Genomic DNA, 71,121 nt, shown 5'->3' with positions numbered 1-71,121 from the left:
AACCTTCAAGAATTATTAGACCACCTAAGGAATTAGGGGCTGTAGTTTAAGAAGAGGGTCCTAACTCAAGGGATTGATTAGGGCTATTTTGTTAATCATCGTAAATTAGAAGAGGATTCATAACAAATAGGTGCAGTAGACCAATTAGGGGAACTTAGAGGATTCGACGGATCTGATCTCATCTTTCTCTCATATTTTCTTAATCAAATCTTTATTCTCTTTTATTTGATTTCATAAAATCAAACCAAATCTTCTGCCTAGTGGCAAACTAAAAATAAACTTTACACATCCTAATTATATAACGAAATTGAATTATTGAAGTTAAAAACAGTCCTCGTGGGATCGATATTTTTACTACTTCGATAGTATTTGGTGCACTTGCCAGAGATCTATCAAGTTTTTGGCGCCGTTGCCGGGGACTGTTGAATTATTTCAACAAGGCAATTACGTTATAATTTAGGGTTTTTACAATTTAATTTTCTGTTTTTTTTATTTTTATTTTTCTGTTTTCATATTCACTTGATTACTTTGCGTGGTGCAGTGCTACTAAGGTATTTTGCTGTTTATGCGAGGTAAACAGAGCTCTGACGACTTAGAGTACGATCCGGAGATTGAAAGAACTGCTAGAGCACTTCGGAAAGCTGTCCGATCGCAAAGGTTAGCTCAATCCGTTCCACCGGGTGTTCGAGAACAAGTACCGGAGCAACTCTCAAGTGAATCTGAAACAAATTCTTCTCCTAAATCTGCAACGATGGAAGGAGAAGGAGTTGTACCACCAAGACCTAAGCTTGGAGACTACGGGTTAGCCACTCATCGCGGTCAACTGACCCACACTTTTCAACCAGCTAACCCCGTAGCGTTCGACATCAAGACAACTGTCCTCAATGGTTTGAGGGACAAGCAATTCGATGGGACTGAAGCTATGAGTCCTCATGAACACTTGAGCCGTTTTGCTGAAACCTGTGAGTTTTGTGTGCAACCAGCCACCGTGACTGAAGCACAAAAGAAGCTAAGGCTGTTTCCTTTCACCTTGACGGGAAGAGCAAAAGATTGGTTGCTAACAATTCCAAACGGGACTGTCCAAACATGGGAAGAGTTAGAGCTGAAGTTCTTGGAGAAATACTTCCCTATGTCTAAGTATTGGGACAAGAAGATGGAGATCTCTAACTTCAAGCAAGGAGAAGGTGAATCATTGTATGATGCTTGGGAGCGATTCAATTTGCTTCTCAAGAGATGCCCTAATCATGAGTTCACCGAGAAGCAATACCTCCAAATCTTCACTGAGGGGGTAACACCAAACACTCGAATGTTCTTAGATGCTTCCGCGGGAGGTAGTCTCAAAAGTAAAACTGATCATGAAGTTCAAGCTCTAATTGAAAACATGGCTGGCAATGAGTATCGTGATCAAGCTAAAAAGAAAGAAAGAGGAGTGTTTGGGGTGAGTGAACAAACTGCTATCCTTGCTAACCAAGCAGCTATGAACAAACAAATTGAAGCTCTAACTAAGGAGTTTCACGGCTTCACTTTGGCTCATAAGCAACAACAAGTGGCTGCAATCAAATGTGACTTATGTGGTGAAGAACATCCAAACGGTGAATGTGTTCCGGAAGGATCAAGTGAAGAAGCTAACTTCATGGGAGGATATCAAAGGCAGAATCAATACTACAATTCAGGCATTAATAAGCATCCAAATCTAAGCTACTCAAACAACAATGCTTTGAACTCTCAGATGCTAACTCCTCCTCAACAACAACAAAGGAAGCCATCCGCTCTTGAGGAAACTATGATGAACTTCATGAAGATGACTCAAGGCAACTTTGAAGAGATGAAGAAGAGTCAAGAAGCTGAAAGAAAGAACAATGAAGCTTCTAGGAAGATGCTTGAAACTCAACTGGGGCAATTAGCTAAGCAGTTGGCTGAACAAAACAAAGGCGGATTCTCAGGTAACACTAAAGATAACCCTAAGAATGAGTCTTGTAATGCTATTGAACTGAGGAGCAAAAAGGTTTTGACACCTTTAGTTCCAAAAGCTCCAAAGAAGGTTGATGAAGTAGTTGAGGTGGAGGAGAAGGGTGTAGTTGAAAAAGAAAATGATCATGGAGAAGTTGAAAACGAAAGGAAGAAAAAAATAGAGGGAGAAAAAAGTGAGAAGTTAATTGATGAAGATTCAATCTTGAGGAAGTCGAAAAGTGAAATTTTGAAAGATGGAGACAAACCACAGGTTATTCCATCATATGTAAAGCTTCCATACCCTCACCTTTCAAAGAAGAAAGAAAAGGATGAAGGCCAATTCAAGAAGTTCATGCAACTTTTCTCACAACTTCAGATGAATATTCCTTTCGGTGAAGCTCTTGATCAAATGCCGTTGTATGCTAAGTTCATGAAAGACTTGTTAACCAAAAGAAGGAAGCCTAAGGATGATGAGAACATAGCACTTTCTGAGAATTGTAGTGCTATTCTTCAAAAGAAGCTGCCACCTAAGCTGAAGGATCCTGGTGCTTTTACTATCCCTTGTTCAATTGGACCGGTAGACATTGGAAGAGCTTTATGTGACTTGGGAGCAAGTATAAATCTGATGCCTCTTTCAATGATGAAGAAGCTTAAGTGTGGGGAACCAAAACCAACAAGAATGACCATTACTTTAGCTGATCGGTCAATCTCTTATCCTTTCGGTATACTTGAAGATGTGCTAGTCAAGGTTAATGACTTGGTATTTCCAGCAGATTTTGTGATCTTAGATATGGCTGAAGATGAGGATATGCCACTCATTCTAGGAAGACCTTTCCTTGCAACTGGCCGTGCTTTGATTGACATTGAGAAAGGAGAGCTAATGTTGAGATTCCATAAGGAGCAAGTAGTGTTTAATATATTTGAGGCCATGAAGCACAAAGATGAAAATCCCAAGTGTTACCGGATTGACATTATTGAAGAAATAGTTAAAGATGACTCTTGTGAACATCAACCAACACACCCTCTTGAACGTGCAATTGTGAATTCTATAGAAAAAGGTGAAGATGATGAAGATCTTGAAGTAAGTGATTGTGTGAAGCAACTAGCAGCAAGCAAGCAAGAGTTGGGTCCGGTAAAAACAGAAGAATTAATGGGTAAGCACTCTATAGATGCCCCTCTTTTGAGTGGAGAAGGAGAGAAAAATCCAGAATTAAAAGAACTCCCTTCTCACTTGAAATATGTTTTTCTCACTAAGGATGCCTCTAAACCAGTAATCATCAGCAATACCTTGACACCTTTGGAAGAAGAAAAATTGATGAGGGTGTTAAGAGACAATCAAGGAGCTTTGGGGTGGAACATTTCTGATTTAAAGGGTATTAGTCCAGCTTATTGCATGCATAAAATACACATGGAGGCTGAATACAAACCGGTGGTTCAACCTCAAAGGAGACTTAACCCAACAATGAAGGAAGTGGTAAAGAAAGAGGTGCTGAAGTTACTAGATGCAGGTATGATCTACCCTATCTCAGATAGCTCATGGGTAAGTCCAGTTCATGTGGTACCCAAGAAAGGAGGAATGACGGTGGTAGCAAATGAAAAAAATGAATTGATACCCACCCGCACCGTCACTGGTTGGAGAATGTGTATAGACTACCGGAGGTTGAATACCGCAACAAGAAAGGACCACTTTCCATTACCATTCATGGATCAAATGATTGAGAGACTGGCTGGCCAAGCCTTTTATTGCTTCTTGGATGGGTATTCAGGGTATAATCAAATTGCAGTGGCTCCGGAAGATCAAGAAAAGACTGCCTTCACTTGTCCATTCGGTGTGTTTGCTTATCGAAGGATGCCCTTTGGGCTGTGTAATGCGCCGGCAACCTTTCAAAGGTGCATGCTTTCCATCTTCTCTGATATGATAGAGAAGAACATTGAGGTATTTATGGACGACTTTTCTGTTTTTGGTAAGTCTTTTGATCAATGCTTGTTCCATTTAAATGCTGTACTTAAAAGATGCACCGAAACTAACCTTGTTTTGAATTGGGAAAAATGTCATTTTATGGTAACCGAAGGTATAGTTTTGGGGCATAAGATAAGTGCTAAAGGCATTGAAGTGGACCAAGCTAAGATAGAGGTTATAGAGAAACTTCCTCCACCAATCAATGTTAAAGGAGTGAGGAGTTTCTTGGGGCATGCCGGTTTCTATCGGCGGTTCATAAAAGACTTTTCTAAAATTTCCAAACCCCTCTGTAACCTCTTGGTCAAAGAAAACGAGTTTAATTTTGACTCTGAATGTCTAAATGCTTTTTCTTTGATTAAAAACAAGTTGGTAACTGCACCAATAATCATTGCACCCGATTGGGATTTACCTTTTGAACTTATGTGTGATGCAAGTGATTATGCTGTTGGTGCAGTCCTAGGCCAACGCAAGAACAAATTTTTTCATGCAATTTACTATGCAAGCAAGGTTTTAAATGAAAATCAAGTTAACTATTCCACAACTGAAAAGGAATTGCTTGCGGTAATCTTTGCATTGGAAAAATTTCGTTCTTATCTAATAGGCTCCAAAGTCATTGTTTTTACAGATCATGCAGCTCTCAAATATCTCTTAACAAAAGGGGATTCAAAGCCTCGACTGTTGAGGTGGATCCTATTATTGCAAGAATTTGATCTTGAAATTCGTGACAAGAAGGGAGTCGAGAACGTGGTAGCTGACCACCTCTCAAGGCTGGAGAATGACGAGGTAACAAAGAAGGAGAAGGCCATCAAGGCCGAGTTCCCCGATGAACAGCTGTTTGCTATTGGAGAAAGACCTTGGTTTGCTGACATGGCAAACTTTAAGGCCGGCAACATAGTTCCTGATGATCTAACCTGCCCTCAGAGGAAAAAGTTCTTCAAAGATGCAAACCACTACTTGTGGGATGACCCTTATCTGTTTAAGGTAGGTACTGACGGTTTGATTAGACGTTGTGTTGCAGGTGAGGAAGCACATAGTATCATGTGGCACTGCCATAGCTCAGCTTATGGAGGCCACCACAGTGGAGAAAGAACAGCTGCAAAAATTTTGCAAAGTGGATTCTGGTGGCCCACCCTTTTCAAAGATTGCCACGACTTCGTCACAAGATGTGACAAATGCCAAAGGACAGGTAATATATCAAAGAGGAATGAAATGCCCCTAAAAGGAATCATTGAAGTTGAACCATTTGATTGTTGGGGTATTGATTTTATGGGACCATTCCCTCCCTCTTACTCTTATCTCCATATTCTAGTCTGTGTTGATTATGTCACAAAGTGGGTTGAAGCGATACCATGTGTTGCTAATGATGCCAAAACGGTTGTCAACTTCCTTCAAAAGAATATTTTCACTAGGTTTGGAACTCCTAGAGTATTGATCAGTGATGGGGGGAAGCATTTTTGCAATAATTTTCTTGAAAATGTGCTCAAAAAGTATAACATTAAGCACAAAGTTGCAACTCCCTATCACCCACAAACTAGTGGTCAAGCAGAGGTTTCAAACCGACAGCTGAAACAGATTCTGGAGAAGACAGTTGCGTCAAATAGGAAAGATTGGTCTAGGAAATTAGATGACGCACTGTGGGCATATAGGACAGCCTTTAAGACCCATCTTGGGTTCTCACCCTATCAGTTAGTATATGGGAAGGCATGTCATCTTCCAGTCGAGCTGGAACATAAAGCTTATTGGGCCATTAAGGCCTTGAATTTTGATCAAGTAGCCGCTGGTAAGAAAAGAATTTTGAAACTTAATGAACTTGAGGAGATGAGGCTTAGAGCGTATGAAAATGCCCTCATCTATAAAGCCAGGACAAAAAGGTATCATGACAAAAACTTAGTGCCTAGGGATATTAACTGTGGACAACTAGTTTTGTTGTATAATTCCAGGTTGAAGCTGTTTCCTGGGAAGCTCAAGTCAAAATGGTCTGGACCATTCTTGGTCAAAAGTGTGTCACCATATGGAGCTGTTGAACTAGTGACACCTGAAGGAGATCGAAGTTTCAAAGTTAATGGACAAAGAGTTAAACCATACCTAGGTGGCGACCTACCTAAAGGAAGGGTGGCACTCATTCTGAAGGACCTCTGAGGATCCTTAGCAGTCAAGCTAGTGACGATAAAGAAGCGCTGGGTGGGAGGCAACCCACTAGATTTACTTTGTTTTTCAATACATTCAGTTTTTATTTTCTTTTTAATGTCAAAGTCCATTGAACTTATTTCCCTATTGTAATTGATCCTGCACTTGTTTTATTAATGAATTTGTTTTGTTTCATGTGACCTATTCCAGTTTAGTAACAGTTGTTTGATGAAACGGTATTCCAAAAGTTCTAAAGGAGGGGTGACTTGATTCAAAGGCGAAGTGTACGGCGTTGCTAGGTAGTCACATACTCCCAGAAATCTCAGCCATAAGGTTCATTGCCAAATCTTGTTTTTCAATTTACTTATATTTAGATTAGTTTTCCATGCAACTACATTTCTAGAACTTGCATTGTTTCTCTATTATTGATTGGTCTTTGTCAATTACACACTGAGGCAAAAGTGCTTGGTCCTGTGAGCCTTTTTGAAGCCTACCCTGATATTGATTGAATTTATCCTTTCTTAACCAATTGTGAGCCGGTAGGATTAGAACTTTTTGTTCGGTGACAAACTACATTACAAGCCTAGAGACTTTTAGGACTTGTCCCTTAATGAATTTCTGAGTTAAGGCATTGTAGAATGTTGCTAAAGATTAAGTTTGGGGTTGCTATTGGAATTTGCAACCAACTAAGTTTGGGGTGGGGGTACTAGAGAATAAGAAAAAAAAAAAAATGAAAGAAATATGAAATTGTCATGCAATATATACACAAAAATGGTGTATCAAAAAAAAAAAAAGAAAAGAAATTGAATGATGAAAAAGGGACAAAACATCTAAAATCCGAGTAACTTCAAACTCGAGTGTCCCTAAATGTTAAAAATGTTCTCTAGTACCTTTGCATTGATTGTATTTCCACAAGGTGAATGAATGAAGGATTGAACTTTGTGCTTTAACTTCCGTAGGAATGCCTAACTCAAATTTTGTGTAGCCTACTTATCCAAATATATCCCACCTTTCACCTAAGCCCCGTTATAACCCTAAAGACCTCAAAAGTGTGTAATGATATTGACTTTGATTGATGTTTAGAAACTTTTCAAGCATATGGTAATATGTAGACCTGCATGTCGACTGGTAGAACCCTATTTCATATTGATGCGTGGAGTTGTGAATTGGTGGATGCGAACAAGTCAAACTAGCTCATCTTTAGCTAGAAGGAGAATGAACTTTTGGGTACTATCGTTTTGTCAGGTAACTGTTATTTTACTGTCGTTTGTCACTGTTGCAAGCAAATTCCTTGAGGACAAGGAATGGTTTAAGTTTGGGGTTGTGATGACATTCTGTCATTACGTAATATTAGGGACTTATTGTGACATTTTGATAGAGTTCTCATGCAATTTATACTGTTCTGGAGTGCAAAAAGCTTAAATATTGAAGTCTGTTCGAAGGAAATCGCGCCACGCCAATTTCAAGCCGTGCTGCGATTTTTGAAGCAAAATTACATCCTCCCTGTTTGAGGGAAATCGCGGCACGCCTATATACATGGCGCGGCGCGATTTTGACGGGTCAGGCCCATGACTTCTATAAATACTGCACTCAATCTGAAGAACAAGGGTTACGATTTTGGAGAGCAAAGTGCGATTTTGAGACATCAGAGACGGCTAGAAGGGCGATTTCTTCATCCTTTTACCAATTCATGTATGTTTTAATTATTTCATTGATTATGCTATTTGTAAACTCGATTATGAGTAGCTAAATCTCTTAGAGATTAGATCCAAGATGAATCTTTGTAACCCTAATTGACACATGTTGCTGTGAAACTCTATTTTGTTTATGAATTCAATTCTAGTTTATTCAATTCAATTGTTCTTAATGCTTTTTATATCTTGATCACATATAACTTGATTTCGTGAGAACGAACGACCACTGACCATGGCTTTCGACTTAGACCTAATTGAATTGTTCTAATAAACAGGGTTAGTCTAGGAATAGATAATCGTTTGTTAGTGATAATAGGTTAACGTTCGGTAAAACCTTCAAGAATTATTAGACCACCTAAGGAATTAGGGGCTGTAGTTTAAGAAGAGGGTCCTAACTCAAGGGATTGATTAGGGCTATTTTGTTAATCATCGTAAATTAGAAGAGGATTCATAACAAATAGGTGCAGTAGACCAATTAGGGGAACTTAGAGGATTCGACGGATCTGATCTCATCTTTCTCTCATATTTTCTTAATCAAATCTTTATTCTCTTTTATTTGATTTCATAAAATCAAACCAAATCTTCTGCCTAGTGGCAAACTAAAAATAAACTTTACACATCCTAATTATATAACGAAATTGAATTATTGAAGTTAAAAACAGTCCTCGTGGGATCGATATTTTTACTACTTCGATAGTATTTGGTGCACTTGCCAGAGATCTATCAGAACCGGATTCTTGGAGTGGAAGATCATAATAGCATTCATGTCCACGAAGCCATCAAGATTCGGAAAGAGAATAAGCCCATAGATGAGAAGTGCAAGAATAGCCTCGAGAGTGTCCTGACAAGTGGTATTGAGGTTGGCTTTCCCAAAAAGATACTCTGAAGTGAACCCTCGGATATGTGCCTTAGTAACAAGATTCTTGGAGACATCGGTGGTCTTGAGATAGAGATCCTTAGCAATAACCAATGGAGGAAGAGGATTTTCAGGTCCTGAGAAAGGTATCCCCTTAGCAATAGATAGACCTGTCAAGGAAGAATAAGCCTCTAGAGTAGGCACCAACTGAAAGTCTGGAAAAGTGAAGCACCGATACCCCGGATCATAGAATTGCACCAGAGTGTGCACAAGCTTCTCATCCACATTAGTATGGAGAATAGGAAGTAAAGCCCCGTAACGGCGTCGGAAACCAGTCGGATCCTCAATCTTGAGTGCCAAATCCCTCAAACTAGCCAAATCCACTTCCTTGAACTTGTAGGACTTAGTCATCTTCATCCCTACAATGTTTACAATTTCAACTTGTCTAAGCCCTTCGATGACAATGCATGACAAAAAAGTTTATGCATGTATGCATGTATGCATGAATGCATGATTATGTTCAAGTTCGGAGAAAACATGGTGGGTTTGAAGTTCAAAGTCGAGGAGTCATGGGTGGACACGGTGTCCGGTGAAAACTAGGGTTTTAGGATAATAGTAACCGGGTTCTAAAAAGGTTCCCAAGTTGCAACTTCTCCGACGTATCTCATGGTGTCACGAGACAACCCTCGCTCCATGATTATACGTGGAAGGTCTAACTTGAGTGTAGTATCGCGTGACGACTAAAACTCGAGACAACACCCGGTTTAGCCTCCGCACTACATCCTAGAAAATGGCCATGGATGGGTTTGGTTATCTACGGTTCATAGCGTCATAGAACAATTAGAAGCAAAGTGCCTAAACGCGACAACTCGCGCCGACAACATCACCCCCAAAATGCCTCAGCTATGTGGGATTGATCGCATAATCCAAAACACGAGGCAACCCCCGGAATGAATTGTCGATTATATCCCCCCTAAATCCTAAGTTCACTCAGCCCGGGTGCAGGACTTTTGATATTCTCACCCCACACGTTTGCAAGAATTTAAACATTTATTCACATAGGAAGGCAAGTAAAGGAAGCAAGTAAAAATACAAGCGCAAGCGTGGAAACAAAGACTAGGCGTAACTCTCGAATCTCCCCAGTGAAGTCGCCAGCTGTTTTATCTTGGTTTTCGGGTGTCAAACATTGATTACGTTTGAACCTTTTAAACCGGTGATATCTTATTTTTTCTTGGGAAGGGAAAAAGTAAGCAAAACCCTTGAGAATCGAGGTCCGGGAGTTGTTTTTGCTACGGGAAGGTGTTAGGCACCCATAACGACTATAGTAACCTATAGGAACCGTCTTTAATTTCTACGCGCGCGCTTTATTTTTAAATGCTATTTGAAAATGTTATTTACACCTAAAATTTGCTAAGTGAAGAATTGGAGGGAGAAGAATGTTTTTGGATTTTTATTTTAGTTGAATTGAAGGAATTTTGTTCCTTGCCTACGTACCCGTTTAAGGGATCAAATCCACCGTAGTTCTCTCTCAAAAATGTTTTTGTTTTTGTTGGTTGATTTTAAGTTTGAAAATTGGATTTTGAAGAATAGAAAGAGGCCTCAAGGGCATGAGATTAGGAAATTGTGAGGTTGAATTAGTCATTTGCAAAAGAAGTCAAAGTTTGATTATTTTCATTGAAATTTGATTAAGAAAATGGAAAAGAAAATACAATGGGATATTGGATCCCAAGGTTTATTTGGAAAAGCTTTGAGTGAAGTCGTTCACATTTGTTTGGAAAATTGGTTTTTTCTAAGCATAAGTCCTAGGCATTCATCTAAACATACAATCCTAAACATACATCTAAACATGCATATTCTAGCTACTTAGTGATGTGTGTGCATGTGTCGGTGCTTGTGTCGGTGTACATTTTTAGAGTCCATTGTCCTTTACATCATACCCTAGATACATTCTATGGCCTCTTTGCCAAGAAATTAAAAGCATGAAAGAATATTACAAAATTTCCTAAGTGTTTACATTCTAACTTTTGGTACAAATTAAGTTGCAAGAAAAAATAGAGATGAAAATGGGATGCAATGATGATGCTTATGGTGAATATGAAATATGAAATGAAAAGGTTAGTAGCATAAGGCAATATCAAAGAAGTGAAGTAAGAGAAATACTAGAATATAAAAGATAGGAAATAAGAGCAAACATGGCTAAAATTTGTTCATAAAATGCAAGAACCAAGTGACCTATAATTCTCATATTTCAATTACATTTTAAAGGTTTAGAAACAAGTTTTGGAATGGGAATTAAGGCTACATGATTTTACTTGACATTTTTAAAACAAATTTGAAGCATGTTTACATTATTTAACTACCTAATGACTTGTAAGCTAAGTAACCTACCAAAATTCACCATTATGCAACAAAATTAAACACAAACAGTAGCTAGACCTTATGAAATCAAGTAGTATAGGTCACTAACATTCATCAAGCAATTTGGATTGAAATCAAGCAAAGTTCCACTTATTTTTAGCACAAAATATGACAAAAAAAGCAAGAAAATTGACACCTAATTTTTTTAACCAATCTCAACATGTGAAAATTATCACAAAATGCTACAAAAATATCAAGAAGCCTATGTGAATCTTTTAGGAATTTTTAAAGGTTTTTAGGACTAAAAAGTGCAAGAAAGTTGCTAATTCTAACAAAAATAAGGAAAAAATGCTATACATATTTTTGTCAAGATTTATTATGCAAAAATGTTATAAAAACATCAAGAAAGTTATCAAGAACTCATGGAAATTCATTTGGAATTTTTTAAACAAAAATTTGTCATGCAGAAGGTGTAGAAAGCACTATCCAGTGGTGCACATAGTAAAAAACAAGCAAAACCAGAAAAACTGCAAGGAAAGGATATCCAGGCCCAACGGGAGATGGATCCTGGATCATCCTAACGCATCAGGAGCGTTGGATTGATCCAGGAAGCCAGAACCCTAGATCCAACGCACCAAAACGCAGGGGAACATGATAACAGGCATGGACGCGCGCGCGTGTGATGCACAGGCATGGTATAAAAGCAGTTTCCAGAGAGAAGCACACATAATACACATACATTTCTCTCTCTAGGTTATTTTAGAGAGAGAGGCTCTGCAGATGGTTGAACGGAGAAGATGACCGGAGTTTGCTCCGGTGCGGTGGTTCGCCGGCGGCGCCACCGTACCGGAGCATTTTTTTTTACGCTTTTTCAAGTTTGTTTACATCAAAACACTCATCTCATCTTCCTCGTCCCCATTCTGGCCTTGGATTTTCAAGAAACATGCTTAAACGTGCTAGATCTAAACTTCAAATCTCCGAACATTTCAAACTAAAGATGAACGGTAGGGAGTAAGAGCCATTACCTTTTGTTCGTTTGGATTGGAAACTTCTTTCTCCCTCTTCTTGATTCACGAATGTCTTATCTTCCTTTTCTTCGCACCTTTCGTGAATTTGGTTCGAACTTGCGTTCTGGTGCTGATTTTCCCTTCGTTGTTGATCTCCAATTCGATCCTTGCTTTGAAACCCTAGGGTTTCGGATTTTGATGCGATTTCGTGCCGGTTTCTTCGATCCTCTTCTTCTCTTCCTCGATCTTTCTCTCGTGATCGCAGTTATGCTTGAATTGCGAGAGAATGGTTCAGTGATGATGATTCTTGGAAAAGAGTCACTGAGAACCTTCAATATTTGTTGAATTGGGACTGATTTGATGAAACGCTTGCTGAATTCGTTTTGTTTGTGACTGAATTGATGGAAATTAGTGTGAATTTGAGAGAATTTGCGTGTATTGTGACTCTGGAGAAGTGGTTAGGGTTTGAAGATGATGAACTTGTTCATCATGTTCTTGAGTTTTTGTGAGTTTGTTACGGTTTTGATCTGTTCTGAGCAGAGAGAGAAATTGTGAAGTGTTTGTGATGAGTTGTTGAAATCTGAATGGCACTGCAATGATTGGAGCCTTTTATAGGCTGCCAAGTGTAGCTTCTGGACCAATAGAATATTGCCACGTGGCACTGGACCTTGTAACAAACTCTTGGACAAATGGACCAATAAGGAACTGACACCTGTACAGACCTAATGACTTGGACAAAAAATGGACTAATATGCAATTTCTAAAAGTTTTAGGACTAAAATGAAAAAAAATAAAAATAATAAAATTGGAATAAAATTGGTAAATTGGAAAATAACGTAAAGTGGAACGTCTAAAATTGACAAAACGGACTAAAACGAACCAACGGCCTAAATGAGGTACTTTAAAGTACCTCTCTGCCGAAATTTCGTGTGAAATGACCAAAATGCCCCTGGGGCTGAAAACGACTAAAAATGACTCAGATGCAGTTAAAAAATGGATTTTTGACAGAAATTGAATCAAAGACTCACACAGGCAAAATTAAAAGACTCAGGGATAATTTTTAGGATTTAAACAGTGACTTGACACTTGAAATGACCAAAATGCCCCTAGGGGCAAAACTGACTCAAAATGACTTCGAATGTAGTTTTTGAAATGGATTTTGACATAGAATTGAAATGAAGACTTATTCAAACTATTTGAAAGGACTCAAACAAAATTTTGAAAGACGGAGAGAAATTTGACACAGGAAATGACTAAAATACCCTTGTATGTGAATTTTGCAAATAACATTGAAATAAAATGCAGAGAAAGATGCAATTGATCAGAGACATATCACATGACTTGAAATGCAAGAAAAGGAGAAATTGATTAGTATTTTTAGGTCCAAAATTAGGGTATAACATATATATATATATATATATATATATATATATATATATATATATATATATATATATATATATATATATATATATATATATATATATGTTTGTGTATTACTAAAAAAAAGATTTGTATTTGTAGACATAGAATAGATTTAGTGCGTATAAATTTTATACTTGTCTCCAAGCCAAAAAATATTCTATACTTATCTACCGAGTGTTTTGAATTGTATTTCATGAAGGTTGTTGTCACTCAGCGAATATCTTGATAATTAGTTTCTCAATTCAAGTAGGATTGTGTCCCTATTTATTGGTGCTTCACTTTCTTAAACCATCACAACTCCTTACTTTCATTCGTTCCTTGTTCCCTCTTTGCTTTTTCACAACAATTCTCGTAGATAAACATGTCTTGCTCATATACCTTCAAATACATAATAATCGGCGACACTGGAGTCGGAAAAACATGTCTTCTACTTCAATTCACAGACAACCGCTTTCAACGTTTCCACGTCGCAACAATTGGTGTCGAATTCGGTTTCAGAACAATCAACGTAAACAACAATCCAGTAAAGTTACAGATATGGGATACAGCAGGTCAAGAAAGATTCAGCTCAATAACAAGGTCATATTACAGAAAAGCAGCAGGTGCATTACTAGTTTATGATATAACAAGGAGAGAAACATTTAATCACTTGGCTACTTGGTTAGAAGATGCAAGACAGCATGCAAGTTCAGATATGATCGTTATGTTGATCGGAAACAAGAGCGATCTTGTGTGTAATCGCGTTGTGAGTACCGAAGAAGGTGAGAAATTCGCAAAGGAGAATGGTTTGATGTTTATGGAGGTTTCGGCAAAATCCAGAGAAAATATTGAAGAGGCATTTGTAAAAACTGCTGAAAGTATATATAAAATCGAGGTTAGGGTTTCTGATGTGTTGGATGAGACTCATGAAATCAAAGTTGGATATGGTGGACTACTACCAGCAGAAGGTAGGGATAATCGTGGAAGCCCATATAGGTAGAAGCTGCTGCAATTGAAATCAACATACTTATTCAACCTGTGTGCATCAATGTAGTTAAATATCAGTTTTTCCCTCTATACTTTAACACTATTCTCTTTGGTTTTCTGAATCAATTTGTATCTCTATAGATGTTCTATGTCTGATGACAAGATCATACATTTCTAGTTTATAATTTTTAAATTATTTGTGGTTTTTTATTATTTAATATTAATGAAGTTCGTTATATGTAGTTGCAAGTTCGTTAATATTAGTACAAATTAGTTTAGTTAATATCACTACTTCACGAAATCCATTGTATCAATCGACTTCCGATCGTGAGCAAAATAGATGATTGATTCATTGGGATATGACTCGATAGTTGAATATGAATACAAACCTAACCCTATGACTAGGCATAAGTATACATAGTTCAAAAAGAGATCTTTTTAGTAACAAGTCGATGTATCACACTTGTTAAATCAAAATATTGTTTACGGAGTGCACCTCAGCAAAAACATGAAGTAAATATTTAAACCAAAGGTAATATTGAATACATAAATCATATACAATCGACTATATTAAAAGTAATACATTAGATTCCTAGCTACTTACATCTAATACCTTGTACAAAGAGAGTTTACGTACCCTAATTGGATTATCTAAAAAAGAAGAGATGAATGTTGTTTGAGAAGCATCCATAAGCTTGAACTCAAGCTCAAAATCTCTCCAACAGTTAAAATTGATGATCTTCTCTCTGTTCATCTCTCTCTTTATTTCATGTTTCTTAACTTAAGAAAAATTCGATGATCATTTAGACTCACTGTATAAAGTATATTTTACACCAAATCTAATCAACTTCTTCTCATTTATTCAATTTTAATGCTCATCATTTTTATGTAAGTTTATTTTTCTATTTGTTGTTCTCTACCATACTATTCAACAGTAGTTCTCTAAATTAAAAAAGTTTGTAATTTAACTTTTAACCTTTTTCTTATCGGCCATTAATTTATGAATAATTTGTTATTTAATTCTTCAACTAGAAAAATTCAACCGGATTCTTAAACTTTTAGAACATTTTTAATTAATTTCCTTGTAGATTTTTAAATACTCATTTCTGAAACCTCCAAGTGATCTCGGTACCTACAACCTTCAACCTCTTACGAGTGTTCTCCCGCCAATATTCAGCCTCCTTAGCCAGCACGTGAGTCTCGAACAACACCTTCTATGCATCAGGGCACATCATCATTCTGTAAATCTTCTCGATCGCTTGGATCCAAATCTGAGCACCCCTAGGATCGTACCTCCCCTTGAAATCTTCCCAGTGGTCGGAGCTCATCGTTACTTTCCTGCTGGTGTGGATGCGCCGCCTGTAACGCCTCATTTTCCTGAGCCTTTGTATGTGCCATCGCTGCCAAGGCTTCAACAATTGCGCAACATTAAGATAATTACCATTTCTTATATGCATAACCATAAATCAAATAATTACTAAGGAGTTAGGCATCTACAGTGTTCACACACATGTCGCCTAATAGGAGATAAAAAATATAAAACCTAGGCTGTATGGACCGACCTTCTCTAATACCAACTATGTAACACCCTATGACCCCAACTTTGTTTAATAAATAAAAAAGAATTTATCAATCATACATGTGCTACATTTACTTTTTTTTTTTGAGGGAATGTGCAACATTTACTTAGGAGTTCACTATTTTTTAAAACAAAGATGATAATTCAACAGCGAAATAGTTCAACAATTTCAAGGAAACAAATTAAGTTCTCAAACACCAAGTAAATAAATCAAAAGTTCCAAAAACTTTAACCAAGAAAACATAAATCAATCGACAAAACCCCCGACCCTAGGGTTACAAATCAGAACACGTATTTGACTACATAGTTTTTTCACTAATAAATGTTTACCCTCCCGTAATTTTAACGGTTTTTGGTTTACCCCTCTAAAAAAAATTATTTATATTCAAACCCTGTAAATCGATGATATGGCAGGAGGGTAAACCGAAATATGCTCAAATTACAGGGGACGAAAGTACCTTAAATTTTTAAATTTGATGCCATAAAGGTCCTAAACCATATAATCTTCAAATAACATGGTTGGAATCTAAACAATTTTTTTTACAAGGGGTGAACTAGAAACCGCTAATATTACATGGGGGTAAATATATATTAACCCAAATATTAATAGAGATTTTATCTAGCGAAATGGAACTCGCATAACATGACGAACAATAATTAAATATCTACACAAAAAAGTGCTCGCATTTAGTGTCCGAAATGTATCAAATAAAATTTTCTATTATGAAGTCTTGAAGTTCTAGCTCAATTGTCAAAATATCAAAACTGTTAGGTCGAACGTCATAATCAGAGTTTGAACTTCTACACCTCTACTCACATCTGCAAGTTTATAATGGTTTTGTTATTTTATCTATCTAATAAAATATCTATTATGAAAAGTACCTATAAAAAAACCAAAACATTTTTTTTGGTGGTGGTCGGGGTTTGAACCCCAGACCTTGCATATATTTATGCATTGTCCCTACTAGTTGAGTTAAGCTCACGAAGACAAAAAACCAAAACATTTAAACAAAAAATAAAAGTTAACAACTAAAAAACCAAATAAAAAAATTCATGTAATTGTAAGTTGTTGAGCATTCGTGTGTGTCCTCGTGAATTTAGCTCAGTTGGTAGGGACAATCCATAATATATGCAAGGTCTGGTTCAAACCCCGGACACCACAACAACAAAAAACATTCGTGTGTGCGACGACAAATAGTGTCGTGGGCTTTAGCATTAATCTTTTCATATTAAAGTTACTCAACAATTTAAGTAAATGATATACAATCGAGTTGTTAAGAGAAAAATAAAACAAGGGATACAATAACAACACAGCCAAAGTTTTAGCTGAATTTTCAAATATAATATATTGAAGATTTTTGGGGAAAATTTGAGAAGATGTCAAAATAGGAACCGTTGATAGGAGTGGAAATCTACGGCTTTGAATTTATGAGGGATTTGGATCTTGATCCTAGACACGAGAAAGTAACCAATAGAAGAATAGAACACTTTTTTTTTTTTTGAATAATTTGACACGAGAAAGTAACCAATCAGTAGTTCTCTAAATTAAAAAAGTTTGTAATTTGACTTTTAACCTTTTTCTAATCGGGCATTAATTTATGAATAATTTGTTATTTAATTCTTCAACTAGAAAAATTCAACCGGACTTTTAGAACATTTTTAATTAATTTGCTTGTAAATTTTTAAATACTCAATTCTGAATACTTCCCAAGTGATCTCGGTACCTACAACCTCCAACCTCTGACGAGTGTTCTCCCGCCAATATTCAGCTTCCATAGCCAGCATGTAAGTCTCGAACAACACCTTATATGCATCAGGGAACATCATCATTCTGTAAATCTTCTCAATCGCTTGGATCCAAATTTGAGCACCCCTAGGATCGTACCTCCCCTTGAAATCTTCCCAATGCTTGGAAATCGTCGTTACTTTCCTGCTGATGTGGATGCGCCACCTGTAACGCCTCATTTGCCTGAGCCTTTGCATGTGCCATCGCTACCAAGGCAACAATTGCTTGATCATTTCTACCTCCTACCGTTTCTTATATGCATCACCATAAATCAGGTAATTACTAAGGAGTTAGGCATCTGTAGTGTTCAGACACATGTCGCCTAATAGGACATAATAAAAATATAAAACCTAGATTTTATGGACCGACCTGCTCTAATACCAGCTACATTTACTCAGGAGTTTACCATTTTATAAAACAAATATCATAATTCAGCATCGAAATAGTTCAACAATTTCAAGGAAACAAATTAAGTTCTAAAACACCAAGTAAATAAATCAAAAGTTCCAAAAACTTTAACCAAGAAAACATAAATCAAACGACAAAACCCTCGACCCTAATGTTACAGATCAGAACACGTATTTGACTACAGAGTTTTTTCACTAATAAATGTTTACCCCCTGTAATTTTAACGGTTTCTGGTTTACCCCTCTGAAAAAATTTATTAGATTCAAACCCTATAAATTTGATGTAATGAAGGTCCTAAACCATAGAATCTTTAAATTACAGGGTTGGAATCTAAACAATTTTTTTTAAGGGGGGTGAACTAGAAACCGCTAATATTACATGGGGGCAAACATAAATTAACCCAAATATCACTTACTCTTAAAGCTTATTAGGTCTTGCTTATCACTAAACCTAATTTTTCCCTCTAATTCCATGTAATTAATGCTTGCTAAGCAACCCTAATTTTTTCCTCCTTTTAATTGTGAAATTTGAAATTCAAATTGTTTTGGAAGTTTGTTGCAACACTTCCAATACATGTGCAGTAAATGAGAGTTATGCGGCTTGCTTATTAAAAGAAGTTTGTTGATTTTTTTTTTTTGGAATCAGGCCTTATTAATTCGGTGGAATTAACTAAACAATGTTGTGAACCGTGATACATTGGTCTTTCAGAATATCTGGGTTTTGAATGCTTGAACTACTAACTGCATTTAATCACGTCTATTGGGAATTGGGATACCCATGGAAACCATACAGCTTTCACTCAGCACACAATGGTATATTTCCCACACAGATGCAAATGTCACACCACCCTTCCTCTCTCTAATTTTCAAGTTCCTATTAGCAATGTTACCGAGCTTAGCTTGCTGACCTTTCCAGTTTTTTCCATTTTAATTTAATACTCTATCATCATTTGTTTTCTTCTTCTTTCTTACCCTTCATCTCATTTGCTTTCTCTCATCATTTTTATATCATTTTTTCCATCCTCATATATTTTTCTGCTTTTGTTTCAATCTGTTTCAAGCATGGCATTGCAGCTTTTTCAATCTGGAGCAAAAGAGGCAGTGGCGCGGGTATGTAGAAATTGATTGTAGTTGTTTGCTTGGCTGGGTATTTTTTGTTTTGGGTTTTTGTTTTCGTTCTATCACTTTGAATCAATTCCATTAATCTTTTTCTAAAGTTAATTTTGTCTCCTTTACTTGATTTTGTCTTCGATCTCATCCAAGTTTTCTATCAATAATTGATCCTTTTATGAATGAAGTTTAGGTAAGTGGATTTTACAACTTTTCTATCAATATAAGAGTTTAAAACAGGAGCAGCCTTTTTTGGAAAACCTTGACCAAACTTTTCTATCGGTTTTCATCAAGAACAAATGTCTCTTCAGTTTTGTGCAGCAGGAAATTATGCTTATGCCTTCTTCATTTTTTTTGTATTCTTTTCGATGTCAAATATTTGATTTTATCCATTTCATTGAACCATTGTTGTTGATTGTAAGTTATTATCAAATAAGAGTTTATGTACCTTGAGTTGGAGTTCTTCTTTTTTTTTTTATTTTTTTTTTAAATATGTGGTGTTTTTGTCAACATTGTTTATCTGCAATAGAATAGATAGAGTTGTTGAAGATTAAGGCAAAATGTTGGTATCATAAACTTGGTGTCTTTTATACGAATGTTCTTTGGATCCTATGCTTTGCTTGGTTGGGTGATTAGAGCAGTTTTGCAGAATTGTTAAGCCCTGTTGTGTTTTCTTCATTTTGGTTTTAGGTGCTATAGCACAACTTTGTATTTCTTTAGCCTTTTGCTACTCCACTTTTCTGTTGTTGCATATCGAAGTCATTATTTCATCGATAGAATGATTTTACTTTGAAACATTATTATTTCAAGAATGAGGTGGTCAAGAAAAAGTGTATCAAATTAAGTATATGTAATGATTGATTAATGCTATTTTACTTTCTTTAGTCTTTAGAAATTTATATCCCTTACTCTAAATGCTTATTAGGTCTTGCAACCATTTACCCTAATTTTTCCCTCTAATTATCCTTCATTAATTGCTAATAGTCACTTAACCCTACCACTTTTCCCTCCTCTATCCCCACTTTGAAATTCAAATACTGATTGTTGAGTTTTCCCTAATAGCCAGCGTTGGAATAAGTGGGGAGTGTTGTTCAATGTACTTATTTTCATGCTATTAAATATGACCTTTCCCATATCCCATGCAAACTCATGGCTTCTACATAACCAATCACCTTAAGTATGTTGGTTTCCAAGGCATGGCTTCTACACCCGTTCCTGTACTATAAATACATGGCAATCATGCTATCCCAATCATCATTTGCACATCCTCAAAAAAATTCTGTTTTCCAAATGGTTGGACAAACCTTCAAACCCTTCTGTCTTTCCACTGCTTAATTGGTATAGAAATAGCAATTCATGCTTATTGAAATCCATTTTTTTCTTTGAGTTTGTTGGTAACATTGATGTTCCTTTTTGTCGTCGGTCCTTTGATGGCTAATCCTATCTCTGACATGCTTCAAACCCTTTCTTTTTTTCTTCAAAATATTTGTTTCGTGGTGTAAATGTTGAGAACTTGAGAGAAAAGAGAATGGTATTTCATTCTTGATGAAATGAGAAAAAATTTCAAGTTAATATACAATGAGCATCGTGCTCTAATATAAATGCCCCTATTTACAATTGAGACTAAAATAGCTAACTCTAATTGTTTCTAACAATACTATACTATACCGGCTTATATTTAGAGTTATAGCATATCCACCATCCTCAGCTCTTAATATCCTAAAAGCAATTGTCTGAAAGTTTCGAATGCAGAGAAAGGAAACAAAATATGCCAGAATTCCTGGATAAATAATACAGTGTTTGTATATCATACTCATATTGTCGAAGCTACCACTCTTATGTTTTTTTGTTAACTCCGCTGTTCTTAATTAGGACCACAATGAAGTAATATAAATTACGTCAATACTTATTTAGTTTATAACTATACCAAAATTTTATGCTCAACATAAGGAAAAAGTATAAGTATTTCTCATTCGTTTAATAAAGTACTGGGAATTTACTAATCTAAGTATAACAACATCAAAACATACAGTGTATAAACTTGAATATTATAATGTTGATGTAATGTTGTTTAAGAAAAAAAAATTGGTTCATGTCATTACTAATCTCATGGTCTTGGGAAGGAAAAAAAAAGGATACAATTTTGATAGCTTATTAAACATTCATCTGTTTCTGATGTTTTTTTTTTTTGTTTTTTTTTTTATGATTTAAAAATAACATAATGGCATGTTTCTCTTTGCTAAACGTGTGTCTCTATAAATTCTAGCCAATAATGTTAATGGCTATGGCCCACTAATAAATGAAATCAATACCTTACTACTTTACCACTGCCTTCTACTCTAATGGTCCTCTACAATTTTTCATATTATGGAAATTTTGAATGGTTTTCTTATTTTGAAATTTTGTAGCATTAATCATTGTCCTCTCCGATTCTTGACAATATTCATACTATCAAGAAAGAATTTGAGATATATGATGATATGTGTGGGCCAAAAGAGAAATAATTTGTGATAAGTGTAGGTCATGTGGTCAAAATGTCAACTATTGATACATTATACTACTAAAAATAATTGTTTCTAAAAATTTAGTGTAGGCATAAGCCCACACATGGATGAACATACATCCGCCCCTGGTGTCAGCATCAAATTTGGTTTACCATTTTGACATGGAACTTTCAATTGTAGAAATCATGAAGAGTTAGTTTTATAAACAATTTGTAATTGTGTTTAATGGAATCTTTGTAACAGATTAGTAGAGCTCTTTAGAAATATTAGATAATACTCCAGGCATTTGGTAATGTTTATTGAGATGATGAGTATAAACTTGAAAAAAAATCTTGGCCACTCATCCAAATTTTATAATTATCAATTTCAATTTTTTTTATCACGTGATTATTACTCTTCTCTATATTTGCTACTAATTCCCAACTCTTTCTATCCTATGCTTTGTGAATTATATTGAGTCACCTTCTTACATTGTATCTTTGCCGTTTTTGTATAAACTTCTTTGAGACTTTAATTTCTATTTTTTTTTGTTTTAAAAGCTTTATTGACTTTCTCTGAGTATTAAAGATTATTTAGTGAAACTAATGAACTGCATTTTATTATCTTACTATTTGACTATCTCATATTTATCATACCTGTAATTTTAGTTGAACCCGGTTGCAGATGGTCATTGTCCACGGTTTTTGCCATTATGCCACACAAATTTTGGTTGAATTAATTTCGCTTTTAAAATATATATTCACGACACTAATCTTTCGTTGATTGCACCTTATCAACAAACCTCTAAAACCGCCCTCCCGCTTCTTATCCCAATTATTCTACTTCACATAAACTTTAATTTTCTGTTACGCTTATCATTTCGGTTCTTAAATATTGGTTCAAACAATTATTTATATGAGTTGAAATTAAATAATTAAATAGTTATTCCAGCTCATAAGACCCGTGCGGCGCACGGGTCATCCATCTAGTTAATAGAGATTTTATCTAGCGAAATGGAACTCACACATCATGACGAACAATAATTAAAAGTGCTCGCATTTAGTGTCAAAATGTATTGAATAAAATTTTCTATTATGAAGTCTAGAAGTATCTAGCTCAACTGTCAAAATATTGAAATTGTTATGTCGAACACCATAATCAGAGTTTTAACATCGACACCTCTATTTACGTCAGTAAGTTTATAATGGTTTTGTTATTTACTCTAACTAAAAAATATCTATTACGAAAAGTACCTATAAAAAACCAAAAGATTTAAACAAAAAATAAAAGAAATCATGTAACTGTAAGTTGTAGAGCATTCGTGCGTGCGACGACAAATAATGTCGTGGGCTTTAGCATCAATCTTTTCATATGAAAGTTATTCAAAACAATTTAAGTAAATGATATATACAATCGAGTTGCTACGAGAAAAATAAATACATTGAAGATTAACCAGGGATACAATAACACAGCCAAAGTTTTAGCTGAAGTTTCAAATATAATATATAGAAGATTTTTGGGGAAAATTTGAGAACATGTCAAAATAGGAACCGTTGATAGGAGTGGAAATCTACGACTGTGAGTTTATGAGGAAGGTTATTTGGATCTTGATCCGAGACATGTGAAAGTAACCAATAGAAGAATAGAAGGTTTTTTTTTTTTTTTTTAATTTAAGATTAGCTAGTTTGTTTTTTTTAAGGAAGATTAACTAGGTTTGTTATCACTCAGCGATTATCTTGATAGTTAGTTTCTCTATTCAAGTAGGATTGTATCCCTATAAATAGTTATTGGTGCTTCCCTTTTTTAAACCATCACAACTCCTCACTTTGATTCGTTCCTTGTTCCCTCTTTGCTTTTTCACAACAATTCTCGTAGATAAACATGTCTTGCTTGTATACCTTCAAATACATAATAATCGGCGACAGTGGAGTCGGAAAAACATGTCTTCTACTTCAATTCACAGACAACCGCTTTCAACGCTTCCACGACCCAACAATTGGTGTAGAATTCGGTTTCAGAACAATCAACTTAAATAACAATCCAGTCAAGTTACAAATATGGGACACAGCAGGTCAAGAAAGATTCAGCTCAATAACAAGGTCATATTACAGAAAAGCAGCAGGTGCATTACTAGTTTATGATATAACAAGGAGAGAAACATTTAATCACTTGGCTACTTGGTTAGAAGATGCAAGACAACATGCAAGTTCAGATATGATCATTATGTTGGTTGGAAACAAGAGCGATCTTGCGGGTAATCGCGTTGTGAGTACGGAAGAAGGTGAGAAATTCGCGAAGGAGAATGGTTTGTTGTTTATGGAGGTTTCGGCAAAATCTAGAGAAAATATTGAAGAGGCGTTTGTAAAAACTGCTGAAAGTATATACAAAAATATCCAAGTTAGGGTTTCTGATGTGTTGGATGAGACTCATGGAATCAAAGTTGGATATGGTGGACTACCAGCTGAAGGTAGGGATAGCCATAAGAGCCCTACTGCTTTGGGTAGAAGCTGCTGCAGTTGAACTCAACAATATTCAGCATATTCATTTAACCTAGTTCTTGAATGTAGTTTTTTTATTTTTTTATTTTCTTAGAAGTTGAATGTACTTCTTTATCACTATTTTCTATGTCCGCTGATAAGAATCATATATTATAGTTTAGTTATTTGAGGTTTTTGAAATAGTTCTCAGAATTAACAAAAGTTTGTAATTTAATTTTTCTTTTTTATAGCACTTTCAATCTATGAATAATTTGTCAATAGTTTCTGCAACTAAAAATATTAAATAACTCTTCTAGCTTGCATATAATTAATGTCTCATGTGAAGTTTTAAAAAAATTTATATATTAACTCTTTGAAATTTTAAATAATATTCATAATTGAGTCCCTAAATTTAGATATATAATCGTAATTATTTAAATGTCCAGAAACTTTCCTTAAAAAAAAACGTGCAGGAACTTGATTAAAAAAGGGTTACTTCAATGACCTAAATCCAAATTTGATTAATAAAAACATTAATTAATTCCAGAAGGTAAAGATAATCATAAGAGCCCTTCTAGCTTGGAGACTTCTCCGTAAAAGGTTGCTGACTAATGACAATTTGGTGGCGCGTGGAATTCTTAATCATGACGCGCATCTGTGTGTAATCGGGTGTGGAGAAGTCGAAACGACTCAACATTTATTCCTTTCTTGCACAATTTTCAGGGATCTTTGGCATTTAGTTTGTGATTGGATATGTGTTTCCACGGCCAATCCTTATAGTATTTCTGATCATTTTGTTCAGTTTACTCACTCGACAGGTGGATTGGTAGGCGATCTTTTATGCATATCATTTGACTTTTATGCATTTGGGTTTAGTGGAATGAATGTAATAATAGACTATTTAACCATAAGGAAAAAACTATTGATCAATTGTTGGATAAAGTAAAAATTCATTCGTACTGGTGGATGAAGGCGACCAATGCCAATGATGTGTTAGGGGTTTCATAGCTGGTTGTCGTGTCCACATACTTGTCTGGGCACTGGCTAATTCAGTTTTTTGTTCTTTTTGTGTAAGGACTTGTTGTGAACTTTAGTTGCCTTCTTTGACACATCTTGATAGAAAAGCTTCTATTTTAGTGTTAATATATTTTATTTTTGTCTGTTCAAAAAAAAAATTCATAAGAGCCCTTCTGCTTTGGGTGGAAGCTGCTGCAATTGAACTCAACAATATTCGTCATTATTCATTTAACCTTTGTTCTTTTTTTTCTTTTAGGGATTTAACCTATGTTCTTGAATGTAGTTTTTAATCGTTTTTTTAGATTAAAATTTTATCTCTTTTGTCAATCTTTTTGGGTTTGGATTGGATATGAAGATATACATGTTCTATGTTCGCTGATAAGATCATATATTGTAGTTTAATTATTTGAGGTTTTTGAAATTTTTCTCACAATTAAAAAGTTTGTTATTTAACTATCATGATTGGTGGCGTTACTCTCTTCTTTGTATGGGCTTATTTATGTAATTTTGTTGTTGTGCTTTTCCGGTTGTCGGGTGCCGCTGTGTCGGATTTCCTATCTTGTATTTAACTTTGTGTGTCTTCCTGTAGCACGCCTTGTGCGAGGTCGACCACTTTTGATTTATTAATATACCTCATTTTGTCTTGTTCAAAAACAAAAACGTTTGTTATTTAATTTTTAACTTTTTTATAGCACTTTCAATTTATCAATAATTTTAAAAAGACACTCATACACCCAAGTAAGATAGGACGCTAGCAGGTAGCAAAGTGACTAATTAGTGAGTGTAAGTGTGGTGATCGTACCTATGGGCAAGGGCCCATATAGTAATGTACTTGATATGACATTCTTTATTTGTTTTCTATCTTCTCTTCTGAGATTTAGTACGGGTCGTTGAAGTGACAACTTGAGAGCTGCATCGCTTCAGTGCCAGAGCATTTTGACGTGTGTCTCTGTGGCTACGTTTAACTTACGTAGAAATTTGAAGGTTGCTTTTTAGAGGCGCAATTTCAACCCTTGGATCTGATGATGTAAGATCATATTGTTTGATCGTAATAAGTGCCTATGAGTCATTCCCTACCGTAGAAGAATGGTTCCCTCCATTTGAATATATACCTTTTATATTTCCTTTTTTGCCTATTTAGATATATGACCAGAGCCACCATGTGAGAGTCGGGCCTTTCATAGCAATTGCAGCCGTCGTGGTATTCTCTGCCTCTGGTATGAACCATTGCTTGAAGTATTTTTGAGTTTTTAAAATTGTAATAAATCATATTTATCTTTTTCAACAAACATCAACAATATATCAAATATAATACATATTCGTATCTTGGTTAAAAAAAATACATATTCTTAAAAAAAAAAATTACCACGTGTCCGTCTTTCCGCTCTTTTTATTGTGCTAACGTTTGAAAATTATGAACGGTGATTTTTTTATGAAATTTTGATTTTGATTAAAACTAAAAAAACATATAAATGTTTGTTGCTTTCAAGTTATAAAAAATCAAAGTAACCATGATTAACTATTTCAACGACACCGACCATAATACAATATAACAAACAAAAAAAATCTAAATTCTTTTTTTAATGACACCAACAACAATTTTATTATAGAAAAAGTTGTTTAAGGGTTTAATTGGAAAGATGAAAAGGTAAGTAAAAACATACACATCTAGTTTGTAACACTTTTTAAATGATAAAGGAAAAAAAACAAAAAAAAATATATATTCATATCATGTTTGTTACATTTGTTTTAATATTTAAATTTATTCCTATCTATTTGCTACATGTGTTATTTGTATTGAAAATTGAGGGTATTTTTTGGAAAGAAAAATCCAACCCAAAAGTGATGAAAATGGTAGTTTTCTTTATATATAGTATATATAGTATAGATGTATAGATGTTTAAGTTTTTTAAATTATAATAAATCATATTTATCTTTTACAACAATATATCAAATATAATATAAACTATTATCTTTTAACACTAACAAGATAATATTATTATAGACATTTTTTTAAGGGTATAATTGAAATAATGATGAAAAATTCAACTCAAAATCTCATATTTCCTTTATATATAAACTAGCGTTCAAACGTGTGTCTGTTCTTTTTATTGCTAATTCGTATAATTTATGAACAACAGTTTTAGTGAAATTTTGATTTTGATTTTGAATATAATCTATGTATAGATATTTTGCATTTTCAAATTGTAACAAACTATACTTATCTTTTTTAATGAAAAATCAATCTAGCAAAGATAATATAAATTCTTATTTTGTCAAAAAAAAAATATATCTTTTTGAAACCAACAATATAACATTCTTGTAGCAAATTTAAGGGTATAATTAGAAGTGGAAAAGACAGCTCAAAATCATATATTATCTTAATCTATAGTAAATATAGATATATAGTATAGATTATAGAAAACTATAAAAAAAAAATTGAGGTAGAAAATTATAGATATATAGTTATAAAATAAATATTTTGAATAAATGATAAGGTAGGTTTTTTTTTATATTTTTGGTCAGAAAGCTAGGTTTTTTTTTTAAGGAAGAAAGCTAGGTTGTTATCACTTATTAATTTCACTTCCGAGTATTTTGAATAATTTCATAAGAGAGGTTGTTATCACTTAGGGATATCTTGATAATTAGTTTCTCTGTTCAATTAGGATTGTATCCCTATATATAAAGTTATTGGTGCTGCACTTTTTTAAATCATCACAATTCCTCGCTTTGAATCATCACACTCCTTCCTACTTCAAAAAAAATAAAAATATCTGCATTCCTTCCTTGTTCCCTCGTAGGAAAAAATGTCTCACTCATATCTATTCAAATTCATAATAATCGGTGACATAGGAGTCGGAAAATCATGTCTTCTATTTCGATTCACAGACAACAGCTTTAAACCCATCCATGACATAACAATAGGTGTCGAATTCGGCATCAGATTTATCAACATCAAGAATAATCGAATCAAGTTACACATATGGGATACTGCAGGTCAAGAAACTTTCAGATCAATAACAAGATCATTTTATAGAGGAGCAGCAGGGGCATTGCTTGTTTATGATATAACAAGGAGAGAAACATTTAATCACTTGGCTACTTGGTTAGAAGAAGTAAGAGAACATGGAAATTCCAATACGATCATTATGTTGGTCGGAAATAAGTCTGATCTCACGAAAAAACGTGTTGTGAGTACCGAAGAAGGTGAGAAATTCGCGAAAGAGAATGGTTTGATGTTTATGGAGGTTTCGGCAAAATCTAGTGAAAATATTGAAGAGGCATTTGTAAAAACTGCTGAAAGTTTATATAAAAAGATTGAGGATGGAGATCGTGATATGTTGAATGAGACTCATGGAATCAAAGTTGGATGTGTGTTGGATAATCATAAGAACCCTTCTTCTTTGGGTAGAAGCTGCTGCAGTTTAATGTAGTTTTTTTTTGGCTTTTTTAGGTTGAATGTAGTTCTTTATCACCATTTTTTTTCTCTTCTTTTTTTGATTAAAATTTTATCTCTGCACTTGGCAAATTTAGTTATCAAGTTCTTGACGATGTTGTCGGGAATTATTGATATTTTCAATGAGACAATTCGCTTTATTTATTTTATTTTTCAATGAGACAATTCGCTTTATTTATTTTATTTTTTGGTTAGGTTTTGAATTTTTATTATTATATTTGACTTATTTTTGTTTATTTCTAGGGTTTGTTTCTATTACAATTCGCTTTATTTTTGTTTATTTCTAGGGTTTGTTTGTATTTCCTAGGGTTAGTTTTATCTTTTGGAATTAGGTTAGTTATTTGTTTTCCTCTTATCTAGGACATATTTGTTTTTAATCAGGATTAGAATCAGTTGAGTTTTCCTTTAAAAAAAAAGTTGTTTAGACTTTGTTTGTTTTTAACTAGTTTTGAGTGAGTTTTGGTTTGAGGGATTTTGGGTATTTTATTTAAGTTTGTGAAACTGAAGTGCATGAGTGAAAGTGAGATATTCGAATGATATATATGATGTGTCTAGATTGTATAATTCAAAATGAAAAAACAAAATCTAGATTCTATAGTTCGAGAAAAGTATTTTTATTATAAAAAAAAAAAATGAATCTAAAAAGATGTTTGGGAGAATTTCACGACTACATGAACAATAAGCCATCTCATGTGCCGTTATAGAAGAATCATTGAACACCTTGTCATTTCTACCTCTTCATAACTCATCCATGACTATCATTGAACGAGTACTACATAACCCATCATTCCATTAATTTAATTTCAAATTGTGTTTATTTTTCTTTGCGATAAGTTGTGTAAATAAAATAAAATTAGTGATTAAAATATTAAAGAAGATGTCCCCGCGAGTTTAGCTCAGTTAGTAGAGACAATAAATAATATATGTAGGGGCTGGGTTCGAACCTGAATACCTCATTTCTCCACATTTAATATGTATGAGCTCTAACCACGAAGTTACTTGAAAAAAAAACCAAAAAAACATTAAAAAGATAAATACCAATACAAAGTATTAAAGAAAATGGAAACCACACAAAATATTAATAATTAATTATTGAATATTTATTTTTTTTAGTCAAGAAGTATTTTTCTGTGTCGTTCTTATTTCAATGCAAAACCTCCAATTTCTTTCAAACCATTTTATTTTGATTGAACAATTCAATTGAAAAACTAATAGTAATTTAGTTAGATGTGTTTGTGGATTAACTACCAAAAAAAAAAAAGAAGATGTGCTTATGGATTGGGTGGAACGAACGTGGTGAAACATATGCCAATCACAATTTGATGTCACGGCATGATAAGGTCCACTCATATAGAGTGGAACAACTTTTACCTTCCACAATTTTCTTCAAAATCACACTTTTTAAATTTATTAGTCTGAATAAAAAATTATATATCCGCGTATGAATAAGTGAATCTCAAAAGAAAAAAAAAACGGTGTTTCTTTTGTCTAAATGATTAAATTTGGGAGTAACCAAAAAAAAAAAATTGGGAATAAGTTTTAAGAATCATGAAGTAGCAAAATTTGATTTAGAATTCTTGTCATTTTTTTTTCCATTAGTAAACTTTTTAAATGGTTTTTTTTACTTTTCTTAAAAATGGTTTTAAATGTACAAAAAAGATTTAAATTCATTTAATAGCAAAAGGAATAAAACGATGGAGAGTATTATTTGCACCCGTATTTTGGTTGGAGTGTGCAGAACCGAGAGTACAACAACTCCTGCGGATAATAAGGTTGGTATCAGCATGTGCATTCACGATGTCAAAGGATGCTTTGTGCTAGCAAAAACCACCTGAATCTCCTCATCGTGGTCGGTAGATGTCGGTGAAGCGTTAGGACTCTATCAAGCTTGTAGTGGGGGGCTGATTTGGATTTTGATAACACAAATTTTTCTCTTGATTCAAAGATTGTCGTTGATGCCTTTAACGATGATAACAGTAATAACAATGAGTTTGGCAACATCATTCATGATTGTAGGCGTTTCATCACATATTTTAACAAAGGTTGACTTTAGCCGAAGGCAAACAAATGAGATCGCTGAATAAACACAGGCAGCCCCATTAGAAACTAGCTCTCAATTGTTTATTGAAGTACCGCTCTGTATTAACACTTAATCTAATAAAATGAGATGAATTTATTCCCCTAAAAAAAATAGAGAGAATACTTATAAAATGTGACAACTTGTTTTCGTTTCAACCGACAAAGTGGTCCAACAACAATTGATGTTCATGATAAGTTGATAACAAAAAGACAATTGATAGTATAAAGTTATTATAAATACAACTACAACTCCATTTTAACTTTATTTTATAGTCCATTCATATTTGCTAGCACTTTTCTTTAACCATATCAAATGGCAGAAGCAACAAAAAGGTACATCACAATTTTCCTTATCCTTTTACTCCTTAAAATACCCTACATATATATATGCAATTAACATAAGCTTAATCATAATATCACGTTGTTAATCTTGTTTCTAGGTATGCAGTTGTTACAGGAGCAAACAAAGGAATAGGATTTGCAGTATGCAAACAATTGGCTTCGAAAGGGATCACTGTGGTGCTTACTGCAAGAGATGACAAGAGAGGTCTTGAAGCTGTTGAGAAATTGAAACAGCTTTCTCTGCCTGGACTTGTTGTTTTTCACCAACTTGATGTCATAGATCATGCAAGTATAAGGTCATTTGTAGATTTTATCAAGAACCAATTTGGAAAACTAGATATCTTGGTAAGATCATTCAAATTTATAGCAAAGTTTGTAGAAGTAGATAGAGTATATCTAAATTTTGGATTTGGTTGATCTAATATATGAGTGATTTAATTTAGACACTAAAGTAAGTGCATATTTGGACTCAATTTTGAGAGAGGCCAAAGTGATTGATTATGCAGATTTAAAATTGTTTTTGGTGGTATGTTTGAAGTTCGTGATTAGAATTAATTTTGTCTTTACAATTGATTTTAACGCAAAAGTTAGCATTTGTAGTTTTTGTCTTTTGAATTTATTGTTCAACTCACTTTTCAGCGAACGTTGCCAAACACAAATCATAACAACAGAATCAACCGTTGATATTCGAATGCATTGTTTTTTCATTTATGGTTGAATTGTATATTGATAATTTTAGATGAGCTATATCCATTAAGTTTCATTGATACCTTGTCAAATGAAATATTTTGCAGTTGAAAAATTATAAGCTATTATTATAAGGTTCTGTCTGTGTGAGAAATAGTTTCTAGTTCACCTCGAATGATCACAAATATTTGAAACTCCAAACTTTGCTTAGGTAAACAATGCTGGAATTCCTGGAGCACAAGTGGACGGTGAGGCTTTGGCTGCTGCCAATACTGTGGTATGATTTCTTTCCCCGAAAAGCTAAGGCAGTTTAACTTAAATTAATGAGATTTACTTAAACATGCAAATCAATTAATTTCAAAATAACTATGATTCTCCGCAACAACGTCAATCTTTGTGATCCAACTGCGTCTTCTAAAGCGACTTAAAACCTTGGTTATTACTTCAATCGATATAGAGAACGATTATTTGTATTAAACATATGCCAAACAACTAAAAGAACTGAAAACTATTTCCACTTTGTATGAAAAAACAGATTGTTAACATTAGTCATGCAAATTGACATTATTTCAAGTCATAAAATTCAAGTTTTCTTGTTTTTGGTTTCAGGAAAATGGTGGCCAGATTGATTGGAGTAAAATAATAACTCAAACCTATGAACAAACTGAGTTAGGTATTAAAACAAACTACTATGGAGCCAAGGACTTGACAGAAGCACTTATTCCACTTCTCCAGCTTTCAAGCTCACCAAAAGTTGTCAATGTTTCTTCATCCATGGGAAAGTTGGAGGTATATGATACTAATAACTTTTGCAACTTTCTTAGGTAGCTTATTTAGAAAGCTAACTAATGAAAAATATCTAAAAAATGGTTCGTTACGTTAGTTTCTTTATAGACAAATGTTATTAAGTTATTAGTTACGTTAGTTTTTAGGGTTTGAACCCTCGACATCCTTCTTAAAAATCCTTTGTTGTCCTTTAGCTCACTAACCGAGCCGAGGGTTTGAACTCGAATCTCCTTAAAATTTATTAATGCTTCATTCATTGAATTTGAAGTGATATATGTTATTTCACTTTGAACTATTTTGCAATTGGAGATAATACTTATTTTAATGCAATTTTGTTTGCAGAAACTTCCAAATGGATGGCCTAAGGAAGTACTGAGTGATGTTGAAAACCTTACAGAAGAAAAGATTGATGAAGTTTTGAATCAATTTCTAAAGGATTTTAAAGAGGGTTCAGTAGTAGAAAACAAAGGTTGGCCTATGAATAGTATGACTACATATATTATCTCAAAAGTTGCTCTAAGTGCTTATACAAGGGTTGCAGCCAAGAAGTATCCATCAATATGCATCAATGCTGTTTGTCCTGGCTTTGTGAAAACAGATATAAATTACAATACAGGTTATTTAACACCTGATGAAGGTGCTGAATCAATTGTGAGGTTGGCATTGCTACCTGATGGCAGTCCTTCTGGTCACTTTTTTGTTAGAAGTGAAAAGAAACCATTTTGATCAAGGATTTATTGTTGTAAGAAAACAAAATGTGAAAGATATATGCAGGATAATTATGGGTTGAAAACAATTGCTTTGTATTGATTTTTTTTTTTTTTACTTGTGTTGCACTTAAGAGAATAAAGTTCGATTAGGAATTGAACCCCAACCTAATTAAAGATGTACCCTTGGTGTCACACCATATTAGTAGACATCATCTATCCATTTCTTGGTGTCCTCCCAATTTAAAATACACATTTTTGGTCCCTTGAGTTTTAAAATATGTCAAATCATAACTTTTAAGTGAGTTGTATTTTAGGGGTTCACGAGGACTGTGAGGTTAGTTACTTACATATTACTCATCAATGAGATTCTCTCATCAAATGTGGGATCCGAATTCAAGTCTTTGTACTATGTTAATTGCTATTTTAGTATTTTCTCCTTTTTCAGGATTCAAACCCTAGACCTTTAAGATTTGTTTGTGAGTTTGAAGGGAAAGGGAGGGGATGGTTTAGAAAAAATAAAGGAGTAAGTGGAGGAAATATAAGACATTGGGAGGAGGGTTTTGGAGGGCCTATTTTTCTTCAAAATATAAAACCCTCCTCATTTGGGGGAACTAAAAAATTGTATTGGAGGAGTGTTTTGGGGGATTTGGGAGGGTTTATATGAATTCTTCAAATTAAAAATATATTAATCATAAACAATAATTTATCACTCTCTAAAAAAATTCTCTTTCAAAAAATGTTAACGATTTCTCAATTTTACCCTAGATATCTCTCCCCCAAAGCTCTTCCTTCCCCTCCCGTCCAAACTCTCAAACAAATCCTTAGTTTCTTAACTTTTTTAATATCTTAACTTAACCAAATGAGCTACCCATCCCTAGCAATATCTCATATACATACATTTGAGAACATAGCACTAAAATACTTTTTTTATTGAAAGAAAAGATGCTTATAACATTTCATTAATAATAATATATCAGTGGTACAATGATGGATATGAAAATAAATCGTGGGAATAGCTGAAGCATGAGCTACTGCATTTGCTTGTCGCCTTTTAAACTCCATCTGAAAGTATATGAACTGTGAATGAAAGAGTCTCCGACACCTTGATATATATGACCAAATTCTGAAACATAAGGTCTGTTGGAGTGAAAAACTTCATTGGTTGTTTTAGAATCCACCAGAAAGTTGACATTGTCCATCGGCATGTCACTTAATCATTCTATAGCATTAAACCTAAAGCTTCGCCAACGGGAACAGAACTCAAGGAGAGAAATTCATGACTTTGGCTAGAACAAAAGCCCCACCATCAACGGACACACAAATACCAATGCTTATACAGTTCATATATTGCGAAAAGGAAGCATCAATATTGCACTTGAACAATTGCAATTTATACATGTGGCATTACCAATCCAAAATCATAAATATTATTATTGAGGAAATAAATAATAATCACTAAATTAAAGCTATACAATATATAAAAAAAAATAGAGGATTTTGGCTGGATTTTTTGTTATTCTAATTATACCCTTACACACAAAGTTTATATAATACATCGTTAATAATATACACGCATTAGCACAATAAAAAGAGCGAAATGACAGGCAGGTGAGTGTCAGTCTTTCCGCTATTAATAATAATAATAAAGATTCCCATAAAAACATAAATCCACCAAAACTTCATAAAAAACATTATTTAAGCAAAAATTTATTGCTTGTACCAAAAACGAAAATTATGTCGATTATTTTTTACTCAGTTGGTAAGAAGTTAAATCTCTCACCTTTTTTATAGTTGATTTGTAAGTGTACCTCTATAAACACTCTTTAACTTTGAAGTCCGGCTTCAATTCACTTACTCTTTTTATCTATAACTATTAATAAAGGCAAAACACTAATTTGGTGTAGCCTATTTTTCTTCCTACTTTACCCTTGGTTATTTGTAAATATTCCATAAAAAATAAACGGTTGGAAGTAAAATTTTATTTTTTTAAGGAAGTTGGTTATCATATTTGAAAATCAAAATGTAACTTCTTTCCTTTACAACCTTTTTGTCATTGACCTTTATTCCATTACAACCTTTCTTTACAATTTTCCCTTCTACCATTTTTTCCCAGCACTACCATTCATTTTCATTGATATTTTTATCCTTCCCATTATTTTTAAATTCACGCTTGCTCACTTAAATTGGAAATTTCAACATGAACTGAGCACTTACACTAATTCATTCCTTGATTCTTATAACTGTTTCTACATATCTTTATTTATTTTATCCTGTCCTTCTAATTCAAGTTGATCCTTTCTTTATTTCCTTTCTAACTTTGCTTTATCATTTTTGTAATTTTTATGTTTCAGGCCTTTACAATGCAATGGTGGTGGGAGTTCGTAAAGTATTTTTTTTCGGCGACAATGAGAAACTAATAAGAAACTACTATAATTGTCAAATATAAATTTAGTCGTCATTGTCATGTAACAACATCTTTTGTTAATAAGTTAGTTGTCATTTTTTAAATCATTATATCATTATTTTCTATGTGATCTTCAGATTAATTCCATCCTGTTTTTAATATTTCCTTCAAGTTCTTTATGGAGAATATTTTTCCTATGCATGTCAGTTTACTAACAAAAGAACATCTGATCCTTATTCCATCATCGCAAGTGTAAATTACTTAATTATTTTACAAATGAATTCATAAGGGAGGGAAAGTTGGGAGGTGGCTTTCATTCTTTGTATTTCGATTTTTTTTTTAAAAAGGTAAATATTCCTTTAATGTAACAATCAATTATGTGAGTACAGAGAGGAAAATGTTGAAGTTAGAGAAAAATGAGAACACAATATAAGCAAGATCAAGACTTTTCATATTCGACTACAACTTCAATTTGTTATTGTGGGAACATTGGTGTGAAGCTGGAAAGAAATTGGAAGGTTGGAAGATTAAACACTAAGTAATTAAACTTTGATCAATTGTTGTGTGAATTAAAAAAATAGAATGTGGGGGTTTCACATAAAATAGAACACACAAATTAGTAATGTTTAAATTACGGTATTTAATTTTAAATACCCGATAATGATGAAAATAATAGTAATTAATATTTTTATTCATGGATATCACTTTCCATAATTTTAGGTTATGTTTGTTGTGATAAGATTGAGAATCCAACTGAATTTCCTATCTTTCCTTCGTTAGTGGATTTGTTTCTTTTTGAACTTATCCGATTGGTTTGTCACTTGAGCTGATCTGTGGGTTGCTTAATTTTTAAGTTTACTTAATTCTTAAGTTTCTCCAAATTAGTTACAAACTGTCCCTATAAAAGGGGAGATCACCTAGTTCAAAAATCACACCAAAGGGTTTCTTTGAGTTGTCGGGAACTCTTTCTCTCTTCTCCCTTTCCTGACTTGTGTTGACGAGTCTTTCTTCTCTTCTTCTCCTTTTTCTATCCCTTCGGAATTAAAAGTGTTCTTAAGATCATAGTCCCTTTTTTCTTTGAGCCATTTATATATATTTTGGTTTTAGTCTTTTCTTCTAACTCATTACTCACTACATTATTTTTTTTCCCCTGAGGCTACTCACTAAATTAGTATGAAACTTCCCTTTGATGAAAGTATATATGATATCAATGTTTTTTTCTTAATACGTAAGGAAAATAGGGAGCCATCGAGGTCATCCCTTGATTGTGGCCTAAATGCAAATCCTCATAACACTTGCAAAAAATGATAGAGGAAGGGGGGCATAAGGTTTTTGGAGAGAGAGAGAGAGAGAGAGAGAGAGAGAGAGAGAGAGAGAGAGAGAGAGAGAGAGAGAGAGAGGTATGTTTACTGTTTTTTTGTTCTTATCATGTTTCTACAATTAATTATATTCTCTCCACTTCTTTTGTCGACAACGAGAGTGTGATGTAAATAGAGATGATGAACTTGTCTTATATTTTGATTTCATAGAAAATAATTTGGTTTTTGTTTTATTTTCAAATATAACTATACGTAAAGACCCATATTTTGTTTTGTGCTTTCTACCTTTGGCCTTATTTGGTATTTGCTTTGTGTTACTCAAGTATACTTCCCAAGTTCAACCGCTAAACTCATTCCAACCTCAAGCATAGACTAGAGAATAAGAACCATAATTAAGGAGTGGGAGAGACCTCTGGAGGTCAATATACATGTTCAGGAATAAATTTTGATGAAGTGATTATGTAACAAACTTTATTCTAGGCTTCTGAAATGTAAAGTAAAGAAATTATTTTTTCAATGGTGAAGGGCTAAAGAGATCAATTGTGTATTTGAAATCACACTGAACGATTTTAGATAACGGGTTGATATTATAATTTTCTTATGTTTCGTTTATATTTCTATTTTATTGTGAGCATCTTCGATAATTTGAAGTCTGTTAAATGAGAGATATGTCTATTATCTTATGTTTAAAACTATTTGTATTAATAAATAACAATTACTTTGCATTCTAATCCTCTCTTATTCTCTTACTATCTATTTATATATCCTCTCTTATTTCTCCTTTTCAGTTTTCCACATTTTAAACTTCTCACCACAAACTCAATTAGATGAAAGTTACTTCTCATTAACTTATCATCCCACACAAATGTTATTTCCTTCCCACTAACCGACTCCGCCACACACATCCTCAACGAAACTCATTGATTCTATCAATTTTTGCCATTAACGCATCTTCTTTCCATTGATGATATTCCAATTTATTCTTTCTCACTCAAATAAGATACTTCAAGTTGAAGACCAAAAAAAAAAAAAAAAAGATACTTCAAGTTGAAAGCAATGGTTACTATTACAACATTTGCAATTTGAGCGGTACCACCTTTAATCTCATGATGTAAACTTCTTTTTCATTCCATTATTCAACTTTTTTTGTGGTTGCATATTTCATTGTTACACTTTTCTTATTAATTTGTTTTTTATTCTTTATTTCATTTTAGTTTTTACTACTTCTTGCTTATATATTTTAATCTTCCACAGGGTGTGAACCTAATAAGAAGGCATAAAGAAAAGGAGTGCATATATATTTGTGAGAGTGATGGTGACTAAGTTGTAGGGATAATGAGTAAAAACAAATATAAAGACAATTGTTAACAAAAAAAGGAAGTTAATTGTAGGATAAATGTAATACTTCTATATTATGATCAAGTTGAACGGAGCAATTGATAATTTAGTAGTGTTTCCTTTTTCTCTTAATTGATCAATTTCATTAAACCAAAAAACATTGAGCGGTTTTCTTTTTCTCTTATTTTCACTTTCATTGAATTAATGATCATCGTTCAAGGCTATCTTTTATTTTCTTCTTTCACTCACGCAATAAAAAGATGCTTAAGAATAAAAAACGTAGAAAGGAAAAGGAAGAAAGAAGATGACATGATGGAATTGGTGAACATAATTGATGAACATCAAATGATTCCCATATCTTTTTAGAAATTACTGCAGTTACCAATAAACAAATGATACAAACAATTGAGCGATCTCTCTTTCTTATTTTCTGGAATTTTGATATGGCTTATTGGTTTGAACTTTCAATTTGTCCATGCAGACAAATGATAGACGACGTTGTGTCTTTCTATTCGATGCACGCGGTGGTGCCCGAGTCCTTCAATTTGCTATTGATGTTGTGGTGTTTTTTTATAGCCGTGAAGGATCCATGGTACAATGATGCTAAATCAACATTTACACCAGTTAGCAATCACAAATGCCTTGCAGATTGTATGCATTTTTTTGTTTCTTGAATGAGCATTTTATTTAATGAATGTGCAGTCTATTTATGTCAAAACATTCTCAACCAAAGGCAGCAAATGGATGTCACCAGGGAACATTTAAAAGAGACCGAAACTGGCAGATAGAGGTGCATAATCTATTGACTGACTCACATAATTCAATTACTTGTATTGAAAGTTTTCTACTTGTGTTGCATCATATTAGTAGACGTCATCTATTGTGGAAGTATAAACAAAGCACTCCTTCATATGAAAATATACAATTTGTTAATCAAGAAAAATAGTTGGATTCTTCCAAATGATTTTAATAAAAATTTGTCTAAAATAAAATTATAAAAAATGTCATTGAGAAATGAAATCTAAATTAATTGAAAGATTAAGTTAATGTGGATGTTTAGGGTAACATTCCTATGTTTAAAAGCGAGTTGTATTTTAAAAGCTCCCTGGGACAGTGAAAAACCTCAGTTCAAATAAACTTGACATAAGTTACTTACATGTTACTCACCGACGAGGTTTTTGCATCAATAGTAGAACTCAAACTCAAATACTTATAGGATCTGACTTGAATCCTTATCAACTCGACTAATCCATCTTGACCAATAACATAATATCAAAATAAAATATAAGAAGAATTGATCTAAAACTTTTTCAAACAATCTATAGTTACATGTGCCAATGAAGTGTCATCTTAATAGTGAGAGTTCGATTTTGTAACCTCAAATGACGAAGTTCAAATCTCATGAGATAATTATATTATTTTTTTTGACAAAAATAATTATAAAATGACTATAAATACTACACATAATAATAATAATAATAATAATAATAATAATAATAATAATAATAATAATAATAATAATAATAATAATAATAATAATAATTTCTCTTTTTAAAATAAAAAATTAACCAGTCAAACATGTCAAGAAATATGATCGATTTCATAAGACTTCTTTAAGGTTTCAGCCCAACAACTATGACGCTTGCAATGATGCAAGATCTTAAACAACACAACTTGAAGAAGACACAACATTACATGAGCAATGATGTATGCAGGGGTATAAAGTGTATTATAAAGTACATAATCTTTCATAATATTTAAATCATCGTACAAATTAAATTATTCCATCCATATGATTACCTAATTAGGATATTATTTTATTTGTCTAGGAGCTCAATTCCCAAAACTTTCTTCCTAGTTCTTTCATGTGTATTTCACTTTATGTTAATTAACTTTCTTTATCGGGTCAAAATGTCCAAGCTTTTGGAAGAAAAAATAAATAAATAAATCAGTACAATGTTCATAGCAAGTTATCTATAAAAGCCATAGAGAGAACTCAATCCTTTCATCAAGTCTTAAAATTAAATTCATATTAGTACCTGTTTCTGATTTCTTCACCCTTACCAATAATTAATAATCAATGGCAGAAACAACGAGGTACTTGTTTCTTCTCATTTACTACTTTTTAAATGAAATGTGGCATATAGCCTACGAATTGATGTTTGAAAATCGTTTGAAATTCTAAAAGCAACCAATGCCACTCTCTTTCAGTAAAAATTCATTGTATTATTCATTCTTACGACTAAAATGGTCACCGAGTCACAACTGGTTTGGTAAAAAAGAAAAATGTATATTAATGCCTCTAAATTCGCATATATTCATTTTTCTCTTACTTTTGATGAATCAACACCAATCAAGTCATTCTCACGTTTGAAATTTAAATGTGGTGAGTGGTGACGTTGTAATCGAAGTTTTAAACATTTTTTTAGAATATCGGTCCCCGTAGATCATATGAGACACTTTATTAATCCCACTTTCTATCCAATACAAATTATAATAAAGTACATATATTTGTCTTTAATGGTTTTCAACATAGGTATGCAGTTGTGACAGGAGCAAACAAAGGAATTGGATTTGAAATATGCAAGCAATTAGCTTCTAAAGGAATAACAGTGATTGTAACAGCAAGAGCTGAGAAAAGGGGTCTTGAAGCGCTTGATAAACTCAAAGAACACCTTGACCTAAATCACTCTCATAATGATAATTTGCTTTTCTATCACCTTGATGTGACTGACCCTACTAGCATAACATCTCTTGCAAATTTCATCAAAGCCCACTTTGGAAAACTTGATATTTTGGTATGGTATCATTAACTGTTGTGCTTCTCTTTTATAATTCATTGCTTCCAAAATAAACCTATATATATATATATATATATATATATATATATATATATACTAGTGGGTGTGTTCTAGCAAATGCCTATAGGATTTGCTAGAACACACCCACTTGTTATTGTTAGAAGGTGTGTTATAGCAACATACACCTTAGGGTGTATTTAACCACTTTTTAGTTATTTACTTGCTAAAACACTCCCACATAAAAACTAGTGGGTGTGTTCTAGCAAACCCCTATATATATATATATATATATATATATATATATATATATATATATATATATATATATATATATATATATAATATATAATGAATTGTATGGAATGTTTGTCTTTGGTGTAGGTGAATAATGCAGGACTACTAACTGATGATGAGGAATTATATGAAGCATGTATTAAAACAAACTACTATGGAGTCAAGGAATTAACCAAAGCACTTATTCCTCTTCTCCAATTTTCTACCTCACCAAAAATTGTTAATGTTTCCTCAACCTTGGGAAGACTAGAGGTAATATAATAATATACTGACTTATTCCTCTTCTCCAATTTTCTACCTCATCAAAAATTGTTAATGTTTCCTCAACCTTGGGAAGACTAGAGGCAATATAATAATATACTGAGAACACTATTAAAGGAAGGAAGAAGAGTTTGTTTAATCTTTAGTAGTAGAACTTTTGGTATCCATTTTTGTAGTTTATTTGGAAACTTTATATATTAAGTGGTTCACTAATTTGATTTGAAGTATGATTTAATTCATATACGCCGGTAATATAAAGAGATTTTACATTGTCAATCAACTATAACCTTAAAATCGTTAAAAATGTTTGACTTTTATTATAACAAGATTGCGATGTATTGACCGACTTTTTATACTGACGATGCATGAAAATTAAAGTATTTGAAGTATATGCTATTTAATATATGCTTTTCTCCATGCATATTTTTTTTTTTTTTTTTGCAGAACATTCCAAATGGATGGCCTAAAGAAGTTCTAAGTGATGTTGAAAACCTTACAGAAGAAAAAATTGACAAAGTTTTGAATGAATTTCTCAAGGATTTTAAAGAGGGTTCATTAGAATCCAAAGGTTGGCCTGTTTATGCAAGTGCATATTCTATATCAAAAGTTGCTCTAAGTGCTTACACAAGAATTTTGGCCAAAAAGTATCCAACAATTTGCATCAATGCAATTTGTCCTGGCTATATCAAAACAGATATAAAAGGTAGTTGTAACATCCCAGACTGCTTTTTAGGATTGCCGACTAACCCCACAAACCAACACGAGTCTTTTCAGCATGCTTTGTCCTCACTCACATGCTTACCGGGAAACTTCCCGGTAGGTCACCCATCCTAGTACTACTCCAAGCCAAGCACGCTTAACTGTGGAGTTCTTATGGAATGGGCTACCGAAAAGAAGATGCATCTTGTTGATATGGGTAGTACCTAACAATTCTTATAAGCCTTCCTTCAACCATGTAGTCCCATACCTACACGGCCTCTGGATCCCTCTCATTCCGATGTGATCGGTTCCTCCAGGTTGCAGGGGAACTGTACCAAAACGGTAATAACTTTTTCTCTGTAACTCCGAATCAGGTGGTTCTTGTTGCTATGGTTAGCTAACGAATTTGCCGTCATTTTGGCACCGGTGTCACGAATTTTGGCTCAGTATTGAAGTCAGGAGACAATTTTGAAGTATGGTGACTGATGCAAGATTTGAGCTGAAGACGTCGTTTTCATGTTAGTGTAAAGGATGCTTTTACGGCTTAGGGAAAGGTTTGAGTGCAGAAGCTTGGAGTGGGGAAAGCTTGGTTAGATCTCAGAACTTTCATGGTGAGTTCCTTTAGTTAGTAAACCCACCATTTGGGAGTAAATTATTCCATTAGAATGCTAATATGTGATTATGAATTATTAGAATATGTTGGCATAATTGTATCAATGCTAGATTCCATTATTTTGTTCTAAAATTTCTTATGTTATTGTGCAATACTACTTTAGTCCTAATGTTGGAGGATATAATTTGAATAGAAGTTTGAAATACATATAATTTGGAAAATTGAATTGTCACATGTTTGGTTACTAGTTTATTCTAAATCCTCTTTCATGTTATGAATATGTTTATGTTAGTGTAGATGTTGGAGGAAAATGTTAGACAAGGCAAATATTATATTCACTTGTTTAAATGATTGAGAAAAATGTTGGAATTTAACACTTGCCTTGGTTACTTGAAATGGTTACATTTTCTTAAATAATTTTACAAGAAAGTTTATCATGCATAAATATAGTCATTGTTCGGCTAGAATTCGAAACATTCATTTTTATTCAATTATGTAACCAGGAATGTTTTAAGACACTCCAACATGAATAGTAACATAAACATGTTCAAATTGACATTAATGCATATTTTCTTATTATGTGACAAAGAATATTTAGCAATCCTCTAACTTGGGTGTCATTACATAATTATTGCACATTGACATAAGAGATGTATTTAGAACGAGTATGTTATGTAAACAATTTATGGGTAGATTTCCAATCAATGGAAGTAAAGAATCATAGTTATGGAAGTTCGGCTTAATTAGTCGAATTTAGTTTATCAGGATATGGGAAAATCTTAGGATTGGCATATGACAACGATATGCCTAGAATCTGAATAGGTTAGTATCAGAGTTAATTTTAGAATAAAGACGGAATTACTACGTCTTTGTTATCAGTTTCAGAATGTTGTTATTATAAGAAAATCAGTTCAGTTTATAATATTAAATAATTTATAAGTCGTGGCTTTTGCTATCCTCGCCAGTTAGGATACAAAAGGTTCCCGCCAGTTGGAACGGGCACTATCCGTAAGGATGACCCCACGATAATCAGAGGAGTCCGGTATCCCCGTCAGTTGGGTTCCCGCCAGTTGGAAATTATTACCGGTCAGAGTGGAATAAATTCCGGGGTTACTCCACCTGGGTTTATTCCGTAAAATCAACTCAGATAATATTGTTTGTTCAACGCTAACATTTCTAACATAATATGACAGACATTATGAATATAATTATGAGTATGATTTCAGCATTAGTATCAGAGCTGACTCAGCATTTCAGATAGCGATCCTAGTTATCCCCCGATCGCTCAGTTATGCATGACAAAATTGTATAAACCCAAAATGGGTTGAGTTTAGAGACAGATGGCGATCCTAGGTTCCCTGAGATTGCCTACAGCCTAGGATAGGTGGAACTCACTGAGACATCCCGTCTCACCCCAATCCCTTTTATTTTATTTCAGATCAGCAGGTTGTACGTGGCAAGGAGACAATACAGGAGGCTGAATGATATATTTTCACATGCTCGTGTCGTACTAGTTCAGATTATTTATCATGGTTCCAGACATGTATTTAGATAGCAAATGTACGATCCTGCAGTGATGTATATATTTATTCAGTTGAAATTTTTATTATTGTAATTTTAATGTATCCAGTACTAAATTTAACGCACATTCTAAATATTCTAGATAAGTTTAGTATGGGCGTTACAGTAGTACAGGTACTCTTACACATTATGAAGGTGCTGAGCCAATTGTGAAGCTGGCATTGTTACCTAAGGATAGTCCTTCTGGCCTCTTTTTCTCCAGATATGAAGATCAACCGTATTGATCAAGGATTCATTGTGATGCTAGAAAATATATAAGAGATTGATACAAGTATATTTAAGGACAATACTATTGTTTGTTATTTTCTTTGGTGGGTTTTTCATTTTTTTTTTTAATGTTTTGTTTATGAGAGAACAAATTCTTTTTCTTTTAGCATTGTTGTGTTTTGGTTGGTCTTGAGACATCTAATTGTAATTTTTTATTAGTTTGAGGAACTTAGGCGCATCTTGTGCTTGACTTCTATGTTTTCTGAATTCAATAATATTGTTTTGCTTATAAAATGTTTATGTTTAACTTAATTTTTCATGAAAGGTACTTTAAGGACACACACTATATGTAGATGTTTTAAGTTTTATTTTAGATAAACTTTAAGTATTGTGAGGATATTTTAGATAAACTTTTCATTTAAAATTTGGTGTAGGCCAATGTGAGGTGGAGTGTTGAGCCAACATGGCACACTTAACATACCATGAGAAAACAACCCATCAAAAAAAAATTCTCATTTTGAGAAAAACCTCAAAACTCGTTTTTTTTTTTTTTACCGAAACAAAGTTAACTATTATCATTAATCAACCAATGTTTAATACAAGAAGGATAAGAATCAAAAATACGGTGACTAGCCCAAGAACAAGCCGCCCTAGCTAAACTATGAGCAGCCATGTTCGCTTGTCTCCTAACGAACTTCACCTCGAAGTTGGAACCGTTGAAACCTCATTTGTTGGAGTGTCTTTCTAGATATCAAACCTAACTGTTCCGGCGAAGAACAATCGTACTATCCCACTTCTCATCCGTCCAGCCTTCATCTTCGATCATAGCAATATCATATCATGAAATGTTAAATGTAAAAAGATGAATACTTAAGGATCTAATATGCAAGCAAAGTATGAAAATAGCCATGTCACACCACTTCCACGTGTACCAACAAGATACCATAAAGATGAAGCGTCGGTAAACCCATTTTTAAAGTAGTGTGATCCATATATTTCATTTAATAAGAGAGTGAGTGTAAGAAAAAAATGTGTTAAAATAAGTGTTGCTATCATTATTCATCTTTTTACATATATTGCCAAATTCATATTGGAGTCTTTTAAATTTAACGTTTGTATCAAATTAGTCTTTTAGTTTCAAATTGGTCTTTTGTGTTAGAAAAAGTGATCAAATCATTCCTTTATTTTATTTTTTGTGTTACAAATTGATCCATTTTTGCTTTCAACTTTGTTAAAAAGTGTTGATATAACTATTCTACATTGAAGTGAGAAGTCCAAAAATTGATGTTTACGTGCATTTTCTTCTTATTGCTTTCAATTCAATCCTAATCTCCGATTTTGTTATGAACTAAGACCAGACGAATTATACATATATGAATTCTAATTTTGAAAGTGTTGAATTTAGACTTACCAAATCAACAATAAACGTTAACATAAATTAAACCAAATAATTATACATATACCTAAAAATTAAGTGCACACTTTTACCGAGAAAGGATCAAGACAAAATTACTAAATTCATTCATTAACTTAATTTAGGATAACACTTTCATCATTTATTTATTTTTACGATTTAATCATTTATGTTATAATAGGTAACATTTTCATTCTTTATTTATTTATTTTCTTCATATTTAATCTTTTATGTTATAAAATTCAACATTGTCATATTTTTTATCAAAAGAAACTTAAAAAGAAAATTTACAAAAAAATTCACCAAATTCATAAACAAACTCAAATGTTCCTCAAACAAAGGTCAAATGCACCTAAAGGTCCTTTAAGTTTTTCGTTTTTCCCAAAGTGGTCCTTTAAGTTTCAAAAGTTCCAAACAAGTCCTTTTGGTTTTTGAATCGTTTCAAACAAGTCCTATTGTAGATAGCATAGTTGGTAATTGCTTCCTTGAACTCATCTTTGGTACCAAATCTGGCTCCTAACACCCACTTAAAATTAGTCATCTTTTTAGGTATGGCAACTGGTGGATAATGCTCTTTGTTGCTATCATCTCAATCATCATCATCATCCTCCAAAATGACTTGTTTGAAACGATTCAAAAACTAAAAGGACTTGTGTGAGACTTTTGAAACTTAAAGGACTTGTTTGGGACTTTTGAAACTTAAAGGATCACTTTGGAAAAAACGAAAAACTTAAAGGACCTTTAGATGCATTTGACCTCAAACAAATATAAAAACTCGGATTTCAATTTCATTGAAAAAAATCCCATAAAATAAAAATGATATACATCCTTATTTATTAATTTTGTTAAGTCTGCAGCAACTTAACCTAATTTTTTCCCTCTACTAATCCCGTATTAGGTTTGCAACAACTCTATCATAAAATTTTGCCTCTAAATTTGCATCATATATGTTTTTCATTTCTCTCTCTAATAACCGTAAATATTTTTCAATGCAAAAATTTAATAGATATCTTAATCCTTATCCTTATCCTTATTTATTAATTTTGTTACGTCTGCAGCAACTTAACCTAATTTTTTCCCGCTCATTTGCTTTATTAGGTTTGCAATTATTTAACCTAACAAATTTCATCTAAAAAAATGCATTGCACACCAATTTCATTCCTATCCGCTTGCCTTTTTTTTTTTGAAGAAAATATTTTCTACCATATCAATGATCACGTATGATCCTTCTATTTTATACTTTTTTTTGTCAAGAATTTTATACTTTTTTTTGGATTTTTTTAATTTCATGCCTTTTTTTTGACATCTTTATCCTTATTTAATAATTTTGTTAAGTCTGCAGCAACTTAACCTAATTTTTTCCCGCTCATTTGCAAATTAGGTTTGCAATTATTTAACCTAACAAATTTCATCTAAAAAAAATGCATCGCACCAATTTCATTCCTATCCTCTTACCTTTTTTTTTTTGAAACAAATATTTTCTACACTTTTAGGTTTGCAATTATTTAACCTAACAAATCCTTATTTATTAATTTTGTTAAGTCTGTAGCAACTTAACCTGTATTTTCTCACGGACAGTTGTTGTATGTTGCTGTTTCAAGAGTTACATCCAGAGAAGGACTAAAGATATTGATCACTGATGAAGATGGTGAAGATACCAATGTAACGTCTAATGTCGTATATGAGGAAGTATTTCGCAATGTGTGATGAAACTACATGCCAATGTACTAAATATTTCATATTTCTTTTACTGAATTATTGATAGGATTACCGAATTTTCTTTTATAATATTTTTAGATTTCATACATATTATGAAGTGTTTTATTTTGTCTACTATAGATTATCACGTGTTATTTTTTTCACCGTTACCAATTATATATTGCATTTTATTATTCGTATGTCAATTTCTTTCCAGTAAACCCGAGCGGAGCACGGGTCAAAAATCTAGTTATTTATTAATTTTATTTGGTCTGCAGCAACTTAACTTATTGTTTTTGTAGATTTTTTTTTTGACAAGTTGTTGTACACTTATTTAATACGTTTACAAACAGAATACCCTAATTTCCATGCAAACTCGGCTACCCTAAATAATTTGTTAGGAACAATGAGCTACATTAATTTTTGATGTTTAACTATAAAAGTAATAAATAAAATTGACCCGTGCAACAATATAATTTTGTATTCTTTTTATCTTTTTTCTTTATAATATTTTTTATTATCATTTGATTGTAATATTGCATCTCTAATAATCTAATTGCGTGTATTGATCGACCCATGATTTTACTGGTTAAAGATTATTTATGGGTCTCTATTATAGTCGAGAAGACCCGTGTGTCGTACGGGTCAAAAGTCTACTATTACAAAAAATAAAATACCGACTAATCCATCTAGCTATATGTATGATACTCATAGTGCTGTAGTTATTGTTGAGTTGTGACTATAGCGAGTGAGTTCCAATTCCAATACGACCCTCCTCTTCACCTTCCTCTCAATTGATCTTCTACTCCTCAATTGCACCAATCTAAACAAAACCCCAAATAATTGTGCAATGGAGGAGGATGGTATTACCGCTGCCACCGTCACCGTCACTGGCAGCAGCAGTGAGAATGATAGTAAAGACAGAAAGAGATTCTTTGTTGCTGTCCATGTAGGCGCAGGTTACCACTCTCCTTCCAATCACAAACCTCTCAGATCCGCCATGAACCGCGCTTGCCTCGCCGCTGCTACCGTCCTTCAACACGGCTCAGGTCTCTCCTTAGATGCTGTTGTCGCTGCCATTCAACTCTTGGAGGTATATCAATTCACTCTAAACTAATTTTTTTCATTTGACCTTTATCATGTTAGTCTCTAAATAATCATTTTAGTCTCTGAATGTGTCAAGGGCCACCGCTATACATTTGAATAGATAGTCATTTTAGTCGTTGACTGTGACCAGTATTTTTTGTTTGTTAGTGTCTGGGGTTCGAACCCCGAACCTTGCATATATCATGCATTGTCCTACCAACAACTGAGTTAAGCTCACGAAAACTGATTGTAACTAGTTTAAGGCATTGGTTAACGTACTAAAAGTAGAAAGAATCCTTAAACAAAACCCTAAAATTATTAACAAAAGAGACATCAGGGATGTGATTGTAATTTTGATATATTTAGGGACTAAATAATGTCACCAACAATGGATTGGTCCAAGTACCCCTTAAGCATGTGGTCAGGGGTTCGAAAGGGAGAATCCATTTTGTGTGCCCCACACGAAAATTAGTCACCGTTATGCAGCGGTAGAAACTTCGTGCCAATATCATGGCAGCTCAAAGAAAAAGAAAACCAGATAATGTCTCACTCATTCGGAGACTCTGTTTGGGAGGATTTATGAAAACAACTTAAACAATTTTCAAAAGCTTTTTTTAACCTTTTTTCATTAGTTCTCTATTATAGCTTATAAAAACAACTTATATACAAAAAAAATTAACTTTATTTTATCCTTTGCTATAGAAATAGCTTATGTGAGCTTATACATAAATGTGTGTTCTATAAGCTGCAAAAAAGTAGTTAATCCAAATAGGCCCCAAAATTGTTTGCTTGTTGTATATTTTTATTATTATTACTGTGATTAATAGTACTACTACTATTATGTTATTATATTATTGTCGTTCTATAACTCTTAAAAGCTTACAAACCTTCCGAAGTTGTTAAAAAATATTAAAATGTAAGATAAATATAAAATGAAGTGTGAGAAAAATCACAAGTGTAACAATATTATGACTAAATATAAAAGTATAAGTTTAGAAATAAAATAAAAATTATTTTTCAATGTAGCAGTTAAAATATTCTGATAGGCTGTAGGTTTAGAAGGAAAATGTGTTATGCCTGAATTGAAGGCCATGGCGTTATGTCTAGAATTAATAGAGAAAAAGACAAACAAAATAATGTTCTTAGCTACCGTATTTTATTTCATTACCATCATATTAGAGTACAAGCCATAGCTACAAGGTTCTTGAAAGTAGAAAGAATTTTTTTTTTCTTCAAATTATTGGGTTCCAACACAATAACTAAATGACAGATCATAATATTCGCGCAGGGCATTTGTGTATTCTCTTGGGGTTTAGTACTAAATAGTAAATACAAACTCATATGGGCACAATATATTGCCTGTGTTAATCCAACGCATATATTGCCGGTGTGAATCCAACACATGAACATTGGTTATTTATACACTTCAGTTGATAATTAGGTGGGCACCACCATATATTTGTATTACAATCATAATCTCCATTACATATATTTTCCGCTGTAATGGAAGAAGAGAATAAAAGAGTGTTAACTAAATGGGATGGAATATTGTTTACAAAGTAAAGAAGAAAATTTGAAAAGGATAAAAAATGGCTTACCGTCAAGGTTCATTGAAAAAAGAAATGGGGAAACAAAGATAATCATAACATAAACAAACGTGACAATTTCAGCCATATTCCTCCGCTCTTCCTCTGGAGTCTGGATGTAACAAATAGTTTTATCACCTTATACTTTATAAATCTAATACTCTCCTTACATCAATTAAATAGTTTTTTAGCCCTTTTGGAGTTTTGAAAAACCATTTCTAAAATTAGAATCATCATTAATTGTCTCTTAAGTACATCAATGTGTTGTGTTTGTTCCTTTAGCCCACTTGGTAAAGAGGTCACATAAAAAATGACCAATCATAAAAATTCATTCTGTTGTTAATAAATTTCCATTATTTTATAATTTATAACCTTTCATGATAGGAAAGGAAAAATTGCAAAAGATATATTTTTTATTTGCAAAAAGTAGAGTGCAAAGATAATTCATTGCAAATTTTCATGAACTTTGATCCGAGCTCCCATTTTGGTGAACTCTGATTGCCCTGTCCTGTAATAATAGTTTAATGTGAGCTTCTTTTGTTGAAGGATGATCCGAGCACAAATGCTGGCAGGGGGTCTAATTTGACAGAAAATGGTAGTGTTGAGTGTGATGCCAGTATAATGGATGGAAAATCTGGAGTTTTTGGTGCTGTTGGAGCTGTGCCAGGTACTTTACCTTAAGTTGACATTACATAAAGTACTTGATATAGTATCTAAAGCTTTTACATGCTAATTTGATAATGGTACGAATTGGTTGAGTTAGTAGCTGGAAAATGAAAACGTATATGGATACCGTTATATCTCATTCTTTTTCACGCTCACATTTTGTCCATTTGCACGAAAAATATGATCTATCTCGTTTTTCACGTGCTTAGCCAAGTAGTTTATAAATTTTTACTTATCAGGGAAATCTAGAAACTTGTGCATCGCTATTACTCACTTTGGAATTTACTTTCATATCTCAAATTTTCTGTCATGTTTTTTATGTATGTATTCCATTAATTATAGACCAGGTGTGCGAAATGCTATACAAATTGCTGCTTTATTGGCGAAAGAGCAGCTGATGGGATCTCCATTGCTAGGTCGAATTCCTCCAATGTAATGACTTCTCAACCTTTCTGTTTCTGTAGCCAAACTATTTTTGTTTGAGAATGCCTTCTCTATTTCACCTCATGTGACAAATCTGTATTGATATGGGAATTTGTGATATCTCTGCAGCTTCCTGGTAGGGGAAGGGGCTCGTGAATGGGCGAAATCTAAGGATATTGCTTTGCCACCAAGTATAGCAGAGGCCAGTAAGGTCTTATTTTCAATCATGATTTAAATTCTGCACATGAGCTTATTATTAAGTCATACCGTTCCAGACTTACAACTTTGACTGTATCTCATGACAGTGGCTGATCACAGAAAGGGCAAAAACACAATGGATCAAGTACAAATCTATGTTTGAAGCTGCTAAATCGAAGACAGCGAACTCTCTTTCAGATGGCAATTCTTCTCCATGTCAAAGTACTGAAATGCCAGGTATTTAATAGCAAACTTTCAACAGAAGTAACCCTTCTTTGTGCTTCCAACTAGAATCACAGTTGTTTTCAATCATCAAACTAGAATCACAGTCTATACCTTGCTGAGTCATATGATTGAGCACAACTGGCATTTGATGCAGCAACACTTAATCCTAATCAACATCTCACTCGTTATTTTACTTTTTATTAAAAAACTAAAATCGGATTAGGTATCCACACCCTTCTTCCTAAACCCTCGCACATTAAAGTCGGCTTCACTCCTCTAACCCCACAGTGTCCGCACCGTGTCAGTTCACACAGCCCTTCGTTTGCGACGAAGGGTTGGCAAGCACGGTCATAGATCTTTTTGGTGTATTGTTTATTTTTATAATGTATCAATAGTTTAGTATGACTTTGGTGTATTTTAATAATGTAGTAGTTTAGAATAATTTTGGTGTATTGTTATTGTAATAATGTGGCAGAAGTTTAGAATGACTTTTGTGTTATTATTATAATTTAGAAGCACAGCTATTGAGTGATGAAGAAGATATGTTTTTGAATTGATGATGAAGGTGATATTGATATGGGCTTCTGGGTTTAGAAGTAGATGGTGGAATTTTCTGGGTTGTAGATGGGATTTTTCAGGTATAGAACATGATTGAGGCAACAGTCATTTTTGTTTAACTGTTTTTAATATATAAATTTAACATGACTCAGTCATCTGACGACTGACGCAGCATATGCCACTTGTGTTCATTAGTTTGACTGAGCTGCGCCCACTAGAATCAAGTTAGCCTCATGCATTTTTTTTTTATTGGAAGGCAACAGCAGGGACTGAAAAAAAGATCTATCTTTGCATGATGGAAAAGCAAAAAAAGAAAACTTTGGAGAGATAAAAACCAATTATTACTATATTTGCAAAGAATAAACATATATTTAAACCTTTACACTTTTAGCTACTTTGAACTGTAAAATTGGCCTTTGTCAATGGCATAAATGCATTTGGCACCCAAGTATTGTTCCACTCATGCTTCAGTGCTAGTGCTTATATGAAAAAAGCTGGCAAACAAATTTTATAGTTGTAATTTATGAGAAGAAAAAACAGATTTTCATCAGCATCTTATTATTTCCAATAAACTGTTACATCAGTATGACACCCTATAAGAACTTTAACATGCCAAAGCCATGACCCTTATGATGCAGATTATGCTTTGGAAGATCAAGTAATGGATACCGTTGGGGTTATTTGTGTAGACAATGAGGGGAATGTAGCATCTGGAGCATCTAGTGGTGGTATTGCTCTAAAGGTGAATAATGATTTTCTTGGTTTGATTTTTTTAGTGCTCCAGTTTGCATATTATAGTTGAAAGTGATTCTCGTAATTATATATAATAAAAAATATTCAACAGGTTAGTGGACGAGTAGGGCTAGCAGCAATGTATGGTTCAGGTTGTTGGGCGTCATCAAAAGGTCCCTTTGGTGCTCCATTCATGGCTGGCTGTTGTGTGTCTGGTGCAGGAGAGAACCTAATGAAAGGATTTGCAGCTAGGGAATGCATTGTTTCAATGTCACTGTATGACTGTCTCACTTATAAATGATTATATTTTTATAAGAAATAGGGAGATGTTTTTTTTTTCTCAGTCTATGTATGTCTATATATAGGATTTGTTTTTAGTTTTTTTAGTGAAATATTAGTGGTTAGTTTGTTAGGGGGAGGGGTGATTTGTTAGCAGCATGGGTCGAACCCCGAACTTCTTTAATACTTCTTCAGTGCTTAACCCATACCACTAGGCTGCACCTTCGGGAACATATAGGGTTTGTTTTTGTTTCAGTTGTACCATGCCCTTTTGATTTACAATTTTTATATTTAAAGGAAAGTGTTGTGGTGATTCATTGATGTGATGAGATATGTCACACTTGGGACCTTTTCTTTCATCATAAGAATGAGCTGGTGTTTTTTAAGGACACTCCAGCAGAGAAATAAGGCAGTGTGTTCAGTGTCTAAAATCCATCTGTGCTATCTTTTCTATGTTTGAGGCTGAAGACGTGATAAAAGGATGCTTTTCATTGTATTTTACACTTGTTCAAAATCATATTGATGAACTATGCAGTTGCCAAGTATTTTACTTATTTGCTTTAGAAATTCAAAGAATTAAAAATGCATCATTTTAATCTTAAAATTTTAAATTTACTTCTTGTGCGGCACCGGTAGTCTAGGATTTGGCAAGGTACAACTGCTATTCATCTTAGGCGAGTTTTGAATGGTATTCTCGTATAGTTTATTCTTTTGTTGGCTTACATAATTGAAATGTTTGTATTTTAAGCTTTCTTGTATAGTTGATTGAATTTTCAATTTTTTTTAATTAGCTTTTTATTTTATAGCAACGCTGCTTGCACCAGATTTTCTGATATTCATTTTTCTTCAGCTCACAGTCTGGTGCTGCCTCTGCCTGCACCAAAGTTCTGCGATCTGTTTCTGAGGATAGCAGTAGATGCGGTACTGATAGCAGCGCAGGGATCTTGGTTGTGCAGTCAGATACATCTATAGTAGTGAGTCTCTTCAACTTTTTCCAGTCAATAGTTTTGGGAATATTACTTAATCTCATTTTCTCTAGGGTCAAGGAAAATCAAGGTTAACAGCGGTAGAAATTGCGGCTGCATACACTTCCTTGTCTTTTGGAGTAGGATATTTTGGAAGTTCTATGGAACGACCCAAGGTAGCATAATCATGACTTTGTAATTTTTCATCATATGAAGATTTAGTATCATAATCATCATCATTAAAGGATAATTGAAAGAAATCATCACATGGTAGTACAAATAGCTTTGAAACATTTTCCTACAATACTTAAGCATGTGTACACTTCAGCATTTGGTTTACGGTTTTGTTCAACATCTGGTTTATCTTTTTATGTCCTCCAATCTGATATGTTGTGGTATGATCCAGGTTTCGATTCTTAGGAGTACAAAACAACAAAGCAGGACTGCTATAGATCAATTTGGAGCACGAATAGATCTTTCAAATGGATAATAGATGTGGCTAGAATGGCTAATTGTTTTGTCCTAAAGATCTATCGCAGCTAGAATGCATGATTATGATTTCTTGATTTTGCCTTAAATTTGTTAGGTTGGGATATTTTGGCTAAAATAGAAATTGGTCTTTAGATCTGGGGATTTTGAGCGGTACTGTGTTTAAATTATTTTATGTTAGAGTCAAATTTTATTTGTATTCACGAAAATTTCCCAAATCTATAATAATCTCTGGAAGGGCATTCAATTGAAAAACTATACAAAAATGTATTCAGAATTAGGATCTTATTATCCATGCGTATATATGCATGCGTGCGGATGCACTCTAATTATTTGCTCTTGAAATTTGAAGTGAAAAGTATTTAAATTTTTTTTTCCTTTGCTTGCAAGTGACAAATGCTAGAAATGAAGATCATGTTTAAACTATGACTTGTAGGTTGTTATCATTCACATGCGAAATCAAACATGCCTATCTCCATTTACTCATTTGACAAGTAAAAGATAACATCATTGACTAAAAAAATCAGGTTCCTCACATATACAATATCACCTGCACCAATCATCTGAGAAGTCAAGAATAGTTGCATCTTCTCATACCCATTTACTTCATGGTATAATCCTTATTATACTATGAGGGTTGCATCTGACCATGAATAGGGTTACATCATGAAAGTGGTTGCTATCCATGTTTTTTTTTTTTTTTTTTAATGAATGATTCTTAAACCCAACGAATGCATATGTAAGTTTGATTTCATTTTTAGATGGGATAAATTGATTCTATAGGTGAATTGATTTTTAATATGTCTGTTATCCCCCAAACTTGGATTTGTAGCTTTGAATCTCAAACATGATTTTTTTCACTTAATTTTTTCTAGACAAGTGATATTTTTCTAGACAAGTCTGTAGAGAATATTTTTTGCCTCTTGTTCTTCTCCTTCACCTAAACACAAACGCATTGTAAGTGGATGGCCAGCTCCTTGCCAAAGATATCCACTCGAAACAGGTGAATGGATTGAGTAAGTGAGAGAAGAAAAAAATTAAGATTTAGCATTTTTGCTAAAAGGAAGAAAAAAAGAATGGAACCTCATGAATGAACAAACAATAACAGTCAAATGCCATGTAGGAGCTGAATATTGGAACAGCAAAAAAACAAGTTGATTCTGTCTAACACAATCATATGATTTGGGCAAAACCTAGACGAGGATCCACATTCTACATTTCTCATAACAATGAAACAACATCACATCACTACAGGAACTTCTTTTCCCACTCAATGATGATTCTTAAACACGACCTTTTTGTCTAGTTACCATCTGTACGTGAGAAAAAACACTTAATTTTCCGTCTGGATTGGCAAATCCGGAGCTAAGAAATGCTATCAACTATAAATACTTGGTAGAAAACAACAACGTAAACAAAGAGACATAACAATTTTCATTTGACTGAAACAATACAGTGACACCCTTTAAACAAGGTAAAACAACAATACCGATTATAAATAACCAATGACACCCTTAAAACAAGGTATAATAACGATTATAAATAACCAATAAGTGATCTTGACCAAACATTCGCTTTTAAATAATAATAAATCATGTCAAAGGAAACAGATGGTCCAGGGTTCAAATAACAAAAATAGGTACTAGTAGACATTCAAAATTGGATTACAAGTTTAGGTTTAGGTTGTTCTTGGGGTGGCCCATTCAACCTTCAGGATGAGATTGTCGTAGCCATAGCCATTCAGTTTGTTAATAGCTCTCTGAGCATCATCCCTGTTGACAAAGTTGACAAAGCCAAACCCCCTACTCGTGCCAGTGTTTTTATCCATAGCAACATATACTCTGCTCACAGAACCAAAAGTGCCGAAAAGCTCATGCAAATCAGGCTCCCTCGTGTCCTCCGAGAGATTGGTTACCCGGACAGAGTTCTCATCATTCCTGCGCCTCATGTCTGACCCTCCAGTCCTATCTGCACCAGCTCTCAAGCTAGGAGGTACATATGCATTGTTGGTTGAAGCGGGTGCTGCTGCTGGAGGCTTATCAACAAAATCGTTAGCCGGTTGTGTGAGATTCCTATTTGGACACCTTGCAGTCCAATGGTCACCCTTCTTCCCACAAGTCCTGCATACCATAAGAACAGCATCTGGGTCCCCAGGCTTTTGCTCAGGGATTGTGGAACCTGTTAACAATTGCAAGATATAGAGTTAGCATCAGATATCATGATATTGATATAGAGAAAATAACTGTTGATATTTAAACCACTCATGATTTGTTATTCAAGGATTGATATTATTCACTTTACTCAATTTCATTTACAAAAACACATTAGTGTCCTATACAAGTGAGAAATCCTGGTAATTCATCCCAAGTACAAATTGAAATGCAAAGTAGACCAATACAATCATTCTTGAGCGTTAGAATTAACTCCCTAGTTCATTTAATCAAGAAAAGAGATATAAGAAATGAAACGCAGTGCATTGTCCAAAACTCCAGTGTATGAAATTGAGCACTGTTTCTTACACTGAATAACTATAATAAACAATTCAAAGTTTCAATATAAGGTGTACATACAACCATGAAACATAGTAGAAGCAACGATTTAGTGCATGTTCGGTATCACAGTGTGTTTGCTAGAATCACAGTGAACCACTATGATTTTGCAAATGCGATAAAGTGTAGTGTAGCGAGCCACTGTGATTCTGGCAACCCACCATGATGCCAACATGCACTTAAACCCTTAACCATAATTTTTTATGTCAAAACCATATGAAGCAATAAAACGGACACAAAGACCGATCATGATATTGACACTAACGATATTGACACTAACACGTAGACACAGCAATAATTTAATGGACAAATATAACATTGATGATTTCTCATTCTGCCAAATCACACTATTTTACACTGTCAGTGCATGTAATTAAGCTATGAAGCCCAGACATGACAAAAACACATATGATTACATTGAATTATATCGTTTTTTAAAATTATTATAAAAAATAATTCACATGCTTTAAAATATAATCATAAAACAATCACAAAAATATATATAAAAAAAACCCAGAATCAACAAAAACGTAAAACAAACCAAAAACAAAAACGAGAGAGAGAGAGAGAGAGAGAGAGAGAGAGAGAGAGAGAGAGAGAGAGAGAGAGAGAGAGAGATACCAATAGGCTTAGGACGTTCAAGAACAATCTCTTCAGTAGAAACAGCAGTAAGCCGACTACCAACATCTTCATTCACAGCATCACCAAATTTCGACCATTCACGTCGTTCAACAGCGCGTTTACTAACACGCGCGCTAGCCAGTTTCCTTGTGCGAGTAACTGTTGTGATCTTAACCTTATTATTATCTTCATCAAATTTGTATTCAATCACTTTCTTGATTCCGTTTTCGTCTGGTCCGATTACCTGACGCGGTGGTAAGAGGAAATCGAGATCGTTGTTGTCGTCGTCTTCTTCCAATTCTCCCCACCGTAGCCTCGTTGGTTGGTTGATCTGAGTCGCCATTTTCGTTCTTCGATGATTTGTGAAAGTAGATTTTTTTAGGGTTGGGAATTGGGAAAGTAGAATTTTGAGATTGCGGTGAAAATTTAAGGGTTCAAGATTATTTATTGTGAAACTGAATAGGTAAATTGGGGTAAATATATATAAGGGTGGGAATAAACACAAACTTGGGGACCAAGTCTAGTAAATTAATTTAGTATCTTTTTATAGCTTAATTAAAAAAAGGGTTAATTATGTTTTTGATCACTACAAAATTGCGACCTTGTAAGCTTAATTAAAAAAAGGGTTAATTATGTTTTTGATCACTACAAAATTACGTTTTTGATCACTATTAAAATTAAGTAAGGACTAAAGTTAAAAGGTCGCAATTTTGTAGGGATCAAAAACATAATTAACCCTTAAAAAAAATTGTTTTAAGAAAATTAAAATCTATCTATACTATATATAAAGAAAATAATTCACTATTTTGTGTTGATTTTTTTTTCTCTTTCCAAAAATGCTTTTAATTTTCAATACAAATAACACATATAACAAATAGATATGAATGTATATATGTCTGTTTTTTTTTGTTTATCATTTAAAAAGTGTAACAAACTAGATAAATATATTTATACTTATGTTTTTTTTCATTCCAATTATACCCTCAAACAACTTTTTATATAATAAAGATTGTTGTTGATGTGTTAAAAAAAGAATTTAGATTATAATTTTTTGTTATATTGTTGATGTCATTGAAATAGATAATCATAGTTATTTTGGTTTGTTATAACTTGAAAGTAACAAACATTTATATTTTTATTTTTAATCAAAATGTTATAAAAAAATACCGTTCATAATTTTCAAATGATAGCGCAATAAAAAGAGCAAAAAGATGGACACGTGAGTGCCCGTCTTTTTGTTAGTTCAAATAAAAGTGAATTTAATATTTGATAATTTAGAAATTTATAAAAAAAATTTAAATCTATTTTTTGTTTGTTTATCGTAATAAAAATATTTTTTTAAATAATTTAATTTGTTTGGAATATACATTTTATATAAAAGAAATTTTTTATTACAAAATTAGTTCCATGTTTTCATAATTTTTTTCTATATTACATTTTAAACAATGTTTTTTCCTTGAGTGGTATTTTAGCTAGTTTGACGAGTAACGTCAATTGCTGGTTTTTCTTTTGGAGTACCCTACCTTGTAATATTCCTTCCGGTCTTATTTATAAAAATAAAATAAAATTGACTTTTAGATTCATTGAGTAATTAATGTATCTTGTCTAGAATATAGACCAAATACATCATTTATGCAATGAATCAAAAAAGTCAATTTTTTTTAAATAAGACCGGATGGAGTAATTGTTACTTATTGAAGTAACGCCGCTTTAATTTACATATTTATATCATTGTGGGATCCAATATAATTTTAAACCACAAGAAACAACAAACTTGAACGTCCCGTAAGTGTAGCTCAGTTGGTAGCTACCAGGGATAATGTTTGCAGGGGCTGGGGTTCGAACCCCGGATTCCCCACTTCTACACACTTTAAAAGTGTGTGATCTAGCCACTAGGCTATTGAACCCAAAAAAAAAAAACAACAAACTTGAACAAAATATTAATATGTGAGGTAAAAATGTGAGACCTAGTATGAGTATTTTAGAGTTGCATTGTTAGAGCATCTACATTAGAGATATCGATTTTTTAATACTTAAATGAGTCTCACGTGTGCACTTGACTAATTATTTTTTTAATAATTATACTTAATAAACACTTAATCTCTCTAGCCCAAAATCTCATACAAGTTTCTTAAAAGAGAGTGCTTAATGTAACACAATGCAAGTACTTATTAGTTACCGCGTCTTCAAAAGGAAGACCCTCCCATTATGGATGGTCTTAGAGCAAAAAATGAATGAGTTGTTTTAAAATGATGTTGCTCAATAGGACCACAAAATAGTAAAATTCACCATTGGAGCTGCTCTAAGGAACTTAACCACTAGAGCTGGCTCATTAAAGTGGATGGAGGGGAAATGGCCCTACAAGATGTGAACAAACCATAGTCACATAATTCGTGTAATCAAGGGAGAATTGCGAATTGGTACGTGAGTACCGAATTCGGGTACTTCGGCGTATTGGTACACACAAACCAGCGAACCAAGCGTACCAAAGCATGGTTACCGCTGATTGGTTGAAAAAAAGGTTTAGACTACAAAGTAAATATAAAATGAATCACCATGAGTTGAGGACTGAGTGAGAAGAACATGAACAAAGAGTGGAGAGTGAGAAACTTGGTAGAAGAAATTAGGTAAAACAAATACTTTTTTTTATAGCTCACTATATTTATTTAGGTATTATTACTACTACGAACCGGAGCGTACCGAAGCTGTATACCCCTATACGTACCGAATTCTTCTCCTGTCGCGTACCGCGAACCCGTACCCGTACCCGTACCGGAACGAACCGCGAATTATGTGACTATGGAACAAACAAACTCCTTTTTTGAAGTAAACAAACTCACTCCTTGTACTGTCATGTATTATCATTATAGTTTTTAATTAAAGTTCTTTTACCATAAAAAATAAAAAATCCAAGGCAGGAGTATTGCAATAATTTATAGCTACGTTTAGAATTTTACAACATGGAGTCCTCTTGAGCTTAGCTCAGTTGGTTGGGACAATGCATAAAATATGCAAGGTTCGGGGTGAAAAACCCCGACCACTGCCAAAAAAAGAATTTTACAACATGGTCAGTGAGTAGCCATAAATACATAAGCATGTACTAGTAGACACTGAAAGTACAAGGCAATTTTATACATTCTTTCAAAAGCCAAAGAATATGAAACAACATCAATGATTGTTACATACAACAGTGGTATAATCCTTATCAGAAATCTGAGAAAGAATATGAATGATAATTTACAACAAGTGAAAGAAATAACAATTACAGATTTCGCATCTTCGATGCAGATATATTTCTGTACAATGTTCACAAATAATTGACCAGTTTGATCTTCTATACAATTTCCCAAAGTAATTAATTTTCTTTTTGCCTTCTGCTGCTTTGTATAAATCGCATAAAAACTTCATGTCGACCCTTCAGGGACTGGGGAGTCGTCAATTGAATCGGGAGATTGCGTTTTGGGTTTGCTCATCATTCTACTATATCCGTAACCAAGAGAACTTCCACTTGTTTCAGATAGCTGAATAAAAAGACCAAAAGTCACATACATTCATTCAAATATATAAATTTACATGTGGCGTAGAAGATTAAATATTTAATCTGAGGATGGAGATGCTGCCATGTGGTGTAACATGGATAACTGAACTGTGTTTATTAATAGCATAGACTATATGCAAGAGTGAACATGTAGTATGTGAACATTGAGAGTCACAACAGAGTTGATAGTGACAAAGTTTTCTTATTTTGTGTGCATGGATGAGTTTAAGAAACACGTACTTCTGTAAGTTCGGCCAGATGGCGGGATCTGAATTCATTAATTGTTGCCGCAATCTCCGATGCAGGAAGTTTAACCTGAAGAGAGAAATGTTCAGATAACAGATTGTCTATCTCAATGCTTCAGCATTTCATCAACTAGTAAAGTCACATGATAAGAACCCTTTTGTTTGTTTTGAATGAAGTCATGCCCTATATTAAAATCTGCCTTATTTTCACCTTTTACCATTTCAAGTTTAACGAGTATCGTCAGTAAGATCATGTGCAGTTTTGTTCATTTGATTAACCGGAGCAACAGCAACTTAAGGTTTGTTCAATTTGGTACACTTTCGAAATTGCTATCATGCAGCTAATTTTCCATGCAATAAAGAACAAAAATATGCTTACACCATTTCTAAGAATATTTGGCCAGAAATTTGAGTAAATCAATCATACAATGCAGAGAAAACAAGCATATTTTTGGCAACAGCTATTGTGACCTAAAGTTTCAATCATGACGACAGATAAACATAATCATTTACTGGTGTTTGTCATCATAAGATAAGGGTGTAACAAAATATTGACATAAAATGTTTTTCCATTAGGTCAATATATTTGTTCCAATAACATTAGGATAGTTACCTCAGAAAGCACTGCTGCGGCTAGTTGAAGACTTGGTTCCAAGGTCTCTGGGACAACCTGCAAATGCAAGCAACAGAAACACAAGATGCATAAGAACGACAAGGTCTACACTAAGTAGTCCAATAATAGCCAATTTATCAATAGATATGCAATAGTTGAGAAAAAAGTGTTCGACAATGACCGTTTAAAAGTTATACGATAAGGCAATGATAACAGAAATGATAGAAGAGGTATCAGAATATTACGGCGGTAGCTCCAGCTTTTTCTAAATTCAATCCATGAGTAACATCATGAGCGCGAACGAAAGTCTTCACATTTGGGAAGTGTTTGCTCAGAGCCCAAACTGTTCTATAGTTTGCACCAGGAGAATCTAGAGTTATTGCTGCAGCACTTGCCCTTCCAGCCCCGACTTTATGTAGGACCTTATCACGCAACACAAAGCATGTCAAGTAATGAACACCTATACGAGCTTAATTATTTTAGTTATGCGCACTACCTCTCGACTACCAGCATCGCCGAAGTAAACAGGAAGATCCAAGGAACGCCCAATTGCCACTCTTTCACTGAGAACATTAGAAAATATTAAGGCAAGTCAGGACAATAACTTCCATTTCCCATCCAAAATTGCAGACATGATATATGGTAGACTGGTACTTCATGCATTTTACTTCATGTTTGGTTGGGGGGGAAATGAATGGTACATGAAGATTGAAGTATTTGGAAAGAATATCAGAAACTAATGCACAATCAAACAGCAAAGCTAGGCTAATCAAAATGCTAATTCAATGTAGTAAAGGTGTTTTATTTTACAACATAAACAATTTTACAAGGAAAATAGTTTCAGTTTGATCAAGTTACCTTCGCACATCTAGTGCAACAAAAGGAATAAGTCGCTCCGAAAGAAGTTGTGCAATGATCTGAGAATAACAAAAGGTAAACATTTATGCTTAGATTGATTATGAAAACTAATAAAATAGAACAGAAAAGAAACAACTCACCTGGCCAACTCGCCCAAATCCACAAATAATGATATGATCACGGAGATCGTCTGTCTGAAAAAGAGGTAAACCAAAACGATGTCAATCGCTAATCTTTTGTCAAATCTAAATAAAAAATAAGATGCTAAATTAATATGTTCCTAACGTGAATTAAACTAAATTTTATAATAAACACGGTTAACTAATTTGAAAAAGTTAATCCTGATCAAAAGACAGGGTTTAGTCCACCAGCAAGAAAGCCAACAATGGGTGGTGCAAAAGCTGGAAATTTCACAACCACTTGCAATTAAAGGAAGTCCATGTCAACCAATAATGAAAGCAATCTCACCTCACTTTCTACAGGTAATAAGCTTCGAACATCATGTTGCTCAAAACGGGAAGCAATCAGCTGGCCTCCTTCGCCTAGCCATGGCGTAAGGGCCATTGAAATTCCAACAACAAGGAACAGCAAAGAGGACAACTGGGAAGACATTATACCCTACCAAAATGTCAATTAGCAAAAATATTAGCTTTTACAGCAGATTAATTTTCAAAGAGGAAGAAAATTCTTAGCAGCAATCAAAATTGATCAATGTTTCTGGTTTTTTCAACTTTCATTTTTTCACATGAATATGGCAGATACTTATATATTAACCAGACACTCTTGGCACGGTAAAGAGTTTTCAAGGAAAAAAACCTGATTAACAGCTTCGCCAAAAGCCACAAATGCAAACTCTCCTCCAGGAGCAAGAAGTAGCCCAACTCTGATGGCGGATATAATTGAAATACCAAAAATTTTGCCGATCAAAGCAACCAAGAGTGTCTTGCCACATATCAAGAGTCCCAATGTCCCTATGATGACTGGAAAGTTTGAAAGAAGTAGTTTTGGATCAATTGACATTCCAACCTGAAAAGTCACAAACCTCAAGTCAGCCATTCCTTTCCGTTGAAGATTCATATAAAGTTCTTTCTTCTTTTTGAGAAATGGCAAGATTCATATAATAGTTATTCCAATGTAAGTAATTGAACAGAAGTTTAATAAAGTATAAAATAGATGATGCTGAATATATAAACCATACGATTAATTCACTTTTGAATTCGAACATCAAGCACCCACCGTCATAAAGAAGAGGCCCAATAGAAGGCCACGGTATGGAGCAATATCAGATTCGACCTGTAACGAAAATTCAGTTTCTGCCAGTAGTAAACCAGCCAAAAATGCTCCCAAAGCCATGGACAGGCCTGCCTGTTTCAAATAAAATTTACATTTGAAAAAATGTAAAGGAGTCAGGCTAGCACCGTACAGACAAATTATGACTTCAATGGTCACATGAATAAATCAAAGGAAAAAAGGAAAAGCAGTGATTCAAACACCTACCCTGGCTGTGAGAAGGCTGGTCCCAAGAACAACGAAGAGTGTATTGGCAGAAAATATTTCTGCATTCTGATTTTCTGCAATCTGCTTGTATATAGGTCGAAGGAGCTGGACAAAAGAAGAGTGGGAAATCACATTCCAAAAGTCATGTCTGTGACAAAGTAATATCATAAGATGCCTTTAGAATGAATGCAAGAGCAGAAATAAAGAGATCATCCTCTGAAAAAACGTATATGTTTCAAAATGCCTGCTACAATTAATTAACCCCTCTTAGCCTACAAACTTCAACCAGGACCACATGTGTATGTGTAACAGTACAAAACTCATCTCAACCACTCTAAGCAACTGAGTTGGTAACTTCCATCCACCATGATAACTACCATATCTGAATTTTCACAACACCAGATTACCAATCATTATAAAATATACAAAGCAATTTGCAGCATTCAGTCAGTAATTTGTACTAAAACTCGTCCTTATCAACTTTTAGATGTCAACATATTGAGTGCTTCAAAGGATCATTTATAATATATATCATGCTAAACCTTCAAGAATATATTCTTAAACATCACCTTCCAGATTCAGATTACATTTTAATAATTAGAAATCACACTGCTAACACCTCAGTTTTAGTGAATACGACTTACCAATCGTCCACCTGCAATTATTGCAGTGATGGAAACTGCAGCCTTAACGGCAGCCAGACCAAGAGCTTCAGCAATGGCTTGAAAGCCAACCTGAAAACAGATACTAATATTTTACAGAAAGATAATAGTAGCAGCAACTACAGTATAGGCATAGAATTGACGGTGATGGTCATAACTAGAAAGCAAAATTAACCCAATCAAGCTCTTAACATGAACCAACTTCAAATATAAAAAAATAAAAAATAATTATGCAATTAAATGCAAGTTCTATGAACAACATGGAACACAATTGTTATACACTTTCTCATGCTACACAGGAGTTCATACAAATTTAACTAGCCACTTTCTTAACTTCATGAAAACATCTGATGAAGTATTTTAAACAAAAGGTGCTAGAAAGTGTTACCCCTCCTTTGGAAGAATTAGGTGAAATAAGAGGTATGAGTATTAGCAAGACGACGACAGCCAAATCCTGTGTATAAACAAAGAAGAAATAGTCAGTTTTGGTCAAAATATTGCAATACCAAAGGCAGTAAAGAGCTAAAAAACAACCAATGTAAAACCAACAAATTAACATAGAAATCAACAAGATCGGGAAAAAACATACAGAGAAGACACTAGTTGTGGATCTATACTTAATAACATACTAAAAAAGACAAAGTTTAGTCAACTATATATCACAAGTATTAACATATAATATATAATACAATATTGTATTTCACAGAGAAATCCTTTATTTTCTACTTTCTAGATAGATAGGTAAGGTATGAAGTAACCTGAAAAAGTAATACAGAAAATGTAGCTCGTCCATGTCGTGATGTGCTCTCACCTCTCTCCTGTAACACCTGTAAAACAAGTTCACTTGAAATATTGCAACATGGAGGACTCAGAATATAGAAAGAACAAAGTCTTGACTCCAACCCTAAATATTTAAACTCGTGACAACCATAAATGTCTTTATATTTGTCAACAGATACATGCCAGAACAAAATCCTTTTACAATTAATTTGTGCTTTTAAAATAGCTAGATATCACAATCTCAGAACATACATTAAACAATGGCATAAAGCTGGATTGGTTAAACTGACTAGACTGTTTGAATGTATACCCCTATAGTAAGAACTTAAAAGCAAACAATACTCAAGATATGTACCTGCAGAACAACAGCAGTTGATGATAATGCCAGGCCATTCCCAATGACAATAGCAGCAGGGCAAGCTTGGCCACAAACATAATGAGCCACCAACCCAATCACTGCGGCAGTCAACAAAACCTGCATTTATTCAAACATGGTGAGAATTGTTGGCTTGTAAATTACTAGCATATAAATAGGACATCATCAGGTAAAGAATACTAACAAGTTTTGAGGTTTTAGGATTTAGCCGTTTAGGTGTGGAGGGAGGATAAGGAATACTAAACAGTAAAATTATATTGGTATGCAGTGAATTATGTATTGGATGTTGTTACATAAGACGAAGCACTTATGACTAATCCTTATTTATATTAATATTAGACTCTTAGTCTTAACTAAATAAGGAACAAATCATGATATGTAAGGAGATGTGCAGATAAACTCCAACTGATGATCTAAATTCTTCTTAGAATCAAATAATCAGTATATTACAATATAATTTTGATATTTTCTTACTACAAAGGTAAAAGATGGAGTTCCACATTCACCTGAGCAGAGCCTACTCCAAAGACATATTTCTTCATTGAACTAAGCCTTTCCACGGAGAGCTAGGAAAAAACAGTTCAAAGCTTCAATTTATTTTTCAATAAGGAGATAATCAAAGTTATGGTACAACAAGATCATATGTCAAGCTCCACCTCCAGGCCAATATTAAATAACAGGAAAACAACTCCAAATTCAGCGATTGCTTTTGTCCCATGAACATTGCGAATAATGGAGAGTCCATAAGGCCCAATCAAGATTCCAGCAGCCAAGTAACCAAGAACAGGACTGCCTAAACGTTGTTGCAGATAAAGGACACACAATCAGCGAAACAATATGTGAATGTTAGACAATCAATTTTATCAGATTATGAATTTTATAAAAATGTTTCACATACACGGAAGCATAAATCTGTTACTGGTTGGCTTTTTAGAATGATAGAAATACTTAACAATTTAAGTAACCAAATTTGTTTTGATCATTACGGGTCAATTTATTGTCAGAATCAGACTAACAAACAGTGAATAAGGAAAAGAGTCGTGAGCTAAAAGAAGCAGTAGATATAATCTATGCACCAAAGCTTCATATGAGCAATATATAAAGTTTGTAGCCTAATCAAATTCAAACTAAAGTAAAACATTGGTCAAACTTTGAAAGATTATGTTGAAACCGTCATTTAGGAAACACAGCAACCAATTTACCTCCAGGAATTTTTTGAAATAGAGGGACAAATATAACACTTGCAAGTAATAGCCAAAGCATGTCAAAGAGGGAAGCTTCCTCGTCGCTCACCTACAATAAATACAATCCAGAGTCAGATGAAACCTATTGAATCGAGCATCAAAATTAATAAGTAAAAAGATCACACCTCTTGTTCAGGTATCGACGCAATAACTTTCTTAATTCTATTGGGGAGTTCTTGAAGTTGTCTAACTAGAGGCCTTGCACTTGAGGAAACTTCTTCAACTGTGGTTGCAATGACTTCTGGCTGCTGAAGCAGCTGAGAACTCCTCTCGGCTCGGTTGGCATAGAAGGTGAGCCTGAAATAAAAGTCCACCAGTTCTAGTAAAACAGCAAAACCTTCATAATGATCTTTTCGTCTAATTAACATAATGACAAATAGTGTCCTATAAAAGACAGAACAACTTTCCCATCCCCATGGCAGAAACTTTTATTTCATGATCAGTTTTTAAACAAAGCAGTGAATATTTCATACTTTTCTATCATGTTGCACTAAAAGCTAAAAATTATCAACTTAATATTTCATATGTATTACTCTTGTACATTACATATTCTAGGCCAGCCATATGATTTATATATACTTCCAAATAAAGTGTTTCTGCGATGGTCTAACAAAAGGTAACAGCGAGAAAAAGGAGCAAGACAAATAAATATCATACACACCCTGCTCCAACTAACAATAACCCAACAATCAGCTTTGGTAATTGCTTCTGTGCAGATTCCACAAGATCATTGAAAACTGATGCTAGTGAGTAATCAAACTCATCTGTACTAGAGGAGAAAAATGATGCAGGAAAAAATCTGGAGGACTTCTTTAATGATGACTTGGGAGCAGATGGTGAATTATCCCTAGTCGATTCTTTTTGCGTGTCTTGTTTTTTTGTTTGAACAACATTCTTCGACTTCTCTACTTCGAGTTCAGCTTCTTTAGAAGAGTCTAAGCTTAACTGTCCATTATCATGATCACTCAGATAATCAGATTCAGTTGTGTCTTCCAAGGTTTGGCTGGTTTTATTGGACTGCGTCTCTAGTGATTCTGCGGCAACCAAAGACTCGTCACCACTTGATGACTCGAGATCTCCTTTAACAGCAGCATCCCCAGAAAAATGTTGAACCAATTTCTCCTCCTCTGGGAGGGCCACAACATCTTCTACTGGTAGAGTATCTGTGGTGTCAGCATTAACGCTAATGACAGACTTGTTTGCTCTCTGAAATGCAATCTCTGCATCGTTAACACGCTTTGCAGCCTCAAGTTCAAGGGCAACAGCTTGCTCGGCTAAATGCATTATGTCATTGACATCCTCCTCCGCTTTCACAGCAGTCAACTGAGCTTTTTCAGCAATTTCATGCAACTTATTCACTTCATTCTGCAACTCCTCTTTTCTACTTTGCAATCGCCTCAACTCAGCCTCACAACACGCTAAATTTGTCTGACGATCCTTGATATCTTCCTGAGCAACCACACGTTCTTTATCCTCTTGCCCTACATCTTTACCACCATCACTCTCGTTGGAACCTTGTGCGGAACTATAATTGTCATTTACAACTTCCAAAGATTCAACGGCTACTTGAAGCCTCGCCTCAGCTAAAGAAAGAGCCATTGTTGCATTTTGAACAGCTTCTTTCGCAATAAATTCTTCACTCACAATTTCCTGAATAATATCAAGTGTAGAATTAACATCATTCCAAGCTCTTGATGCTTCATCTTGCAAAGATATCGCAGTTTCCGATATCTTTTTAACCTTTTCCTCAAACACAATACTATTTACTCTAGCAGCTTCTAATTCCTTCAACGCCTTTTGCAACAATTCTTTCAATTCATCCACACTTTGTACCTCTACTTCTACCTGACCCCCAACTTCTCCCAAAGGTTCACCTAATTCCGCACCAGAAATCGACCCCGAATTCGACTCCTCATTCAAACCTTTCGAATTATCAACATTCCTACCATTCCCATTATCATATGCATAAGAATCATTTCCCTGACACTTAAGCCAAACTCCCCTATTTCCCCTAAAAAGTTTACTACTCCTACACAACAAATTCAACTTCAAATTCGAAACTCTTAACTCTCTTCCACAACGAGCTTTCAAAATGTTCCTCGAATTACAAACAAAAGCACAACAAGAATCGAAACCATTGAAAGCTAGTTTTGACTGTGGTAAGCTAAAACCTATATCCATTTTTTCTTCCAAACCAAACTACTCATACATAACCCTTTCTCAAATCATTCCTGAAACAAATGATAAAGAGTACACAAATTAGCCCCTAATTGTAAAAACAACTTTTCCACCTCATAGAATAAACACTTATCTTATAAGCACTTATGAACAAACTATTTATATAACACATGATAAAATAGAGTCAAATTGTTTTCATATAATCAACAAACAGTTTTCATAACCTCTCCGAAACACTGTTACAAATGCTTATGCTTATGTCAGTAAATAATCTCAAACAAGCTAATCCTAACAAGCGTTAATCACAAATAGTTCAACAGTCATTCAAGTATCAACTCACTGGTAAAGTCAAACTGTTTTCGTATAATCTATAAGCAACTTTCATAACCTATCCTAAACAGCTTATGAAATAAGCTGTTTTATATAAGTTCTCCGAAACACTATCACAAATGCTTATGTTAGTAAATAATCTCAAAGAAACTAATCCTAACAAGTGTTAATTACAAATAATTCAACACTCATTGAGTTTCTAACTCAGTGGTAAGAGTTTAGACTTATAACTTCGAGGCACAAAGTTCAAATTCTCTCGGATACTTAAAATGACTATTAACCTCACTTTAATTAATAAGAATTTGTCTAAAACAAATAACTATTAGCATTAACATTTTTTTCATATTAAAAAAAAAATAGAAAGCATAGAAATTAGAGAGAGAAAGAGAGAATCGTTTTACCTAAGAGAAGAAAACTGAGAAAAAAAAATGAAAAATGAAATGAAGCTTCCAATTTCTGTTTTTAGAAAGTGGGAAAATGGAAAAAAAGAAATTTCGTTGCGTGTTTTTTTAAAACGGTTATTAACGAGAG

At 33.7% G+C, this 71,121-nt stretch overlaps 5 protein-coding genes, 1 long non-coding RNA gene, 1 other non-coding gene and 3 pseudogenes across 8 annotated transcripts; 6 read left to right on the top strand and 4 right to left on the bottom strand.

Moving 5' to 3' along the window:
- Nucleotides 1–1,144: 1,144 nt before the first annotated feature.
- LOC146897838 (small nucleolar RNA R71) lies at nt 1,145–1,251 on the bottom strand. The gene has a single exon (XR_015024394.1). It is a non-coding gene; the product is annotated as a small nucleolar RNA R71 (small nucleolar RNA).
- Nucleotides 1,252–13,683: 12,432 nt separating this feature from the next.
- On the top strand, nt 13,684–14,372 carry LOC146897837 (ras-related protein RABB1c-like; annotated as a pseudogene).
- A 9,065-nt stretch (nt 14,373–23,437) lies between these two features.
- On the top strand, nt 23,438–24,426 carry LOC146897836 (ras-related protein RABB1c pseudogene; annotated as a pseudogene).
- A 3,583-nt stretch (nt 24,427–28,009) lies between these two features.
- LOC146897835 (ras-related protein Rab-2-A pseudogene) lies at nt 28,010–28,689 on the top strand (annotated as a pseudogene).
- Nucleotides 28,690–30,991: 2,302 nt separating this feature from the next.
- LOC146897834 ((+)-neomenthol dehydrogenase-like) lies at nt 30,992–33,349 on the top strand. The gene is made up of 5 exons (XM_085733840.1): nt 30,992–31,071; nt 31,179–31,425; nt 31,979–32,044; nt 32,377–32,556; nt 32,896–33,349. Exons 1-5 carry the CDS (start codon nt 31,052–31,054, stop codon nt 33,277–33,279), a joined length of 897 nt encoding a protein of 298 aa, XP_085589966.1. The 5' UTR covers nt 30,992–31,051; the 3' UTR covers nt 33,280–33,349.
- Nucleotides 33,350–40,300: 6,951 nt separating this feature from the next.
- Nucleotides 40,301–45,089, top strand: LOC146897833 ((+)-neomenthol dehydrogenase-like). The gene is made up of 6 exons (XM_085733841.1): nt 40,301–40,421; nt 40,861–41,122; nt 41,507–41,671; nt 42,125–42,389; nt 44,436–44,438; nt 44,688–45,089. The coding sequence occupies exons 1-6, from the start codon at nt 40,405–40,407 to the stop codon at nt 44,795–44,797; spliced, it is 822 nt and encodes a 273-aa protein (XP_085589967.1). The 5' UTR covers nt 40,301–40,404; the 3' UTR covers nt 44,798–45,089.
- Nucleotides 45,090–48,602: 3,513 nt separating this feature from the next.
- Nucleotides 48,603–55,354, top strand: LOC146897831 (N-terminal nucleophile aminohydrolases (Ntn hydrolases) superfamily protein). The gene is made up of 10 exons (XM_085733838.1): nt 48,603–48,985; nt 51,111–51,231; nt 51,578–51,662; nt 51,783–51,864; nt 51,959–52,088; nt 53,273–53,376; nt 53,479–53,642; nt 54,496–54,619; nt 54,685–54,786; nt 55,017–55,354. Exons 1-10 carry the CDS (start codon nt 48,743–48,745, stop codon nt 55,098–55,100), a joined length of 1,239 nt encoding a protein of 412 aa, XP_085589964.1. The 5' UTR covers nt 48,603–48,742; the 3' UTR covers nt 55,101–55,354.
- Nucleotides 50,113–50,714, bottom strand: LOC146897832 (uncharacterized). Its single transcript, XR_015022007.1, has 2 exons — nt 50,577–50,714; nt 50,113–50,476 (listed from the first exon to the last, which is right to left on the bottom strand). It is a non-coding gene; the product is annotated as an uncharacterized LOC146897832 (long non-coding RNA).
- A 1,304-nt stretch (nt 55,355–56,658) lies between the features above and the next one.
- On the bottom strand, nt 56,659–58,720 carry LOC146897830 (uncharacterized). The gene is made up of 2 exons (XM_085733839.1): nt 58,270–58,720; nt 56,659–57,277 (listed from the first exon to the last, which is right to left on the bottom strand). Exons 1-2 carry the CDS (start codon nt 58,610–58,612, stop codon nt 56,778–56,780), a joined length of 843 nt encoding a protein of 280 aa, XP_085589965.1. The 5' UTR covers nt 58,613–58,720; the 3' UTR covers nt 56,659–56,777.
- A 2,660-nt stretch (nt 58,721–61,380) lies between these two features.
- LOC146897829 (K(+) efflux antiporter 2, chloroplastic-like) lies at nt 61,381–71,069 on the bottom strand. 2 transcript variants are annotated; one of them, XM_085733836.1, is made up of 21 exons: nt 70,992–71,069; nt 68,744–70,313; nt 68,208–68,379; nt 68,041–68,131; nt 67,495–67,631; nt 67,345–67,404; nt 66,818–66,937; nt 66,441–66,509; nt 66,071–66,136; nt 65,665–65,754; nt 65,021–65,125; nt 64,760–64,888; nt 64,340–64,549; nt 63,992–64,141; nt 63,664–63,717; nt 63,524–63,582; nt 63,162–63,228; nt 62,911–63,087; nt 62,666–62,722; nt 62,048–62,122; nt 61,381–61,790 (listed from the first exon to the last, which is right to left on the bottom strand). In XM_085733836.1, the coding sequence occupies exons 2-21, from the start codon at nt 70,261–70,263 to the stop codon at nt 61,674–61,676; spliced, it is 3,525 nt and encodes a 1,174-aa protein (XP_085589962.1). In that variant the 5' UTR covers nt 70,264–70,313; nt 70,992–71,069; the 3' UTR covers nt 61,381–61,673. The 2 variants fall into 2 exon arrangements, with proteins under 2 accessions (XP_085589962.1, XP_085589963.1); XM_085733837.1 differs by lacking the exon at nt 70,992–71,069 and adding an exon at nt 70,601–70,655.
- Nucleotides 71,070–71,121: the final 52 nt, after the last annotated feature.

Source organism: Medicago sativa, chromosome 8 (genome assembly GCF_051527215.1).
Source record: "Medicago sativa cultivar Bolivia chromosome 8, Bolivia_mono, whole genome shotgun sequence".
NCBI lineage: Eukaryota > Viridiplantae > Streptophyta > Magnoliopsida > Fabales > Fabaceae > Medicago > Medicago sativa.
This window is presented reverse-complemented; position numbering and strand designations above follow the sequence as displayed.

What these genes read in the sequence shown, in the direction of transcription:
- LOC146897834 (XM_085733840.1), top strand. Translation starts at nt 31,052, where the DNA reads ATGGCAGAAGCAACAAAAAG. An exon ending in ATGGCAGAAGCAACAAAAAG is followed by an intron (nt 31,072 to 31,178) that starts GTACATCACAAT and finishes TCTTGTTTCTAG; the next exon opens with GTATGCAGTTGTTACAGGAG. An exon ending in CATCCATGGGAAAGTTGGAG is followed by an intron (nt 32,557 to 32,895) that starts GTATATGATACT and finishes TTTTGTTTGCAG; the next exon opens with AAACTTCCAAATGGATGGCC.
- LOC146897833 (XM_085733841.1), top strand. An exon ending in TTGGAAAACTTGATATTTTG is followed by an intron (nt 41,123 to 41,506) that starts GTATGGTATCAT and finishes TCTTTGGTGTAG; the next exon opens with GTGAATAATGCAGGACTACT. An exon ending in CAACCTTGGGAAGACTAGAG is followed by an intron (nt 41,672 to 42,124) that starts GTAATATAATAA and finishes TTTTTTTTGCAG; the next exon opens with AACATTCCAAATGGATGGCC.
- LOC146897831 (XM_085733838.1), top strand. Translation starts at nt 48,743, where the DNA reads ATGGAGGAGGATGGTATTACCGCTGCCACCGTCACCGTCACTGGCAGC. An exon ending in CTAGGTCGAATTCCTCCAAT is followed by an intron (nt 51,663 to 51,782) that starts GTAATGACTTCT and finishes ATATCTCTGCAG; the next exon opens with CTTCCTGGTAGGGGAAGGGG. An exon ending in TCAAAGTACTGAAATGCCAG is followed by an intron (nt 52,089 to 53,272) that starts GTATTTAATAGC and finishes CTTATGATGCAG; the next exon opens with ATTATGCTTTGGAAGATCAA.
- LOC146897830 (XM_085733839.1), bottom strand. Translation starts at nt 58,612, where the DNA reads ATGGCGACTCAGATCAACCAACCAACGAGGCTACGGTGGGGAGAATTG. An exon ending in TGAACGTCCTAAGCCTATTG is followed by an intron (nt 57,278 to 58,269) that starts GTATCTCTCTCT and finishes AATTGTTAACAG; the next exon opens with GTTCCACAATCCCTGAGCAA.
- LOC146897829 (XM_085733836.1), bottom strand. Translation starts at nt 70,263, where the DNA reads ATGGATATAGGTTTTAGCTTACCACAGTCAAAACTAGCTTTCAATGGT. An exon ending in TTGGCGAAGCTGTTAATCAG is followed by an intron (nt 64,142 to 64,339) that starts GTTTTTTTCCTT and finishes ACATTTTGGTAG; the next exon opens with GGTATAATGTCTTCCCAGTT. An exon ending in AAAAAGCTGGAGCTACCGCC is followed by an intron (nt 62,723 to 62,910) that starts GTAATATTCTGA and finishes TTGCATTTGCAG; the next exon opens with GTTGTCCCAGAGACCTTGGA.